Source organism: Hetaerina americana, unplaced genomic scaffold, assembly GCF_022747635.1.
Source record: "Hetaerina americana unplaced genomic scaffold, ioHetAmer1.1.p SCAF_119, whole genome shotgun sequence".
Classification (NCBI taxonomy): domain Eukaryota; kingdom Metazoa; phylum Arthropoda; class Insecta; order Odonata; family Calopterygidae; genus Hetaerina; species Hetaerina americana.
Window position 1 is genome coordinate 404376 of NW_027286281.1, and position 72089 is coordinate 476464.

Sequence of the window (72089 nt, forward strand, 5' to 3'; positions counted from 1 at the left end):
CTGAAATATGGCAATCTTTCAAGTGTCAATTTTTGATGAAACACGTCAGATGCTTGTGTTCATTATACCATAGTAAACTTACTTGACTAAATTCAATAAATTATTTCATAAATTCTGTAGAAACTTTCTAGTGTTAATACAGCAGCTGATAAAGCAAAAAAATATTATTTAAGTTACCTAAAATAATAATTAAATATGAAATGGATAACACAAGTGGAAAGTATGTAATCTGTAAAAAATATCATGAATTCATTTAAAATATACCACTCAATTTTCTCAGAAATGAAACTTTCTCTTCCATTATTTGTTTAGAACACATACATTTATGTTGGGGAGTGAATAATTAATTAATGGTAAGTAACTCTTATGCGGATGGTGGCCAACTGGCGAGGAGAAATTATGATTAAATACAAGTCATCTAATGTTAATTAATTAAAGTATCCTTTTCTGTTGAAGATGATATGCATAGATTGCAGGGAGATGGGAGTTTTGATGTATCTCCACCTTCACATTTCTTCAGAAAAAATGAGAAGAATTGGCTCAACTGAGCTGAAGAGCAATGCAAAAAAGAACAACCCACCTTATGAGTGTTGACCTGCAGTTGGGGATTGTAGGAGGTATTGAGTGGTCACCAACTTGGAGTTGTGTTTCAGAAGCACTCTTCTATACCAGCCAATACAAACCCAACCCTTCTTTTAATAAATAGATTGGCACAGCCCTGTATGCCAAAACTTCCCTAGTGTAAGGCAAGGGGGTTTTGCTCACATAAAAATACTATTTTAACATTTGATTAAGATAAATATTTAACACCTGAAACACTGGGGCCATGATTTAGACTTTGAAATTAAAGTCATCTCTGCTCTCGCACTAACTGGTAGAAATATTTAATTTTTCATGAATTTAATGGAATAGATTAATTTTTAAGGAACATTTTACATTTTGAGAGGTTTGGTATTCTATTCCTTGCTCATTTTCCCCCAAAGTTGAGAGAAGGTAACCGAGGGGAGTGAAATAAATGCAGCTGTGTTGACTAGGTGCTGGAGAAGGTGAGGTGAAACAAACCACGGTGTCCATCAGCCATTGAAATGGGGTTGATCCTGTGGAACTCCGAAAGAAATGTGTGTTTTTAACTTGGTGGTGATATCCATATTCAATCATTTTCCTTTACATTCCTTTTTTATAGTTTTTATTGGCTTTGCAGATTTAATGGAGATGACTCATTCGATGCTTAATATTTTAACATAAATTTTTCAATTTCATTTCACATTAATGTGATATGCAATGTCCTGGCACTACATGATGGTTTCTCATATGCTCTCCAGGGATCTCTTTTTCACATGGGCTTTATGAAATAGGGGAAAGTGTGCTGTTGTGACAAGCTCTTGAGGCCTTACATTCACAAAATACAAATCTACAATGGTTGAATTTGTTTAGTTGGTTATTTGTTTATCATAAATTAGTGAAAGGAAAATTTTTACCCCAAAAGTATCATCAGTTCGTCATGATAGCATTCATTGAAAGCGCAATTTTCACAATCTTATATAATTAATTTTCTTTATCGGCCAGTAGCTAGAAAATATTGTAGCATCTCCGGAAGATTTTTGTGTTAACTGTCAAGAAAATAGCAATTATTTCGTAAAATAAATTGTTTAAATATGCATTGAAATAAATGTAATGTTTAGAAATCATCCATTTTGTGTTTTTTAAACGTCATCCAAGCAAATGTGGAAGACCAGGGCTTTGTTTTTCTCAAAAAATAACGGGGTAACAAAATAAGGATATTGTGTAGACAACGGTATTCAAATCACGCTCCTAAAATGTGATGCCATTGCCATCTATCATCTAAGGCAGTATCTACATCGTAGTTTCATTGAAAACAACGTCATCTGCGAGCGGGTTTCCCAAAGAAAACAAGTCTCTTAACACGGGTGTGAATGTTCCATGTTATCCAATTGATAAATTAAAACCACTTTGTCATGACGTATCATTGGACCGCCCCTGTGTTAATCAATTTTATCAATTCAGTCATCAATGTTGAAGTGGCTTAAACTCTATCCACAGTGCATTCATTTTGTTTGCTATTGATCGACTGAGCTGCCAGTATATACCAAACGATTAAAATCAGAATGGGGTTGATGCGGCATGTCGTTGCTACACGCTCGTTTTTATTCCGCCAGGTATTTATCGGAGTTATCCCCATCGCACTGGGATTTATTTCGAAATTCATAATATTATTACTTTTATCTGTCTAAATAATTTTCAATAGGCTGAGATGTCACGTCCACTTAGCTTGGGAATCAGAAACATGTCACTTATACGCAATAAAGCATTTATAAATGGTGCTTGGAAGAGTGCCGCTAGCGGTGAAGAATTTGCGGTTATTAATCCTGCTGATGGCAATGTCATTGGAAATGTACCCAATATGAACGAAGCCGATACTCATGAAGCCATTGTAGCGGCTAGCAATTCATTTCAGCAATGGCAAGATACCACAGCCAAGGTAATTTGGTTTAAAAAATTGTAACAATGGAAACATGGTTATGCCTTCAGGTGTTGCCGTTAGGAATAAGAGATTAAATACGTAACCACCAGACTAGACAGCAAATCTTATTTAATGCCTTGAAAGGCAATGTTCCAACACTATTTGACGACAATTATCTTCATTTACTGGAGTAATACCTTATTGAAGAAAAGACACCATTTTCTATAAATGAATTGTTAATCGAAACCCCTATGACTGCCTAAAATAAATGCAGTGCGGTCATGAAATCAAATGATTGTTGATCAAGTTTGAAAACACTCATTATATTCTTCATTCATCATGGTATGGTGTCAGCCGTGGCCTATGTTGTCGGTGCCGAATTTGAATCCTGTCGATAATGCAAATATATGATGGATACAAAAGAAAGGAAAAGTACGGATTTAAAGATCAGCCAAGAGTGGGCTGCAATGCTCTAGAGAACTAGCCACCGTTTTATGAATTAAAAGAATATTATATGTTGAAAGAAAAGCAAATCTAATACCCTCTGTGAGATGGGGGTGGAAAAATGCATTAACCCACTCCATGTCATTTTTGCTCGTTTAAAAAGTTTTTATTGCCAATTTCTTTAGCTATATAAATGCTTTGACAGAAAAATAATAGACTGTGTTTTGTGCCATTTGTATTAATGCATTTGAAAAATATTGATATTAGGGCCAAATTAAGACATTTTGAAGAAAAGATATTATCAACATAAAGTTTATAAATATGTTCTATGGCTTCAGGCTTCACTCCATGGAAGTATTTGATATTCATGTTAAAATATTTTGTCCTTTTCCACAGATATTATTTGAAGATAAATGCATTTCACCGAATTGCATTGCTATCAGGTAATTAATTATGGCTGGCACCTGATGATGCCGCAAGGCAGTGAAGCACGTTGCATCTTGAATTAAAAGTTGGTGGGGAAGCACAAAATCTTTTAACGTGGATATAAAGTTCATTGTCTTCACATTCAAAAAACTAATTATATCAGCCATATTAATACTCGCAAAAAAATAACAACGTAATATTCAAACCAAATTTTTTTTGTTTTAAAGTTTGATTATTTTGCATTTGTAAAAGTTTGCAACAAGAAACTGATATTTTTATGAATGTCCCTCAAATAATATCATTTGATAATGTGAAAATTTTTATGACTTTCAAGTAGAATATACCATAAAAATGTTAAGTTTGCTTTAGTGTGGAGCTTAAAAATTCAAAAGGCCACGCTCATGATGAGAATCACGATTGAATTAGTAGTATTGAACTGTGAATTGAACCTCCTTTCCTTTGGCATATCTTATCACTTACGCACCTTACAGGGTTCAAGTATTATCTCTTGAAAGTGATAGGTTTACGATGAACTGGGGCTCCCACCTCTAGGTGAGACTTCTGGAGAGAGGCATTTTGTAATCATTCTTTCTGCAACTGAAATTTATATCGTAATGGTGTTTTTTTCCTGCCTGTGTTCATGGACAGTACTTATGAATTCCATGATCCTCTGGGAGTTTGAATAAAAATCTTCCTCCTCTGTTGTTTTCCAAGCTTCCTTGGAATAGGGTATTGTGACATATGCTGATCCACTTTGTCCAAACCACCCATTGTGCTGTCGTAACCAATTACTGTTGGTGATTTCTTTGTCATATTTTTCTTTTGTCAATATGCACCATGATGGCTTTGTGGATGGCAGGCAACATCTCGTCTCTCCAGTGCATAACAGCTCTCTATGCCCTCTGATATGCCTTTTTTTCTCCTCTTTTTATTTTTCCACTGTTCATTGGGTGGCATCACTTTTCTTGTAATGTTCACAGTCCCTTGCATATCCATTGATATCAAAAGGATCATATTGGCCAACTGTTGTGATATATAATAATATCCATTGTATGACAATAGCCTTTGTCTAGTAATAATTGAATAGAGATCAGACAAATTGGGATGGCATTGGTAGTACTGTGAATACTCCGTCAAGAACATTCTTATACCAGTGCATATTATTTATGACCTTATATAGGCAAACTATGACTCATATAGAAGGAATGTTTTCATTCTAAATCTCACCTCTTTAAGTAGAATATTGTATTGCAATTTTCATCAGCTAAATCCCCCTTAGTAAAGTATTAGACTTTCATTGATAATAACATTGTTTTAGGTGTGTGTACTGATATGTTATATTCAAATACTTAAAAACTAACCAAATTTTCTAAAGTTTTGGCTGTGGATCTGTGAGTGATTTTTCAGGTACCAGGTTGCCCCCCCCCCTACCCTGATGTGTAAATTTCACATGCCGTCGGGTTAATTACTAGGTAAACTCTTACATCACCTACCAAACCAACCTTCGGGTTGATTACTGTGTTTATGATTATGGTTTTAATGGTAAAAGGTACCTCTTTATTGTAATAAAACTATGATAAGACAATCTTTGATTAAAATGGGAGTTTCTAAACAGTCTTTTGGCCCAAACTAGATTCTGTTGTGGTTTGCAGGCGACAATTTGTGAAATTACAATGGATATTTTCCTCTTCTGCTGTGGGGTAATACATAGTGCTTCACTCTTTGTGCCTCCTTCAAGATTAGACCCTGATCTGGATATTGATTTGTCTCTTATGCTAAAATTTTAACTAAAAGTTCATTCAAATTAAGTATAGAAATACTGTGAAAATGCCACCATCTCCCATCTATGTCTAAGCTAACATTTGTTGAAGGCACAATGAATGGAAACCTTGTAAGGCCTGGAGAAATTTCTCCAGGTGCCCATAAATTGCACCAGGTGCATGATTCTTAATGCAAATCCCTTTTCTGCATTCTTTGTTCTACCATCTGCTGAATTCATAGTTTCGCTCACAGCTGTGCTTTCTTACAACTCCAAATCACTTTCATACTCTGCAGAAATACCTGTAATAGCTGTATAATAAATAATTTAAAAAGAGTAAAATATGCAGGAGAAAATTAATTTACCAAAAATAGTAACTATTGGTGTGAAATAAAGTTAGTCAGAAACAAAATGTGAGAAAAATTCAATAATTGAATGCTCTTGTAAAAAAAAAAGATATCAGTAATATAAATGGCAAAAGCCTACGCTGTGTACCTGATATAGGTATGTGAAAACAGCAGCCGGCTACACTCGACCCTGTGTTCTACCCCCATGTACGTGGGTGATCTGAAAACTTTCCAACCTCAACACTCTTCAACAAAAGTCGTGGAATGTGTTTGCGCATGCATTGAGAGGTAATCAACAAAGTTCCAGCCATTTGGGACTCTTGGTTGTTGCTTGACAATCGTTTGAGTGAGTTATGGTGAGGATATTTGTGAAAATGGAAAAAATTGAGTCTCGAGCTGACATTTAGTATTGGTTTTTGAAAGGCAATATACCTAAGCAAATCAAAGACAAATTGGATTCTGTGTATGGGAACTTTGCGTCATCATTTATTACTGTGAAATTTTGGGCAGGTGAATTCGAACTTGTTCATACCAACTTGGCTGATGATTGTTGTTCTGGACAGCCAAATCTGCGACAACCACCATCAATATTGAAAAAGTCACCAAATAGTACCGGACGACCATTGAATCAAGGTTGGAGAGAGAGCAGAGGCTATGGGCATATCGAAAGAATGCATTTTTCGTATATTGATTTAAGAATTGGACATGCATGTGCGATCCTCACATTGGGTGACGTATTTGCTCTCTTTGGATAAAAAATGCCTTCAAATGAATATTTCCAAGGCCATTTTGGAGCGGTTCAAGTGAAGCAAGTCAGATTTTTGCAGTGATGCATTACTGTAGATGAAACTTGGGTGCACCATTACACTCCTGAGATAAAAGAACAGTCAAAAAAGTGGGTTGCAAAGGATGAACCTTCTCCAAAAAAGGTGAAGACAGTTCCATCAGCTGGGAAGGTGATGGACTGTTTTTTGGGATAATCACAGGATAGTGTTCATCGATTATCTTCAAGAAAGGTATAACAATAACAGGAGAGTATTACACATTATTACTTAGCAAGCTGAAGGCAGAAGTTGCAAAGAAACGACTGCATTTGAAGAAGAAGAAAATGCTTAGCATCAGGACAACCTGCTCACTCTTTGGTGGTTGCCATGTCTAAAATTACAAAATGTTCTTTTATTGGCTGACCACACACACCATATTCACCAGATCTGGCCCTCAGCCTTTTTCCTGTCTTCTTATGTTCAAGTTTCGCCTGGAGGACAAATTTACATCGGACGATGTGGTTATCACCTTTGTAAATTACTATTTTGCCGAGAAATACGTCAACCAATATTTGGAAGGGTTAAAAATGTTTAGAGTATCACTGGAAAAAGTACATTGACTTTAAAGGAGACTATTTTGCTAAATAAATATGAAGAAAAATGTATTGTTTATTTTTTAGGTGGGAAAATTCTCAGATAATCCATGTAGAGTCTAAATTCTTTCATATTTTACATTTAGAAGATGGTTTCAAATGTAAAGAGGGGACACTATCACTTTCAAAAGAAGGCTTGGAGCTCAGGTCATTTCTCTTACGAGAGTGAACATAAATATTGCAGGTGCCATTGTGAGAGAAGATCATGGAAGAATATTAGAGTATTGAAAATTACGAGGGTCATCCGGAAAGTAGTACCCGTTCGTGCCGCATGAAGTGCTGACGACGCGAGTAGCCGCTGGACGAGGTCAGATAGCTTCAGTGGCTTGTCTGCCTTCTCTGAGCCAAGTTGCGTGACGCTAGCATTGCCTGTGTTGTTTCTGTGATTGTTTACAATGTTTAAAAAAATTGAGAACGCCGCCAGTTGTGAAGTGAGGGCAGTGATTAAATTCCTCAATGCAAGAAACGTTCGCCCATGTGATATTCATCGCCAATTAAAGGAGGTGTATGGAGACAATGTAATGGACGAGTCGTCTGTTCGGCGGTGGTGTCGCAACTTCAACATGGGGAGGGGGAACACACACGACGATGAGCGTTCGGGGAGACCGTCTGTCATTACAGACCAACTGGTGAGCTCAGTTGACGAATTCGTGAGGAACGATCGGCGCGTCACAATTGATGACATCTGTGAGCATTTTCCCAATGTTTCTCGAACAATTGTTCATGAAATTGTTAAACACCATCTGCATTATGCAAAAATTTGTGCAAGATGGGTCCCTCGCGTATCTCAATGAGCTGGCGGCGAAGGACTATGCAGCAGGAATACAGAAACTTGTCACACGTTATGACAAATGCCTTAATTTGCTTGGAGATTATGTTGAGAAGTAGTTTAAAGTATCCTCTTTCAAATAAAATTTTTTATGTTTGTTAATATTTACTTTTGTGTCTTTATTTCACGAACGGGTACTACTTTCCGGATGACCCTCGTAAATGGGTGCCGCTCACATTGATAAAAGAAAAATTGTACATGTGACGTTTGTGTGTAGGCAGTTCTGTTGACCCCATGGTGAAATCATGATTTCCTTACCAAATTCAAGGTGAAGTGTGTTCCTCTGCCTTGTTATAGTGAAGGCCAATCCACATCTAGCTTTTCCCTGACCTCCAAACTGAAGAAAAACCTTTTGCAAAGTATTTCTCATCTTGAGAAGTGGTCATAGGCCAACTGAACATGTTTCAACTTACAACAAATGCTGGTGGCAAAACACTGGCAAATCAATGAAACTTGTTCCACTCATGAATTGCACTTGTAGCTATCAACATACATGAAATTAAATATTTGTATAATAAATTAAGTGAAAAAAAAATTTTGATCACTCTTTATTGAACAACCCCTACCGCGTATGGGCGTAATATTAATTTTCACCCTCAGAAAACCAAGTATGTGGTAATATCCTGTGAATCATAGAATTGATTCTGTGCATTTGGCAGCAGCTACCTGGTATAGAGAAATTTAAATGAACACGTTCAGATTAATTAAAAATCTGAGAAGAGTGACCTTATGTCTGCCCTGAATTTTTCTCCAGAAAAATCTAGTGTATAGGATTGGTGTGAGTACTGTGCCTTTTACTTCCATTCCCTCCCTTACTTGGTAGGTAGGGATGGAATAGTCCCATTGCTTGGCTGATTAGCATCGATGTACCAGGCAATCAAATGCCAGAATTTAGGGTTTTGAACCAGCTACATTTATTTGGTATCAGAAACTGCAACTGAGTTAAGAAATTAGTATATCTTCACTACTTCCTACAATCCTCACTATTTTTAAGCATTCATAATCAGGAAAGGAACACAATTGATGGCTTTCTAATTATTGTACCAAAAGAGGGACAGTATTTCAATATCGTTTAAATGCCCACTTTCCAAACAAAATGCAAACGATAATAAATATCTTAAGCCTTTAAAATCGTGATAAAATCAAATGACTTTATGAAAAAATGATTTAGCGGCATTTAATGGTAGGCATGACAATGCGAAAAAAAACAGGATCACCAAACAATTAACTCAAATTGAGCGTATTTTTGGCAATAAAGCATGAATTTCATGTGGGTCCTAAATCAAATATGTAATTAGGGGTACATCCATCACATCTGGAATTCTTTACTAGGGTCCTCTGAAGGGGATAAAATATTGTTTAAGGGTGCTTGTTTCATGATAAGGTTGGATTTATTTTTGCGTGTAGCTTCAAAAACATTTCACAATTTAAAGGAGAAATATCCTATGTAGGGAAACTATTTTGGTGGACTCGCCCCTTGCCATGAGGAAATCAATTCACCACTAAAGGGAATTCAAGGCAACAATGGAGAAAGGAAAACTTTTTCTCTTTCCTGACATGAGAGCATTTTATGGCATAAACTTCATGAAGAATGCAACAGAGTAAATTTGGATTAACCGAGCATAAATCCTACAAAATTTTGAAAGAAAATCATACATGCTTGGCATGGCAAACAAAAGACACTGAACTTCTACCATCATACTCATATTTCTTCAAATTGATCATTATAGCCAACTTCAAATGCAAATAGGGCCCACTGAATTTCATTGGTTCAGTAGCATATATTTAAAAATAAAATAATGTTCTTAATGTGGTGTCAGCCTTAACTCGGGTTAAACTTTTAGTCACTCCAGATTAATTTAGTATTTGTACCATTATTTTTTTGACCATTTATACTTTTTTAAAGCAATCGATCTAAATGATTCTGAGTGTGTCCTAGAAAACTGTGGCCATCGCAATGTCAGTCAATTCCACCGTTTCCACCTTCTTCAGAGCCAGGTCACCTTTAGAAACCCATTGTTTCGACTGGTCCTTCGTTTCTGGAATTAGTAGTGTATCCATGTTTCATCCATAGTTACAAATAGTCACAAAAACTTGTCAGAATCACAATAGAAAAGCACCCAACCAGCCTCAGAATGACCACACTATTGCATTTATCCTCCACTGAAAGCAAACGCTGTACCCATCCTACCGAGAATTCATTCACACCCAATTTATTGTGAAAAATTGAAACCTCTGTACCTTATGATATGCATGTGGCCTCAACTATTTCATGAACTTAGATCCATCAACCACTCAAATCCATCGTATGATATCAATTATTCAAGAGGAAGTCACTTCTACTGGACTTCCTAAACAACTTGTTGTTCGTCCTTCGTCCGTTCGTTGCTGACATCCGAAATAACATCATTTGTAGATTCACAGCCACGTTCAAACTCATTTGCCCAAATGTAAGCAGTCTGAAACACTGGAGCAGATGTGCCGTGAACTTCATCCATTTTGGCTTTGTTCTCTTTCGGTGGAAAACATTTTAAATGGAAGTGTTTAATCACTGCATAAAATATTTCTTTCCATTTTTCTAAACAAACAAAAGCTTGTTGCTTCAATGGACTATGAAAATGAATTCACGTGATGAATATAGCTGAAACTTTGCAGCAGTCTAGTGAAAATGAGACTTTCTAAAAGCAAACCCTTTCCTCTGTGATTTTCTTGGGCATTATTGACCAAAAAAAGTAGCATTTTGCGAGCACAATTTTGCAGGAACTTTGTCGAATAAAACATATTGTCCCTGAATGAGAAATAAATAAGTAGTCGTACTAAGGTATTCACTTATATCTGTGTTGATAAGGACGCCCAATGCTTTGAGTAAGTCCAGTAAGTCTGCAAGGTTCAGAATGAGCAAGCTATCAAGTATTAATGTTTCAGCTTTGCAATGCAAGCCACTATGTAACACATGCGACAAAGTTGGGAAACTATTTTTGATTTACATGCAGACTATCAAATTATGGAGACTAACAGTACAAAAAATATCAAATAGAGTTATAAGAATAAAGTATTTTGTTCACCTTTTGGGCAAAAGTTGAAATATTTGAACTCCTATGAAAATTTATGATTGTGAGATGAAAATAAATGGAAAAAATGGTTCAAGCGTATAGTGGGCACCTCTTACTGCAAGCAAAATGTGTTCTGGGATCTTTCTGTTAAAATGAAACATTCGTTTGGTGAAACAATTTTTCCCATGTAAATTAGTGTAAAATATGATAGGGCGTTCCATGTTGAAAAAATATGTTATGTGTAGGGTTTATTCAAAATGTACATGCATTATTATTCAAAGTCCATTTATTATACTTAGGAATGTGAATCATCTTGATCTTTTCTTCTCTCATGGGATGAAACAACCTGGAATTCGAACTCAATTTTTGAAAACAAAAAATAATCGGAATTATAAGTTCATTATTTATGATACATTCATTATCATTTTGTACTAGAAAGTTGACGAATAACTTTTTTTTGCACATCCTTCAAAATTTTGTGAAAATATAACTTGGCATTATTATGAAGTAAATTTTCCAATGCACATAGCCACTTTATTATTAGGGAGAGTCTTCGAATGCATGGTACGATGCTAGTTTCCCATGAACTCCACATCACATTAAGCCTGCTGTTTGGGAGTACATTCTTGGAACCTCATGGAATTTCTGAATGGTAAACAAGTGGAGGATTAATTTTTAAAATTACTGCTTGTATTGGCACAGAGTAGCAGTGTGAGATGACCTTCATTGGCATTTGGCTGGGCAGTACATTCTCTTGGGTTTTAACGTGCACATAATAGGTTCGCTTCGGCATCTTCTTCCAGAAGAGACCTGGTTCTCACAATTAAAAACCTGTTGTGGCAGGTTACCGTAGGAATCTATGAGCTTCTTGAAGTCTCCGATGAGGTTCTCTTCTGCCTTTTAGAGTCGGAGCTTCACCTTGACTCTTCTGCTTCACAATGCCGTGGATGCTGCTTCTTCTCTTAAACTTTTCGAACCACACATGGCTTTTCTGAAATACTTCTTCAGCTGTAGGTGATCCTGGCATCTTCTTAACAAGGTTTAACAGTTGAGTTTATCTGCCAGGAGAAATACTATGCATGTGTGTATAATCAGAGAGGCAAAATCCCCATTAGCTAATACAAATAAGTTTCACAGCAGCAACACATGCGAGATACAACTAAACGCACTATGCATTTTCAATTTATTTGAGAATATTTTTTAGGAAGTACTTTCAATGAATATTGAAGTGGCTGTTAACTATTGACTCAACTTAGTGATATTATGGAAATTGTATTAAAAGCGACCATTTTCTATGCCTGATGTAGGAAAAATATCAAAAACTATTTTTGTGAGAAGTAAGCATATGCTGATAGGTTGAAGTTACACCCATATAACTTTGGCTTTGCCAATTCCTCATGCATGTACATGAAGTAGCCCTATATGTTAGCTATTCTGAGTTTCTCACCTCATGCTTATCCCTAGGCATCATACCCAATGGTCTTTTAATCAAAATCCCAGTTGTGGTATCCCACTTAGCCTTCACCTGCTCTTACTCCAACGATCATGCAATCTCATGTCTGATGTCCTAACCCACTACCTCTTTCTCCTTAGTCAAAGTCGAATATGCCTGTTATCCCTAGTCAAAATTGTATCCAATTCAACCCCTCTTTCAATTCCATCACTTAACCAAAACTTGGGGATCAGGATGGTGCGGTGGCTAACGTACTGGCTTCCCACCCAGAGCCCGGGTTTGAATCCCAGAGGTGGCAGATTTTTTTCAGTGGTATCCCGATCCCTACTTGAGGTGCTTTGTGGAGAGCACTTTGAGTGAGTACGACATCCATCGAATGAGAGGTTGATCTGCAGACCCCTTAGCGCCTTGGTGCCTTTCGACAAGAGTAGGCCAATGCTGATGCTGGGTTTCTCCCCACCCTTCCTTTCCCATCCATCCGTTATTGCGCAAATGACCTTAGCTGTCGGTCGCCTCCCCTAAAATTACTACTGCTACCAAAAACTTTCCTTGACACTTAGAAACCCAATTCTAAGATGTGACGGCCTTCCGAAATACCCTCCACTCTTTCCCAGTCTTTCCTCTGAATGGGACTCTCCTGGCCTCCGAAACAACACCCACCCAAACCCTGACCCTTGTTTCGTTCAAAACCAGATATTGCTACCGTTTACAGCATACCCCATCCCTCCAAGGTGCAAAACGCCCATTTTCCCCAGAGGTTAACCTAAAGATGCAGTGACCCAACCCTCCCACACCCTAAGTTGAAAACAAAGTATTGAACATTTTGTTAATATCTGTGAGCTAGAGTGGGCTTTCACTACTCGGTAAAGGCCTCTCCTCCTCCCCCACCTCTTATAGGTGCAAACACGCACCATACACGCAGACCTTATGCGGAGAAACAGATGTAGAAATTTACAAGTGGTTCTGGCCTGTGATTTGATAAGTGGCTAGTTTCAGACCCTGGTTGTGTTACAGTCAATCCATGTAAATGTACTCATCCATCTTTTCACTTCATATTTTCACAACTCATGTATTTCTCTTTGTTTCACAGGAAAGATCACATTACCTGAAAAAGTGGTTTGATCTGCTGGAGAAAAACAAGGAAGAACTTTCTGAAATCATTACTGCAGAATCGGGGAAACCTCTAAAAGAGGCAGCTGGAGAAGTTGCGTATGGCAATTCATTCATTGAATGGTTTGCCGAAGAAGCCAGAAGGGTGCATGTAAGTTATGCATCAGTGTAATGAAGTATATCTATAGCCTTCTGATGATAGATGTAATGGTTGCAGCGGAGGTCATTGATATCCTCATATTTGACAGTAGGCATGCCCTCCTGATACATGTCACTTCCAATCAAAGCACAATTTCCTCATTGTAAATATTTCGAGCCTACACTTGGATACGTATTTCAGTTAATGGACACATGCAGGACACATTTTTAATTAAATGAAATTCTTTAGCAGGGATGATTAATATTTGGTTTTTTGTACAGCATTGATTGTAAAAATTTTGCTCTATTTTTATGTCAGTGTAATAATAATATGTAATATTGAAAGTGTATGTCAGTTTAATAATATATTATGATATTATTACATTTACAAATATTATCACAATATACAAATAATATTATGATATTATTTGTATATTGTGATAATATTGATGTACTGGCTGTGTGTTTATATTGTGTGTTGATTGGTGATGTTTCAATAGCTTACATGTCATCAGATAATGCTCAAATCAAATAAGATAACTACAGAATATGGGTTATTCCACATGAAAAAAAGGAAATATTTTATAAAATTTTAGATTTAACATTTTTTAATTTCCTGACGTTGGCATAGAAGTGGCAAAATATGCTAATATGTCAAAATTAATTTTTTCTAACCATCCTGAACTATGTAGAAGCCATTTTCAGCAATGAACATACACTGATTCAGATGTTTTGAGAGCTTCACAAAATTCATTCTAGTGTAAATTCCAACTGTAACTGCATAAAATCCTTTGTTCTAATTTAAGAGCATTATACATATGGTCTCCAAGTGTATATAAGGTATATTCTTCGTGACCGAAATTTCATAATGTTGGCCGTATAAAGTAAACAAATACCTCTTTTTATGAGCGCATTCTTTTGGATAAGGGATATCTCAACATTAAGTTACACTGTTTTTTGCAGCATTTTGATAAAACTGTGGTAATTTCCTTTTAAACATTTTTACCTTGGGATCATTATTTTTCTCGGTATCGGAAAAATTAGATTGAAACATTGCAAATGCAGAAATCATCTCAAGGTTTGCGGGGCAGCAATGTGAATAGATAGCTTTATATTTATCAGTAGCATTTTAGATCTAGATTATAACATAGACAGAGCATTTGTCATTTCCTGTTGAATTAGAAAGGTACCTGCACATAAAGATGTTTAAGATTCTTGTAGTAGGACTAAGTAGGCGGGTGGTGGTAAACTTAAAAAAATGAATTATGGCAATCTCATGTTGTTGGGACCGATAGCTTTATTTGAGGGTGAGGAGATCCCGTATTTTACCTGGGAAAGTTGAGTTGGCAGACAATTATAATGCCCTTTCAAGTGAATTGTCCCTCTAATATCACTTTCTTACCTAAAAATGTCTAAAATGGACTTAATATATATAAGGGTGGTCTGAAGGTTTTCAGTCTAGCCCATAGATGGCATCCCGTATAGCATGATTTTTTTTCTCTCATGTTGGCGCAACTGTGAGGAGATGCGGTGTGACATTTCAAGCCATTCCAGTTTGCTGTAGCCAGATATTTGAATCATGTGTTGTTGGAAAAAATCAAGTATCATGCAGTGATGAAACTGTTCATAAGAGAAGGCTTAATGCTGCAAAAAATTCATTTGAGGATTGTGAATTGTATGGGGATTCTTCTCCTTCAATATATACCGTGAAGAAATGGGCGGCCGAGTTTACATGTGGCCACGAAAGCCTCCATGATGATCCACGTGAAGGACATCCGAATAGTCCAACCACATCAAAAATCAAGGAATTAGTGCATGATATGGTATTGGAAGATCTGCATTCAAAAGTGCGTGAATTGCTAATACTGTAGGAATGCATTGGTTACATTTTGCAGGAGGAATTGCACATGGCAAAGCTTTGTGCAAGATAGGTGCTGCACATGCTCACTTTGGATCAAATACACATTTGGACAGCTTTTTCCAAACTGCTGGGTGAGCTTTACCAAAAGTAAAGAGTGATTTTCTGTAGCAATGTGTGACAGTTGATGAAACATGAATTCCTCATTGCACATCAGAATTGAAGCAATCCATGCGGTGGATATGGGCCGGTTCTTCAGCTCCAAAGAAGGCGTCATTGGCAGGAAAGGCTCTGGCTGTGGGTTTTTGGGATGTGAAAGGAATTCCGTTCTTCAACTATCTGGAAAAAGAGGAAACAATAACTGTGGAGTATTAGTCTAACCTTCTAACAAAACTGGTTGTAAAAATTTGTAAAAGCAGATCCAGCTTGCAGAAGAGAGAACTGTTTTTCATCAGGACAATGCAAAAAAAAAAGAGCCTTGGTGATGGGAAAATTGATGGATTTGTGCAATGAAATGAGCCGGAATGTCCACCCCATTTCCCAGTTTTGGCTCCCTCAGACTTTCCTTCTCTTCCAACAGCTCGAAACTTTCCTCGCTGGTCAACGTTTTCCGTCCAATCAAGAAGTGATTGCGGCTGTAGATGGGCACTTTACGGCACTTGTAGAGGTGCTCCACGGAGATGAGATAAAGGCACTGGAACATTGCCAAATGAAATGTATAAATAGTGAAGGTTTATTTTGTTGAAAAATAAAACTTTTTTGAAGACATAAATCGTCATTTTCATTAACAGGTCGAGAACTTTTCAGATGACTCTCATAAATGGGTCAGAGCTTGAATAAAGGTAGTCCATGCAATGTATGTTCCTTGGTGAGTGAAGTGGCTAAGGCATCTGACCACAGTGTTGTTGCATCTTAAAGTGATGGTGTCATGTTAAAATCACTATTGTGAATGGCAATTATTTATTCCTCTAAATTATGATGAACACACATATGAGAATAGGACTGCACCTGTTGTACTTGGTAGCAGGGGTGGCAGGACCTCTGCTCATCAAATGAAATCCCTTCGTAGTTGAATCGACAGCAGCAGCAAACTAAGGAGAGGAAGTATTGATGTTTTATGGCTGTGCAAGGGAAAATAATAATAAGATTGACTTATCATGTTGACATTTAAATAAAGAATAGTATAATTCAAAAAATAAAATATGTAGATACGTATGCACATGAACAATTCATAAAACATACAATATTCACTGCAATGTCGTGTCTTTCAGATACTCCCTAACAAAATAGTACAATTTGCCATTAGAATTTATTCAAGCTGCATTTCAGGGATGTGATACTGATCTCATATTTTGCAGAATGAGGAAGTTCATTAAAATGTATCATATATCTTCGGTTCTTATGGCAGTCTTTTGCATATTGATTGGAAAGAAGTGGAAGTCATGTTTCTTTTTATAATAATAAATGATGATAATATGATGTAGGAAGTGAGCTCCAGTTTCCCCAGATTAGAAGGTTTGACAGAATCAGTCCATGATGAAGTAGATTTAATGATCTCACATAGTTTGTCCTTTATAAATGATATAGCTTCTGCCAATTTGGCAATTTGCTGGCCACTGTCTTTGTGACACGAAAAATCCTAACAAATCCTGGCAACTCACAGATGGTTTTAAACTTTTTTCAGTAACAGGCAAACCTTAAGAATTAAATATTTACATCGAAAAGCAGAGGAAATAAATGCCTCCTTTGTATGAGGGTAGTTTGAAAGGTTCATTGGAATCACCACCAGATGTCAGCACTGGTGCAACAACTTTCTGGTGTAGTAATAGGTAATCCTTTACAAGTAAAGGCATAATGCATCAATGCTCTGGGAAGAGATCTGTGGTGTGGAAGGCCATCTGATGTTGCTCCCATGTAGTGATTTGTGAAGATAGAAAATTGAGATTGAAGTGGGGAATTAATACTTCATAAAGAAAGGTATGAAAGTAAAGGAAATTCATGTTGAATTTCAGAACACTCTGGAGGACTCAGCTCCTTCATATTCAACTGTTGCCGAGTTGACAAATGAGTTTAAGTTTGGTCGGGACAGCTGGGATAATGATCGGTGTAGTGGGCGGCCAAAATGTGACAGTACCCCATAAAGTTTTGCAAAAGTGGTTAAAATGGTCATGGAGGACCTACGACTGAAAGTGCAAGAAATCGCTGAAGCTGTGGGGATGTCATGTGAATGGGCATATCACCTTTTAACTGGAATTGGATCTGAAACAATTATCTTCTAGATGTGTGCCACGATTCTTGATGCAGGATCACAAACGCATCAGAATTGAAATTTCGGAACAATGTTTGACCCATTTTAAGAGCAACCAAAAAGGTTTTCTGCTCCTGTTTGTAATCACAGATGAAACTTTGGGTCCACTACTCTACCCCAGAGACAAAACAGCAGTCAAAGCAGTGGAAACATGTTGATTCACCCCCAATAAAGAAAACAAAGGCAATGCATTTGCCTGGAAAGGTGATGGCTTAAGTTTTCTGGAATACGAAAGGAATTCTGCCGATAGATTATCTTCCCACTGGTCAAACAATTACTGGACAACATTACACTAACCTCTTGGACCAACTGCAGCAAATAATATATGAAAAAAGGCCAGGTTTGGCAAGGAAGATGGTCATTGTTCATCGAGACAATGCATCCCCACGCACAAGTGATGTTGCTATGGCAAAAATATGTGAACTAAGATATGAATTGTTGCCACACCCACCTTATTTGCCTGATTTCGCTCCATAAGATTTCCATCTTTCCCATAGCTCAAAATTTTCCTCGATGGACAGAGATTCTCTCCAAACAAAGAACTAACAGCCAAAGGTATTTTCCAGGCCTGAATGAATCTAATTTTTGGGATGGGATCAAGACATTGGAACTTTGATGGACCAAGTGCATTAGTGTACAGGGAGACTACATTGAAAAATAAAAAAGTTTCATGGAGATAAGTCGTTTATTTATATTCCATTACAAGAAATTTTTTAACTGCCCTCGGTTTATAACCCATTTTGCAAGACCTATTAGCCATCACATCAGTAATATCAACCATCTTACAAAAAAATCAGAGTGAGCTCTACCCTTGACTATTAACCAGCCTCTGGGTTGAGTATTTTGTTTGGTTTTATGGTTAAAAATACTTTGTTGAGGCTTTGTCATGAATTTCTTTGATTTTAAGCATTTGTTACCTCTGTGTTATTATTCGATGGTAATTTGCATTCTATTTATAAGTGCATTGAAAACATGTAATTTTTCAGGGTGAAGTAATTGCAAGTCCTGTGAAGAGCAAAGAAATGATTTTCATCAAAAGGCCTATTGGTGTGACAGCTTTAATAACGCCTGTGAGTATTCATTTAAATATTCTTTGCATTTAAATTTATCAAGCCATTAACTTGTGAGAGATTCGAGTCATGCCTCTACTAACCATTAAGAATCTGCATTCTTTCACAGAATGTTCAGGAAAAACGGTGAACTTGTTCACGAAAGAGGTTTCAATTGCAGACTTCTCAGATAGTAAAAGCTTGGGGAGATGTTTTTGAATTTAGTGGCCACAAACATGAAATGAGTGATCTGCACAGCAAATACATGAGTATGCCACTATTGTCCTTTTCCGATGACATCAAGAACATAATACGAACCCCAACGTATTACGGGCGGAGGGATCACGAATGTAAGATTAGAGAGATTGACTGCAGCACAGACAGATTTAAATGGTCATTTTTTCCGAGAGCAATAAGAGACCAGAATTCTTGTAATCGAAATCCCCCAGGAGCCGGCTCGACATAATAAGTATTAACCTACAAGGTAGCGACTGCGCAGGGTTATACGATTATATTTATATATATATTTTTTTTGCAGGTTCCCCTTACCTTTCCCCATCCATTTGAAAAACCCTAACCCCCTCATCCCTTACCCTTTCCTCCTGGTGCTGCACCCCCTACCACACACCTTTTTGGTGGCTTGCAGGGTATTGATGTAGATGTATTGTGGGAGACCAAAGCCTGCCTCATAAAAATGAAGCATTAATTCATGGATATTCTGTTTTGTAAAATATGAACTTGAGTAGTTTTTACTATTGATATAATTTTAAAGAAAGTGTGCGGTAGACAGTTGATTGTGAAATGCAAGGAAAATATTTCACCACTATTTCTACTGTAGTTGGATTGTAATATTGAGTACAAGATTTTGCAGAGTTGGTCATACCCTGTGCCTTGGTGAAGGGATATTTTTTATTTATTTTTGAATGGTACTTTCTCTCTTTTCTCTTATGGTTGTCATCATTATAAGTAATCAACCTATTAAGGTTTTGTTTTAAATGTAATAAGTACTAATATTAAATTTTGTGTCAGCTTTGTCCTGCTTACCCTACATGATATCCTTTGTCTGTTCTATTTAAATTCTTTCTGCCTTCATGCCCATCTGCCTTAATGTAAAAGCCGAACTCGCTTCCTTCTTCTACCCCAAAGTGAGGGTGGTTTACGAAGTCTGTGCATTTCATTGTTCATCTCATACCTTTTGCACTGTCTTAATTTACTCAATAATAAACGCAATCCCTAGGCTGTCTTACTCACTATTGCTTGATCATCTGCAAACCTATCTGAAGTAATCCCTTTGCCGTCTACTTTTATTCCTAGCTCAAGTCCTTTGTATGCCAAGCACAATGTGCTCAATGTGTTTGTCCTTCTGAAGAAATTCATGATGAATAACACCTTCGACATCAAAGAAAACCAGGAGCATTACTTCGATTGGCTCTTTCTCGATTTTTTGGTTTGATTTAATCCACTTGAAAATGGATGTTTTCTTGAGAGCATTATCACTGTAAACAGCTGTCAACATTTCAGTTATTTCTTGATAACTTTTGCCGCACTTAACCAAAAGCTTGATGTTGTTTCGTTGCTCTGTGATTTCGTCAATTTCTAATTTCGGCAAACAGTAAAAACAAGGACAACAGAAACTAACATAACTGGCACAATACGCACAGCTCGACGATCCGCCAAACACAGACGGCTCACTGGGTCTCAGGCGACAAACGCCACTAGTGGACGGGGTGTATAGTCTGCGTCATGACCACCAGATTACATCAATTTGCGTATTTATAGGATAGACCTCATATATATGCGTCTGTTTTTGAATAAATATATACTCATGCACCCACATTTGCACACATGTTACGTGCCCCTTTCAATGTCCACATAGAATTCAAGGTTCTCCATAGAGTTCCAGAATTGTTCAGAAGTAGACCTTTTAATGTTGCATGATTTCTAAATGGTAGTCTTTTTTTATGTTCCAGTGGAATTTTCCAATTGCAATGATTACGAGGAAAGCCGGAGCGGCGTTAGCTGCAGGATGCACGTGCGTGGTGAAGCCTGCAGAGGACACTCCTCTAACAGCTCTGGCCCTGGCTGCTCTCGCCCAAGACTCTGGCATTCCAGCCGGGGTCTTCAATGTGGTCACCTCCGCCAGGGAGAATGCCCCTCAGGTTGGGAAGAGCCTTTGTGAAAGCCCACTGGTTGCTGGGATCTCCTTCACTGGTAGGCCCTGTTGCCTCTACCGAAGTTCATGGCACATCTGCTCCTGTGATTTTGATTGTTTACAATTGGGTTAATGAGTTAATGTATATCCACAAAGGATGAACAACATTTGGCATATCCTGTGAAAGTGACCTCATGTGAAATGATTGAAAATATCCATGATATGGTTTTGAGTGATCATTGAAGAAGTAACCAATGTATTTTTCCACTGCTCTTTATTTTGGTACTACCGATTTCAATGCTTGGAGATCATCATTAGGTACAAATTAGTCAAGTTGCAGTCCATTTAAATACCGTTCTTGTGTGGGAAGGGGTGGGTGAGAGAGGGGGAAGGAGGAGAGGGATGTTGAGCATCAGGAAAGGCGATTAGTGGGGTTCACAGTGGGAGGGGGGGAGGGGTAGGGTAGGGTCTTTCCATGAAGAAAAAATACATTGTGTTCTTCATTTAATGAGCATTAACTTCCACAAAGTCAAGCCAGAAAACATTGAATTTTGAGTGATAGATGAATCAAAGCTTGTGAAATAGTTGAGGCCACCAGCATATCACAAGGTACAGAGGTTTCAATTTTACACGAAAAATTGGGTGTGAACAAATCTTAGCAAGGTGTGGCAGTTGCTCTTAGTGGAGAATAAATGTAATGGTGTGGTCAGTTCTGAGGATGGTTTGGTGCTTTTCTGTTGTAGTTCTTTTGAGTTTTTGCATTGACACATAACTGTGAACAAAATATGGATACATAACATGCTACACTCCAGAGACAAAGGAACAGTCAAAACGGTGGATTTCTAAAGGCGATCAGGTTCCGTAGAAGGTGAAGACTGTGATATGGGATGATGAGGTGATGGCCACAGTTTTTTGGGATGCACGTGGAATCATCAACATTTGCTAAAAGGGCAAATGATAAATGGAGGGTATAATGCATTCTTATTGCACTGGTTGAGCAAAGAAATCTAGAGAGAAAAACATCTCATTTGGCAAAAAAAATCTGCACCTGTGCAGTTTCAGGAGCAAAAATTTTGGAATTAAAGTGTGAAAATTACAACGTCCACTGCATTCAGCAGATGTAGCTCCCAGTGACTTACTTTTTTTTCTAAATTTGAAAAAATGGCTCGGTGGAAAATGAATCGTGTCAAACAAAGAGATCATTGCCTATATAAATGCAGTTTTGAGGACTTTCCCAAGTCCTACTTCTTGGATGGCTTAAAAAAAGTTGGAGAAATGCTGGGAAAAGTGTATCAAGCTATAGTAAGATTATGTTGGGAAAAAAAGATCCAAAATGGTTTGTTTTTCTATTTTTTCCTAAGGACTTATTGAACAATTGGTGTAGATGGCATGTTCTCTCTCTGCCATTTTGTAACATCTGAAGGACATACCTGATTATTTTGAATTATTCTGGCATTGATTATAAGGGCACCGGATAAAATTGACGTAAAAAGTATGGTACCAAAAGAAAACACAACTTAAAACATAGTATGAATGTAACTCAAAGAAAAAAATCAAAGACTTTGCGTTTCCTCAGAAAACTGTTTCCACTTGTTGGATATAAATAAGTCCATTCTAAGCTTCTTTGAATTAAAAAGAGAACATCTTATCTGTGATTTTTCTGGAAGGCCATAAAATAGATAAGGAAACAGTTGAGATGAGTGACAATACATTCTGGCCTCTTTGAAAAATGTAAGTTTTCTTCCGGAACAATAATTTAGAATAACATGTCGGTGACAATCTTGATGAAGACGAAAATAATGATGGAGCATTGTTCTCTCCTCATTATAACAAATTTTTCTCTATTCTCCATTTTGTGTCAAGTGCTTGTGAGACTATGAAATTATAATTGATATTTGTGGCATCTTATAGGGTCCACAGATGTGGGGAAACTTCTCTATAAGATGTGCTCCAAGGGCGTCAAGAGGTTGTCACTGGAGCTGGGGGGTAATGCTCCCTTTATTGTTTTCAAAAGTGCCGATGTGGGCAAAGCTGTCCAAGGAGCTATTGCATCCAAGTTCCGAAACTGTGGGCAGGTATGTTAATATTTAATGGGAAATGACTGTAGAAATAATGCATTATCAAAAAATGTTCATAACTATTTTCTATTTTGCAGACATGTGTGAGTGCTAATCGTTTCTTTGTGCAAGATGAGGTTTTTGATGAATTTGTTGCCAAGTTTAAGGAAGAAATGAAAAGTCAGCTGATTCTTGGAATGGGATCCGATGGCGTTTCAACTTTGGGACCTCTGATCAATGATGCACAAGTACACAAAGTAAGGAATTATGATTCATTCACACCAATAAAGCAACGTCATGCAGTTCTTCTCATTTGAACCAATAATTAATTTGAGAGTACACCTGTAAATTGTTGTCGTATCTTACAAAAATGTTGGTACTGATCCTTAGTTGTGGGCTAATGTGTAGAGCACTTCAAGTGGAGTGCCAGCCATCAAATGAGATGTAAAACTGTGGATCACTTGGTGCTTACTGTGAAGGTTACGCTAATTCGGGCCACAGGGTTTCTCTTTAATATTCTTTCCCCATTTCCCATAAAACCCTTCCTCTACTGAACCACCCGCCTAATTCTGTCATGGCGTAAATCACTTCAGCTATCAGTCGCTTCCCCCTAAGAGCTTTGGCTAGTAATACAATATGTAAATCGCAAAATGAGGAAAATTGTGTAATTGCTATCCCTTTTGATCTGAAATTTTGCAGTCGCAGTCCTCTCATTTCTTCTACATTACATGATTAATCGATTATCCCCCTCCTATTTCAACGCACGCATGGCTAAAACTAAAATTGTGTCGAATCTCTTGAACTGAAAAATATTAATAAGAATTCATGAGTAGACTGGGGGTTAGAGCTTTGGATTTTTTGCTTGGTGAGATTATATATGCTGCGATAATCATTACAAATCATAGTTGTTTGGAAATGTGCCTGGTAATGGCTTCATGTGCAGATGGCCACCATTTGCCTGTGTCCATGAATGGATGTCAAAGATAAGCCGTGTGTGGCAAATTAAATAGCTCCTCTTAATGGGAAGCTGGCATGGAATGGGTGAGTGGTGGGGGGTGCCGAGGGATGACCCACCCATACACCGTTGCTGCCAATGATCTGGATTGCTGGCGGTTGGTGGTGAGTGTGCACTCTCTGGCTGGGTTATATATTGTCTCGTTGAACTCCATCGTTTTTTAATGTGAACATTAGCTTTACTTGAAGATAAGTGACGAGTCTGATTGTATGAACAAATAAGATTGCTCATCGGTAAATGTGAACATTCTAACTATAGGAAGACCGTTTGTCAGTTATTGAGCTGTTTAACTTTTGGTTTTGAACTTAACTGGCGGCCATAAAACTGAGTTTTGGCCTTGAACAGAGGATAAAGTTAATCATCAGTTTAGCAAGAAACATTATAAAATCTAGTCTTTGTGATGTTGGTTATATCCTGAGTAGGGTTTATGGGCGGGAATTCCTTCCTGCCATTCTCGGAAATTTTTCTTGCTTTCCCATTCCCGAATCCTGAGAAAAGTTGGCCAGGAAATTGGGAGATTTGCAGCAAGAAATGGCAAGGAGTGAAAAGATGGAACTAGAAGTTATTTTGGACTGTAAAAAATGCTGGAGCACACTGGAGGGAATAATAGAGAGGTTTTTGAAGATCATAAATCCAGTTAATACGGGAGATGTTTTAAGAGAGGTGAAACTTGATCGCTTATGGAAAGGGATGAAATATTGAGAGTTATGTTGCATTGCTCACAACCTGAAGGATTAGCAGTTGAAGCCTTAAGTCTCATTGAATGGCAATGGTTACACAGAATGAACTCTTACAGGGATGCTCTTAACATACCTGGTGTGATTATACTTGCTGGACTCATAAAAGAAAGGATAATTTTAGTATCATAATAGGCAATAAGTTAATTTAACTAATATTCATTGATAAAATGAAACATTTTAAAACACTGTCTAAACTAAGCATGAAAATGAGTTTACTGTAGACATATAGGTTAATAGATAATGAAAAAAGTGGAAAAAATATGATTTTTTACAAGGATTATCTGTTAACATAATTGCAGTAAAACCTTGCATTCATGCATTTGAAGGGGCCAGTGAAAATTTTGTCAAATTGAGGCTTGTTGGAAAAATTATCCCTGGTGTCCTAGAGACCTTCCTACATAACGTTTGAATGTTTATGACCAGGCTTAGAAAAAATGGATGCATTTTTTGGGGACTATGTTGTTTATGTCCTAGTGCATATTTTTTATTTCCTGTAATATTTGTAACACATCTTCTTTGCCACATATTGCCACCCGATCAAATTGTCAATTAGTAACTGTTGTATTAATAATAATAATAATTATTATACTCAAACGGAATTTAATTGACCCCCTCCTGGTACTCCTATTTTAAATATTTATTTATTTTACCTTCATGTTTGTATTGTCTTTTCTCTGTGATGAGTTCCATTGTATCTTGACTAATTATTAACTAATCAATCATATTTATAATTATTGTTTATCCAATTCTCGTGCATATTTTACTCTTATTTTTCAATTTCCTCGTTATGTGTACTCCTCTCTGTGGCTCGTTCCTAGATTTAATGTTTTATTTTGAGAATATAAATTGATACTGTGCAATCAGTATTAAATATACGTCACAAGTTTCACTGAAAGCCACTTTTCAGAAAGCTGAATCTCACGACTAAACTCTTGTGTTTACATTTTCAATGTTGTTTTATTTGTTTACGGTAATATGTTGGTGTTCTAAAAATATAATACAATCCAGAAGCATAATACAAGGACCAGGGATGGTCTAAAAGTTAAATGTAATAGACTCAAAATGTGTCCAGTAAATTTTAAAGCTGTGTGCCTGTGACAATATAATGAACTTGCAAAACTGAGCATGGAAAATTAGATCTTTAACATATTTTAAGAGGGCTTTTTCTGGCTTCAGGGTACACAAGCGCTTTCATTCAATTACTGAGTTCATGCATTCCTGGTGACTTCTGTGCATATATATATTTCATGACCTATCTTGTGCCTTCAGTTTTATGCTAAGTCCATAGGAAAGAATAAGTATTAATTTTAATTAAATTCATCCTCCCCCTCTCCTCTCCATCTTCCTAACATTCCCTTCAACTCCTCCTCCCATGCTGCCATTAGCCTAAATGAAATCACACAATGTGGTAGTCACAATAGATTTTCAAATCAGTTTGATAATCTTGCATGCAATAGCTTCAAAGTAGATTGATGGGATGGGAAACACTCGGCATGTGTTTTCTGGGAATCATTTAATCCTGGCATTAAAAGAGCTCATCCAGCCAAATGCTTCTATTATATCCTTTCAGTGAAAATTTGATGAGTTGTATGACTGAAGCCATTTCTGTTATTTCCCTTCCAGTGTGCAAAATGCGAGGAAATATTTATGAGACAGTAGTTAGTTGCAGGATTTATTTAATATCTAAGAATAATTTATATGTGAGGGAAATTTTTGTTGAAAGTTGAGTCGGTTGAGCTTGGTTGAGACTTTGTTTATAAAAAGTATTCACTCTCCTCGTGTCTTCTCATTAGGTGGATAACATTGTTCAAGATGCGGTGAAGAAAGGTGCCCGGGTTCTTGTTGGAGGGAAAACGGCTTCCTCAATAGGGGATAGATTTTTTGAGCCAACCCTGATTGTTGACGTTGACCCTAGAATGCTGTGCTATAACGAAGAAATATTTGGACCAATTGCAGTTTTAATCAAGTGAGTAAATGTTTACTGAGGTTATGTAAAGCATTTAGTGGAGATATGTAAACTTGAATATATAAACTGGAAATGAGGAACCTGGTGTTGTTGATGTCACTGGACCGGAAAAAAATACTGAATTTCAATTTGTATTCGACTATAAATGTATGGTAAACTCTTGATTATCCATTGGTAATGATGAAACACAAATAAGTGCAAACTCTCCTTTTTCATTTGGTGCGAGTGACCATCCACATCAGTCCTCACAGCATTGAAACCCCAGTGTGCCCATAATGAGTGCACTGGTCACTGGAATTGATTATAAATGACATTGCATTTGGTGTACATGTTGGCAAAAAAAGTCACATCTAGTTTTTCTTTGGTAAACGAGACACTCAGTCCTGCTTTGGGTGCAAATCCTGTGTGGTTCCAAAAACAAATGGAAAATATATGAAGCAATGCCAAGTTTATTGTTGGACTTAAGATGAAATGTAACTGAAGAACATTTAGTATTCCACCACTGCATTTAAACATCCTATCAACATGTCAAACATTCTCCAAACAAGTAAGTCTCTCAATGCAACAATTTCAGAGCGTAAAAATCATTTGCCTTGACTAGGATTCGAACCCAGATCTCTCGAGTCAGGCAGAGTTTTTTTGCCAGCTAAGCTATCGAGGCGTCCTCTTACCCTCCAAAATATTTGGGGCTTTAGAGTAACAAGATGATGTGACGAAATACCACACGTACAATGTCGCAGGCATTGGTAGTCGTCTGCGACTACCAATGCCTGTGACGGTAGTGCCATTGTCCGTGAGGTTAAGGCAACTTTAAACACTGGGGTTGTTTAACCTTTCCACAACGATGACAAATTCCAAGAAACGGCAGGAGATGTCGCAACAGTAACTTTTTTAATTGAGTCATCCACTAATATACTGGTCAAGGCGAATGATTTTTACACTCTCTACTTGTTGCATTGAAATGCATATTAGCAGATGACTTGGTCAGATAAGTTACTGGTTCAGCATCTCCCACAGTTTCTTGGAATCGACCAAATCTCTCTTGGAACCCCTGCCATCCCAACACTTCCACACCAACTCTGAATTGTCAAGCCAGATATCATGGCATCAAAATGTTCATTAATATGCGTCAGTTGAAGATGTTGCATCAGCTGAAGAATTTGGAGAAAATTATAATGCTGCATAAAGAAAATTGTATTATGATACGAAGAAATTTCATGTGAAACATTTAAATCAATTTTCCTTGCTGGGTAAAGAATGTTTTCTCATGTTATCACCCATGTCCTATAAAAAAAACCATAAACACAGTAATGAACCCGGAGGTCGGTTTGGTAGGTGATGGTAGAGTTCACCCAGTACTAAGCCTGACGGCATGTGAAATTCACACATCAGGGTAGGGGGGCAGTTCCTTTCCCTGTGCCAGTTATGGTTTCCCAGGAAGATCTGGTTCCCGAAAAATCACATAGCTTGGGTGGAGCTGCAGGTGCCCAGAGTGCCTTGCCCGGGAATCGAACCCTGGCCCCTCCGGTCAGCAGTCCAATGCTCTACCCCCTGGACCACTGAGACCCACCCATGTCCTGTATTTGACATAATTAAATGTAGGGATAAATGTAGTCAGTTGATGAGTGAGGGACAAAATATGGAATTTCATCACTCAAGCAAATAATTATACTGCGATCAGAGTTGTTATCTTTGACATAAACAGTGTCGAAGAAAGGGCATTAGGTGTCAGATTCACATAACCTTAAATTCGTATGTAATATTTTTTATGCTGCCTTAATATAGCCTTTTTTATCATCCTTAAAGTGTGGAATACACTCGACTCTCTCTTGTATTAGATATTAAATAAAAGAAAGTAAATAGAAGATTATATGGGGCAATGATAGAGCTAATTTAGAGTATTGTATTCCTTCTCTTTTGGCACTTGTTGGAAAAGAGCGAAAGATTTCTTTTCAAACTCATAAATGCTTGAGATGGTGCATATGCACGTGGGTGTATGGGTGATGGATTATCCAGCTGTAAAACAACTTTTTGTTTTCTGTTCTAGGTTTAAGACTGAGGAAGAAGCCTTGCGCTTGGCTAACAATACAAAGAGAGGCTTAGCAGGCTATTTTTACAGCAATGACATAGCTCAGATTTGGAGAGTTGCGAAGAAGCTGGAAGTTGGGATGGCTGGCATCAATGAAGGGATCATATCCACTGCAGAGGCTGCCTTTGGAGGAATCAAGGAGTCTGGCCTGGGTCGTGAAGGCTCTCACTATGGCATGGAGGAATACACTTACATTAAGTATCTATGCTTTGGAAATTTATAGGAATGTATTGTGATGTTTCATTTTGTGCCATTACCGCTAAGTATTTCATTATGCTTTATATTAATGAAACAATTGAGCTGACCAAAGAAATATATATTTCACTTGTCAGAAACATTGATGTTGTGGACACATCAGAATTGAAGTATTGTTGCATAAGTGTCTAAAAAGAAATTTTACAAAACCATAGAAAACAGGAAATCAATAAAAGAAAAATGAAGTCTAATAATGCCATGGTGTAGTTTGTATATATTTATTCTCAAGTTCTTTCAAGACGTCGAGTTTCTCTAAAATGTATTAAGAATTGCATTAGCTCCATTTGGGTGTATTCGCACCGTTTGAAGACCATGACCAAAGAATGAGATGGTATGTTGTGCCTTGAACATCCTTGTGCTCAGTTTTCTTCTTTCTAAGTTGTTGAAGAAATGACTATCTTATTTTTGGCATAGTTATTTCATAGTATATCATTTGCAGTGCTAAACTCACTTAACACACTTTATATGAAGCACCAAGAGTTTTTGCTTTAAAGCAATGGACATATAATTATGATGTTGTATCAACAGTTTTGAAGTCAATATAATGTTTCTCCTTGGTTGAAATTTGACTGTTAAGGATTACTTATATCAAGAGAGGTATTTCATTCAGTATCCATGTTGACTATGGACATTGCTATATTATTGGATGTCATTGATTAATATATATCCCCAATTTGCCCCTATTATTTGTTAATACATTGACTGTTATGTACTGGGTCAGCATTTATATAATTAACCTTCAATATCCATTTCATTTAATATTTCCAAAAGAGGAATAACATCTTTGGAACACAAACGGCATGGTTCGGAGCTGTTTAGTTAATTTTTATTGTGTTATATCGCTTTTTTTTAGCTTTTTATCATAAGTTAGAAATATGCAGTGGATTATTTGATTGAAATATCAGGAAGTTATTTATGTTTAAAAGGCTAATTTAATGTTGCTCCATGGAGCAGTACGCCCAATTTCAGCTCATTAAGTAATCTTCTTAAGGCCAAGGTTATTTCATGGAGGAGGGAGAGGATGAGTCATGGCCCAGAGATGTTTCCAATGCGTGATATAATTGTCTTCCGATATGTCTTCCAATATGTCTTCCATGTCCATTGAGTAGCATTAAATAGAGTCAATGGAGTATCAGTTATGCTTTGACTGATATTGCACCTATAACTGGTGCATGTTCTGCGCAACCTCATGGCCTTCCCCCCCCCCCCCCCCAGATAGAATGGTGTTACTCGTGATAACTTTTGTTGAAACCATGTAGACCTTGTATTTATTGTCGTAATTTTTATGTATATTTGTAACAATATGTGCTATTTTTCTTTATATCCTACAATTATTAGTACTTCTCAGAAGTTGTGTGTTTGAATTTGTACTGTTCCAGTGAATTACTGCCAATGACATTGTCTGTTGAATAAAAATGTGACAATAAATTTTTGATTTTTAGTATATGCCCACAGTTATTAGCATTTATGGTGATTATTCAATAGATTGGTGGAAAAGGCAAAAAATTTGGAGTAATTTTATGAGGAAATTCTCCCATCATGATGAAAACATGAACTGAAACATAAATATTTTGTGGTAACCCCTGGCTAATAATTACATTGCCTAGTGTTAATGGCTGAATTACTTATTGTGAGACTTGGTTGTGTGGGTGCACAGTATTGAGCAAGGTAAGGAAATGTTTCTCTTGTAACCTCTTCGTCAAATCAGAGGAAATATGTGTTAATAGTTATTCATTTAGTTGACGTACACACACATGAAACTTACAGCTTCCTCAGCAATGACTGTGGAAGCTCTGAGGAGCATGGGTTTTGATAATTTCCACCAATTCTGAAAGAATACCTTCAGTCTTGAATCATTTTAGCCGTCTTTTTTCATTGTTGATGACGTGTGATCAACACGCATTAAAAGTGACTTTAAGTTCACTAATAAACCCATACTAATGACTGGAGTAAGACTGTTTTTTTCAATATTCAAATAATGAATTATATGCTGCTTATGGATTCATGAAGTCAGCGTGCAAGTACGTATTCTTTCTTCTGGAAATGTCGTATCATCTGTCATATGTATGTTTGTCCATCACTTCTAATTTCATTCATGTGAAAAAAACATGGGGAGACATTGAAAATCCATGATGGCATTTTCAGGAACGGTATTTTACATCTCATCTCAGTGAAGCAGTTGAACACTTTTTTGTAAAAATTAGAATGTTTCACAATTTGTGAATTAACATCAAAATTTGTTTGAATATAAATTAGTAATTAAGTATTCAAAGTTGACTTGACTACTGAGGTATGATCAATAATGAAAGAGTATTTGCTTTATAATAAACTCTTGATTATCCAGGCTAATGGATGCATGATGAAGCACAGATAATCGAAAAACATGGATAATTGTAATATGCAGAAAATATGATGGTGATATAAACGGACGTTTATGGAAACTCCGTTTTCATGCTGTGTTATTAATTCCTGTTGTTTAGCATTGGAAATCACATTTTTTCTGCTTTTCAGCCATTTTATCGAGGTGGAATAAAAATTTCACAAGAACACAGAACTATCGTAGAGTGAATACCAGAACAAATTTTCCTGGTGATAGGGATGGTGCCTTGGCTAATGTAATGACTTCCCACCCAGTGGTTGGTATTAATTGTTAGCATTAACATGCTAACTGAAAATATCTGGTATAATATGAATTTTCTACGCCTGGAGGTGGGAGATCCTTTTCAGTGGTATCCCGATCTCCACTTAAGATACTTTGTCGAGAGCGCTTTAAGTGAGTACACCGTGCCTTGAATGGGACATTAAAAATGCAGACTCCTTGGTGCCTTTTTGAAGATTAGGCTAATGCTGGTTTCTCTGCACCCTTCCTCCTTTCCCATCCATCCCTAATGGTGAAAATGACCTCTGCTGGTGGCTGCCTCTCCTAAAACTAGTACTAACACATTTTCCTTGGGAAGCTAAATGAATCATGCAGCCAGGAAAAACAAACTGACTGCAAAAGGACGAATTTGGAAAAAGATCGCTAATGCAGATTCCTATTTTTCATATGATACCCATAAAAATAATGCAGTTAACTGGTTAATGATTTATTTGTTGCATAGTAAAACTATTATTTCCTCATTTTTAAGGAGAATGTGGAATTCTCAGCGCTAATGAATGAACGGGAAATGATAATGGGAAAGTACAGATAGAACCAAGATGTTAAAATTAAACCATTAAATTCTATTTACAACTTCTGATTTTGTGAAATTGAAAACTTGTAAGAAAGCCCAGGTATTTCAATTTTGTATTTTTCTCAATGTATAGCAAAGTAAAAAGTATTTAATGATCTCTATGCTTGTAATTGTATTAAAATTTTGAGATGTTTCTAAGAGAATTGCATGGATAAACTGCTTAGTACTGTACTTCAATTAAGTCAATACAGGTATGAAGTATGTCAAGATGAAAATAGATGCACAGTCAGCGCACACACACACACATGGTATAGCGAAGAAAATAATTTCACACATGAACTTTGGAGAAAGAACATGTAAGCCTCTCTCATCACCTTCTGGGAGAATCCAGGAAGAGGTGATTGGACCCAGGCACATATATCTGGGAGTTGGTGATGACTTTCACACCATATGTGGTGAGTCTACATTATTTGCATGCAGAGTGAACATACTAATAAATTAGTGCATCTGTACTAGATTTAATTCAAAGTCTTCTACCAGAGCTCATCTGCTACTGCGCCCCATGGTAATTTCACATTCATCATGGGGGAGGGGGAGCAGTTCCTCAGTCCTTGTGGCACATCTGGTTTCCCAGGAAGTTCTGGTACCCAGAAGGGTTGTCCAAAGATGTCAACTGGATTTGAACATGGGCCCTAGTCAACTGACATTATCCAGTGTTCCAAAATGTTCTATCAATCTCCTTTCTTATCTTGGGAACCAAAGGATGCCCAAAGTTGCCGCATTGGGGCTGTAGGGTGGCTGGTCAGCATTGCCACCTTGTGCTAGGCCAGTCATGACTAGGTCATGACGAAGGCAGTGTGGGACAGCACATAGTCATCATGCAGCCTCCAGTTGGCAAAGACCTCCTCCCTGACACATTGCACTCTTCTAGAGTCTTTCCAGATCTTCCACAAAAACATGCTGTTCACTGTCTTTCCTCGAGGCACAATCTCTTCGTGGGTAATGCCTTATGAGTTGACAAACACCATGTATGAATATCTCAAGTTAGATGGACAGTGAAATTTTTTCAACAATCGTACATATTTATGCTCTATGTTGTACCATCGTACATTCCTTTGTTTTGAATAAAAATACTAAACTAGGAATAAATTTCTTATTTCCGGAGGGGGTGGGTTTTTTTCATAAAATAAATACACATTTGATTATAATTTCTTCAAGCAATACACTGTCTGCAGCAGAAAGAGTTTTACGTGACACCAAGGGGAGAGCAGAAGGTATTCAATCATCTCTGTGAGATTGAATACTGCCACAAGTATAAAAAATATATGCCTTGCTAAAAAAGCGTTTTCGTGCAATGTAATGACATTTGTTTGTCTTTCTTACCATCCTTATCAGAAGGGGGAATACTGCAAGACTGTTTTCATACAGATTGATGATGCAATCGCTCACATTTCCAAATGACAAATTTATTCTTCCTTAGGGAAGATTCTAGTTGGCATCTGTGCACAATTCTTAAAAATGTTCCAACTAAAATTCAAGATGTCGTCTGTTCAAAATTATGAAACTGTTCTAGCTCAGATTCAAGATGGCATCTGTATGGTTCAAGAGGGCACTGCTGTCTCCACAACATTTAATAAATTGTCACATCATTAACTTTCCAAATGAATTTGATTACCCTTTGGAGGTTACCTTCGGAAGCAGGGATGCTAGAATTTTTGTATGATGATTGTCAGTGATCTGGGGAAGTCACTGGTTCGTACATATGTACTCGGGGAAAATAGTGGTCCATCCACACAGTCACGTTTGATATGATATCAACGACTAGTTCACATATCTCAGCCCAGATAATTAGTAACGACTCATCAGATTTATGGTGTTTATCAGGATCTTCGATATCCATTTTCCATCAAAGTCCAATGTTGAATTAGTCTACACTCCCACCAACTCTCTCTAACCTGAAAATGTCACCCTTTCTCCCGCAACTTTAAATTTCCAATCCCCACATTTAAATCCACACAGCATTGAAATTCTAAAAATTTTAGGTCTAATGAATAATCATTTTGCGAAGTGCTCAGAAAATGCAACAATTTCAGAGTGTAAACAACATTCCCCTTGACGGCAAATGATTTTTACACTCTGAAATTGTTTCATTGAAATGCACATTAGCAGATGACTCTGTTAAAAGTTACTGTTGCGGCATCTCCCGCAGTTTCTTTGGAATTTGCTTGGAAAATGTTTAGCTTAAAAATTTTGAATGTATTTCCTGCACTCCTTACGTGTAATGTCTCATCCTCCAACTCCATCATAGGAAATGTGTCACTCCTGCAGTCATTGTGCGAGCCATTTCAAGCAGTTCTCTGCAATTGATTGAAGACTTTTGGTGAAGGGTTTTTATAGCTGTGGAGTGGTGTAATAGTGAAGGTTACAGATTAGTTGAGTTGAAGGGGTTTTTCAATTTTTAATTCGAACATTGATACTAAAATGTCAACCCTCATGGGCTATTTCTTATATCTACAGTAATATCCACAAATGACCTCAACTGTCGGTCGCCTCCCCTAAATACTACTGCTGCTACAGTAGTAGTATTGTAAAGATCGTTCATGTAAAGATCATTCATACATCTTTTATAATAATGCCAATATTATTTTGGCAAATATATTTTTTGGCAGTTTTGTGATATTATACAATACCACATGACTATGAGTTAGTCTACTGGTAAGTATAATGTCTTTATATTTAACTGTATAACCATAAACACAGTAATCAACCCGAAGGTCGATTTGGTAGGTGATGCTAGAGTTCACCCAGTACTACGCCCAATGGCATGTGAAATTCACACATCAGGCCAGGAGGGCTATTTCCTTTCCCTGTGCTGGTTATGGTTTCCCCTAAAGATTTGGCATCCGAAAAAATCACACAGCTTGGGTGAAGCTGAGGGTGCCAAAAGAGACTTGCCCAGGAATCAAACCTGGGCCCTCCGGTCAGTAGTCCAATTCTCTACCCCTGGACTACCGCGACCCCTATTTACCTGTATATGAAGAAGAAAAGCGTCAGAATGACAAGGGATTCTTCTTTAAATTATTTTCATAGATCCATTTGAAATGCTTTCTTAAAACAGGCTGGGTATAAAAGGAATAATTCAAAAGGTTGAAAATGCAAACAATGTATGAGAGGTGCTTATACTACATAGAAAAATTAAAGAAAGTTACCTAACAAATATATTTTTTGTAAAGAAATGGTGAAATAAGAAATGGGTGAGAACTGACTGAAATTCAATCCAGTCCGAAATTACCTGAAAATGTTGGATGAGTGGAAATAAAGTCCACAGAGACTTAATATCATTTTTAGATATTATAAAGGGTACAGTAGTGACAAAAGTGAAAGGCAATACTACCTTAAGTATAATCCAGATAATATAAATGGGAGGGGGGCAGTTAAGAAGGCAAATATAAACCTTAAATGATAATATTTGATGTATATTAGAAATAGAAATCATGTACCATGAACACAGTAATCAACCCGAAGGTCAGTTTGGTAGGTTATGGTAGAGTTCACCCAGTACTTAAGCCTGATGGCATGTGAAATTCACACATCAGGGTAGGGGGGCCAGTTCCTTTCCCTGTGCCAGTTATGGCGTCCCAGGAAGATCTGGTACCCAAAAAATCACATGGCTTGGGTGGAGCTGCAGGTGCCCAGAGAGGCTTGCCCGGGATATAGAAAATGTAGACGAAATTAAAAAATGGCATAATTACACGTAAATACGGGCCGGATACACATTTAGAAAACGTGAAGAAAAGCTAAGAACTTTTTCATGTTCTAGTGGCAGAAAAATGTGATGAAATTTTGGGGGAAACTCGACACACCCATTTTAAAAAGGTATTTATAAAAGCATTACAGATGAATTATTACAGTATTTGTCCAAGGTCTGCAGTCTATAATCATCGAAATTAAAAACTTAAATTTTTAGCTGTTTCTGACAAAAAAATGAACGTTCTAAATTATTGCTGCTTGTAATTGTTTTTCGGTGTCACAATCCAGTAGAATCTTAAATATACCTGCTAGCGAGTCATGCAGATATTTCTTTCGTCAATTAAAACTATTACCTCTGCCAAAAATATTTGTATTAGAGGTAATAAATTTTGCCAAGAAAAACATTTCAAGTTTAACTTTGAATTTCAATATACATGGGCATGATACAAGACTAAAACAATTATATCCATGCTCATTCTTGACAATATGAACAAAAAAATCAAAGGTGCTGTCAATCTATATAATGCAATAAAAATTGTAGATTCTTTTAAGGTATTTAAACAAAACCTGCAGCTTTTCTTGTGGGAAATACCATTGCATTCTGTTGATGAATTTTTTTAACATTGCAGGATCAAGTCATGATGAAATTATGGTGTATTTCCATACTTGCATTCTGATGAGTTTTATTTCACAAGTTAATTTTACCTAACAGATCAATAAACACATATTATTATGGTATTGGGTTTTCTAGAACCCAATGGCGGGAGAGCTGGAGATATTACAAGTAGTATAGAAATAAACTAAGGAATTTATCCCAAACCAGCCACATAAACTTATTGGTCAGGAATATTAACAATAATTTAATTTTGATTAAGAATAAAATCATAAATGATAGACATCAAGATCAATTCACAACTTTCATGCTTTTATTTAGGGATTGATATATTATCAATAAGCTTCCTCAAAATTTCTTGAGTGGGCTAGAAATGTTTTCTATGGGGAAGGAAAGCAGTTTTTGTACAAGATTGTTCTGATTCAGATTATGACTATTAATTTTAGATTTAATAAATTGTCTTCTTATTACTGAAAACATGTTCGACCAAGCATTTTATTAAGTTCATTAACTTTATATGAGTGTCATTCATCATTGGTAACTTTTTCTTGCCTCAGATCATTTGATAACTAAAAAGTAAGAGTTGATGCCTACTTTTGCTTTAGTTGACCAGTAAATACTTCCTGGTTTTAATTGATCAATATTGACGTGCTTGGATTTTCAAAGTCCATGGTTTGTGTGTTTGTTTCATGAATTATTACTACTTAAATAAACCACATTACATCAGGAGTCCATTCTCCTTGTAAGGTGCTCACAGTATTAAAATCACTTCTTCCCCATCCTTCGGTTGCATGGCATCGGGGTGTTTCGTTTAATCTTCCATTCATCAGAAGTAGTAAATAATGGCATATAATCGACCATTCCTCATTAAACATTTCACATGTGCCACCAACAATGTCAATTATTTGAGATACCCATAACTACTTAGAGCCTGCTGAGTTTCTGAAACTACTGAGATTTGATGGCCATTTAATTTTATTTCCTTTTAGGGAGTAACATGGGGTTAATGCATCAACTTACATACACCAAGATTACTATAAAAACTTCCTCTTTTATTTCCAAGAACATACATGAGAATAGCACACAAATATAAATCATACAAACAGACATGGGGCACATAGTCCATAACTGCCACGCTCCCATCTTTTCATGGGCTATTCAACTAAATGCCACTCAACTGCCACCAAAAGGAATGTCCTGAACCAAGAGACCTTTCATTGGCAGAGAGACCTCACTAGACATAGCCTGTCTCCCTAACACTCACTTGTCAAAAATTGGAAACAGGTAAAAACAGGGAAATTGGTAAAAACTCCAAATAACCTGGCTTCATAAGGAATGCTTTTGCACTAAATTAAGGCTATAACCAATGACTGTCGCGGATGTCATCATCTCATTTACTACTCTATACAACGCAGCAATACCCAAACAAAGCTTAATGTTAACTGAGATAAATAAAATGAATACTGTTCATCAGTGAACTATTTTCAAAAGAAGCTTACGCTTTGAATCATTTTACTTCTTTGAATAAAGCCTTGCAATTAATAACAGCCACTTGAATTTAATTTAGTGGTTTTCATTCATCAAGCATATTGGATTTTCAGTTCACCTCATTCCAGCTGGTCAGCAGTTGCCCACCCCTCATGTCAAGAGATTTGTGGAAAATATTTCAACAAGAGCCCTGGCCGCAATCAGTTCATGCATGAATGAATTATCAATAATTCTTAAATTAAAAACATAATGAAATGGAAATTGAGACACTTTTTTTTAATATTCTGCATTAGCTGCATTTTATAGTATTATATTGTGCATGTACGGCGTAGAATCATGCACTGACATTGAATTTCAAAATCTCTTGTGTGCACACTATATGCATCATAAAGTCATGTTTCATAAAGAGATAAAAATATATGAATTCGACATTCATGCTGAGACAGCTAGAAACAATGTATCAAAACTTAACTGTGGACCCCAAAATTAACAAGAGTAATTCTAACAGTTTCTCTTAGTGTGGGATATTCTTCTTTGTAGCTCGTCTTCGTATGTTCTCCATAGTCCTAAGGATTACCCAAATGGCAAGGCGAGGAGATATACTCTGGATCAGGTGCACAGTATCAACCTGCAATTACAATTTAACAATATTTTTACTTTTTTGGTCACATGCAACAAGATAAACACTAGGCTCAACCACTTCTTCAGAGGTTTTCCTTTCCACAGAAACCCAATCATACCTACTAATACCATTATCTTACGCCAGAATCACAGTCAGCACAAGGAGAGCACTCCTTTGCAAGCCTAGGCAAGTTGGGCCATGTGTGGTGAGAGTGGTGGGCTTGGCAGTGGGAGGGGCAAGGGCAGCTCAAGTCTTCACTACAACAAATTGTTGCAAATTGGAAATGACGGTAGAAGTGGAGAAGTTGGATAAAAAAAAACCCAGTTAGAATAGGGACTTGGAATGTTGCATGACTTGGAGGCATGGGAAATGAGAAAATATTATGCAGGCGATGAAGAGAGGAAATATAGATATTACATGGGTGTATGAGGTGAGATGGAAGGATAGTGAGGATTACTGCAAGTTCTAGAGTAATACACAGTGGGAGGGAAAGGACCCAGCAAGGGGCGGCAAGATTATTGTGCAAAAAGGTAGAAATTATGGTTGTAAACACAGTGCAGGTGAATAATGGAATATTATAAGTACACGTAAAAGTTGGGACAACAAACTAGGTCAGTCATTTAGCAAGCATACAGGCCAACAAAATTATAAGAAGAACGAAATAGGTTATACGATCAATGAAAGGAAATAACGAGGGTGTCCCTGGAAGGACAGTAATATGGATTTGAAACGCTGCAGTGGGTGGAGGGAGAAATGGAAGTGAGGTAGGGGACTACGGTCAAGCAAGGGGAAAGTAAGATAGTTTTGTTCAGGAGGCAGGGCTTAACCCTAAAACGATAACGGGGGTGAAAAAAACACCCCACAGCAGTTGAAATCTCGTGCTAAACAAAAACATTTTTCTCTCATCCGATAAACTTTGAAAAAAAAAATCTTTGCGTCACAAGATTGTACATTTAAAAACGAGAAAAATGAGCCCCCCATAGGACTCTCATAGTCATAGTGGGTGTGAGATGCGAATTTTTGAAAATTGTTACCAGAATAGGGTGAAAAAAATAGCGTTACCATTCTAGGGTTAATCATAATGAATGCTTGGTTTAAACACCACAACAGACATATAGGTAGAACATTTTTGGGGATTCACCCAGCTATTGGGTAAACTATTATGGATGGACACTGAATTGGAAGTGTGATTAATACACACACTTCCAAGTATAAAAAATTGGATTCAGATCATAATTTACTGAACTAATGAAGTGTAAAGCCTGATTCAGACGGGTAAAATATGGAAGACATATGGACAGACAGGAAACGGAATATAGAAGCATTAACCAGGATGGAAGTAAAGGACTACTGTAAGGTGCCACTGCCTAGACAGCCACCTGTAAGTGAAGGCTATAGAATAATAAGGTTGCTTTTGTACACAGCTAAGATGGTAACAATACAACAATTTCAAAACCCTAAAAATTCTGCCCTCTCCATCCTTATTAATAACCGCTGTTACTCCACAAAATTTTCAAACTTCACTGATCACCTGAATCAGCAAGCCGTCTCGAGGTGAGAACCTGGGAATTTGAAAATGCAGCCTTAATGACCATGTTGTAGAAAAAGAACACAGTTACCATCAGCTTATGTGGGAAGTAGCCAGTAGTCCTGTCCTCTATTCCAATGCTGAGAAGAGCCCTGCTTACGTATTTCGGAGCTGATGGCGCCATCCACGTGGATCGACGGATTTTACTCATTTTAGTTGCAACATATCCAGGCAATATGGACTGGATGACAATCCCCTTCTTTGAGTACTCAATTGACAAGTCAGTGGAGAACTTATCGACAAAAGCCTGAAAAATTATTACAAAAATAAGCAATACATCTTATGCTCCAAAATACTCCATCCTTTTAATGCTTAGACTTACCTTAGTGGCTCCATAGACAGTGAGGAGGGGGCTGGGCAAGAGTGCCGATGATGAAGACACATTAACTATGACACCTTTCCCCCTCTCAACCATTTGTGGCAAGACAATCTGGCACATGTTGGTCACTGAGAATATATTGCACTGGATGATGTCCTGATAGACAGTCTGCTTGTTTGGCATGTCAATGAAGTACTCTGGATATGGGTAACTCATTCCTACATTGTTTATGAGTACTCCTATCTCCACCCCAAAAAGATCCTTTTCAATTTTTTGATAGACCGCTGAACCTCCAGTGAAATCTGCTACAATCAGCTTTGTCCTCACTTTATATTTTTCCTCTGAGGAGAAAGACAGTCCAGAACATGAGCCTAATCTCTGTTTGGATGTGACCAAGTTTTAGAATCAAAATAATAGAGAAATTATGGCACTTACCAATGGCAAGACCCACATTTTCCAATTTCTCTATTGAGCGACTTATCAACACTATATTCATACCCTTGGCTGCCAACTGTAACAAAAAACAAAAAACGTACTCAAATTATAACATAACATGCAGACTCCAATAAGCATTCAATCTCCCATTACTTACTGCTTCGGCATATGCTTTCCCTAATCCATCTGTTGATCCAGTTACAACTGATAGAAGAGAAAAAAAAAGAAAATTGAATTCTCCTCTTTGAGACTGTAACCTGTCTAATGCTAGACGTCTAAATTAGAGATTTAGAAGTTACATATCATTTACAAATAAATTTTTAAAACAGGCAAAAGCCAAAAGGCATTCCTCACTTTGTAGAATATAGAAATCTACATATGACATTACAGTCAAACGGAAGATGACAGGACTATGAACTTTAAAAGTGCCACAGTGTTAATTTCTGTCCCAGAGCAAAGTATTACACAAATTCTGAATCCTTCATGAATACTCTAAATTCTTGGAAAAAATCAATTGATATCAACTTGACAACAATGGCTTCTGAAAAGAGAAAACTGAGCAAAGGTGCTAAAAAACCATGCCAAAATGCATGCTAAGTCTACTTGTATCGACTGTGCAGAGCAAAAACAAAGCTGTGCACGAGCTCTAGAAAATTTGACCATCAAGAAAGGTAGCTATAACACTAAAGTCAGCGCATAATTTTTTAACTTAGGTTTTTGATGGCCAATGAATGACCACTGAAAACTAACGACCATTTAATTATTCACCTATCACATGAGACAAATGTGTTACTTTGGGAAATGAAATGCACGTCCCATATGCCCTAAATTGTATTAATTTATACTGTACGCCCGCGACCTTTCCTTTCAGTAAGTATATTACAAAAATGGGCTAAGTTATTGCCATGCATAATTATTTCCAACTTTCCATTATCATTCGCCCGACTGACTGCTCAGCATGAGGGAAATAAATACATTTGACATAGGAAATGAAGTTTAGAGAATAAGGGCCAAAATGAATGGCAAAACGGCCATCATCTGAAGCTGTGTGCATTTCTCTCTTCTATTTTCCGAAACAAAACTTCCAATGAATTTTTACGGTTCACTACTAATAAAATAGGATAGTTTCATAAATCAAAGAATATTGAATATAATCAACAGGATCAGTGGCACAACAAAAATACATACATTTAATACAAATTATCAATAAAGAGATATCTTCCATCATAATAAAATTGAGGTTTAACTTCATAGTTAATTTAAAACGGCCAATTTCCTCATAGGCATCTTGGGGTCACTTTAAGCATCAAGGACGGATTTTCTATTGCTACGAATTGAATGTCCATTTGTTCACTGTTTAACATAGTATTCAAGGGAAAACAACTTACACTTCTTTCCATTCTGAATTGGCTAGAGGAACCTTGACGGTTGACGTCACCATACTGATGGAGTTCATTTAAAGAAGTGTCTTATGAAATTTTCACAATCATCCTCAATTTAAAATGAATATTACATGGATACAAATGCTTACACATTCATTGTGCCATATGCATACAAACAATAGCTCTTATGTTAATAACTCTATTCCATCTCCCCTCATGAAACATGCAAATGTATTTTAATGATATTCTGATGCTGACATGGTCTTCACCATAGCGGAAACTAGTATGTAAGTTGACTAGCTTTTAAGGCCTTACACTACAATTTTCTTCATTTTTCACTCACTGATGGCGTTAGATGCTTTCATGAGGTTAACTGATGGTTTATAATTACATGGCAACATAAATTAGCACTTATAAGCAGTGCTCCTCTCCTTCATCACAGAATAAGCCATTTGCACTTGAACCATTATGAGGTCGAGAGCCAGCCGCGGATGGAGGCAAAGAAGGGGCATTAGGAAAACTGACCAGAAGCTAAGGATTGGGATTACTATTGTTTATTCTTGGCAGCCATATTCCCAAGTTATGCGATTTTTCAGGTACCAGATCTTCCTGGGAAACAATAAGCGGGACAGAAAAAGGCACTGGCCCCCCTACCCTGATTTGTGAATCCCCTCCTGAGGAGATCAGGCGGAAACCACCCGATATCTCCTGAAGAGGAGATGTTCCATGGCCCCCTCACTCCCCAGATTTGAGCCCAGGTGATTTTTTTCTTTGGGGATATCTCAAAGCTGAGGTTTACAAAGTTCGACCAAGGACTTTGGAAGCTCTTACGGAGGCAATTACAATTGCCATCGCTGGAATAATGCAAGATATGCTGAGAAGAATGAGTTTTCGAAAACTTTTTTGAATGACTCAACATGTGCATCGCTCAGAGAGGTCGTCACTTGGATGAAATAATTTTTTTAATTATCTTGATTGGTTTTTGTACACTTCAGGGAGTACATTCTGCCCCACCCTGTGTATATATATATATATATATATATATATATATATATATATATATATATATATATATATATATATATATATATATATACATATACATGTGTGAGTGTATGTATACACTTATGTATATACATATGTACATGAGACTACAATCATCCAACAACAGCCATCCAATCTAACCTCCTTGTCCCTTCACCCTTCGTCCGTTGCCTCTCCCCCCGCCCCCCACACTCCCCTCCCCTTCATCTACTCTCCGCGCTTCTGCCGAGAAGAGCATTCTGAAGATGACGATCTGCACGTCGAAACTAACATTCGTGAGTGTCCTTTGTTTGTGTTTCTTTGTTTATTGAAGTTTTGAACTAGAGTTCACACGCACGCAAGTGCGAGTATGCATTCACGCCAATACGTACACATTTCATCCCCTCCTGGTCGTCGACCCTTCCCGAGGGAGAATTAACATGGATTAGTTGCGTCTCTCGGACCGCGAGAAACGGCCTTAAATGCCGGATTCACTTAAGATTCAAAATAAACGAAAACAAAAATTAGGGAAGCAGTACTGCCCGAAATCTAAATCTTTAAGTTTTCCACTTATCGAGATTTTAAAACGCTTAATTCGATCTAATAATAATATTGCAATAAAACCACATGCGTAAATTTGTATTTTTTTCGCCAATGTTTCGTAAAAACATGAAGGTGCAACTGAACTATTTTCAATGCAAAGTTTACTATGCCAAATCCCATTTCTCTTTATTTGCTTCCAGATGATGACATTTCTATCGTATATTTTCCCGTTTACTTCGTGATTGCATCGTAACCATCTATCATAGACATACACGGAGTGTAACATAGTTTTCATTTCTGGTGAAATGCATCTTGACCAAAAAAAATTGTTGACATATCATCGTTATACGGAAGTTTTCACTGACAAAATTTATAATAAAAAAACGTAAAAACTAAAAGTACGAATTTGCTCATGGCGCATGTCCTGTGCATCCTAGGTACACGCTCTCGAAGACTTTTTAAGACCCGTCTACACATCATCCACAAATTGGATCAATACAACGGTTTTACCAGCATATGCAGGGTTTCTTTGCGCGGGCTCATTTTTTCTTAAACGTGACGGCGCAATTTTTTCTTCAATGTTTTTTATCAATGCTCAGCCTCTTGATGCGAAAATGTTGATTACTCGTACATTGGCTAAGAAAGTCGGACGGTTTTATCTCTCGACTTTTAAAAGGCATTAGAATTATATATTAAATATGACAGATGTGAAAAAATATGTTTAAGCCTTGTAGTTGTTTGTTCCACCACGGCTGTGCACCAGGGATCAGATCGCAGCTGCAAAATGGTGTGGGTGGGTAATGCAGCCGTCATTTGGGTAAACGATTCCTTTTATAACGCCATTGAAGTGGATGATTGACTCATGCTTGCGTATTTCGACGCCTTTTCCAGAGATAGAGACCTCCGCTTGCCAACACGTGATTGACCGCGGCTCCTAACGGCGAGCGGAGCGGGTCACGTCCCGGCGCGTACTCGCCTCCCCGCCCCCCATCGTGACCCCACCCCTCCCACCCGGACTCGAGTACACAACCATGCCATGTGACACGTTCAGCGCGAACATGGGCAAGCAATGCTTTATTGTGTGGTTTCATCTCTATATTAAATTATTACTCTCAGCAAACGATTCTACTTCGATTATTATGGGCACGGCTACGCTAGAGTGGGGCTATGCTAGGTTTTCCCGCCGCTAATAATCCTCCGTCTGTGCTGACATGGAGACAGTTTCCATCAATCAGTGATTTCGCGTCGGTAGGCAGTCAGTCAGTGTCCCAGTCTGTCGAAGTTTAGAAAATCATGCATCAATCCCATACCCATGGAAGCCCACAAGTTTTCAAATTTACCAACAATCTTTTTGAGGATTAAAAAGGATGACGGCGATTCTGACAAGGGAGCTGTCAAGAAACGGACTGAAGAAGATGGCTCAAGCTCATCGACTGCAAGAAAATCGTACGACTAAAACAGTGAAAGGGTTTTACCAGAAGTGAAAAAATATTTAGAGCAAGGAGAATGACCGTCCCACGGTGACTACCTACGCGCTTCCCAAAAGAAACTTGGATGTGAAAATAATTTAGACAAGGGCAGAATGGGCCCACTTTGTTGTATTTCGCTATGACTTCCGATTGGAGTCACGGGAAGCCCAAAAGCGAGCTCAGGGAGACGGCATAGCGAGGAGGACACTTCACTTCTGGCACTTCGTTGATGCTGCTGCCAATCTCCCTCTTCCGGAAGAGGTCGACAAACACAAACAAAGCCATGCAGCATTGAAAAACCTCCCGAGGGAGTTTATTGATAAGTATGCTACTTCATATCCACCAATAAAGAACAAAGCGTGATGGAAAACAATTTGACCCAAGCGTCATACAGAAATCGAGGCTTAAAAACATGCCCGTCACTTTAAGTGGAGTCTATCATAATTCTATCATTCTCGTACATTATATTTCATCTGATTACAAGGGAGATAATACTGGAATTATCACACTTACGAGCAATTAAAATGCTCCAAGTCCATTATTTTAGTATTTCGGACAGTAATCGTCTGGTCCTACTTATGCGATCAAAATGTATTCACTTTCATTTCATCAAAATCTATTTTATTTTTATGAAAATAGATCACATTTTTTTGATTCTACAGCAACATAATGACTTACATCACTTATCAAAGGGGTTACTTCCCTGTCTACGATTGTTTTGCACGCACGATGTGATATCCTTACAGCTTTCCTTGCAATGCGCGCACTAACTGGGTGCGACTCGGCTCTCTATGCTTCACATTGGAAAAAGTGAAATCTTTAACGAGGCTCAGAGCACGTAAGAAGACGGCTTTTACACATTACAGTCCCCTGGATCAAGCCTCAGACATGGGAGATTTAATGTTCGCTGCCACCAAATTTATTTCGACCCTTAGTCATGCAAATGAAAATTTCAAATCCAATCGTCATGCCATCAGCACGCATTCGCTTTTTCCGCCCACTATTCGCGAGAACAATTCAAGGGGGAAATACTTAAGACGGGAATGGGCAGAGACAGACGAAAATAGTTGGAAACATACAAGTTGCCTTCCTCCTCAACTCACTTCATGGCTGGCGTCCTAACGCCCTTGAGCCGGGTGGTGGGTGCCGCGTAAATAAAATAGTAGACCTGATTCATTTGTGAATTGTTCGTCCAGCATGAGTGGACTGCCACCTGGTAATTGGTGACTGCTACGCATGTGAGCCCGCCCTTTGTAATGTGCGGTCTCAAGGATGTTTCCTTATTTGTATTCTAAAATGGAGCCAGGAGTAGTAACTAACAGTGCACAATTCGCATTCCGTAAAACGGACGTTGCATGAATGGTGCTCCCCCTTCCACGAACCCTTCTGGTGGACCGCGGGGTGCCATGCACATATACGTGGAAATAGTGGAGTAGAGGTAGAATGGATGGTGACCTAACACTACCTGCCACACTCCCTCCCTGCAGGGTGGTGTGTTGATTTAGAGACGTAATTTATGGACGTTCCCCAAAATTATCGGGTAATTCTGAAAGAGAGCATCTCGGTAACACGCACTTCGACTAAAAGTCATTTCGCGACTTCGTCCCAAAGTCTTCTCAACTATTTGGAATACAGAGCCCTAAATCCGCTTCGTCTCGTTTACTCCGTGCCAGCACGTGGTCACGGTGCTACAAATTTTCCGTTTATTGACGAGGCAATTGTAATTTTTGAGCAGTGGTTACTTCAAATGTTTTGATCGCTTGGTGTAACTACGCTTTTTCTCACCGATCAAGGAAAATTATTAAGTTTGCCATATGTATTCCCTCTTTGTAAATAAGAAGGGATTTAATATTATGCTCTCCGCTAAATGCCGAACTTTTCTAAACTTCCCCATTCCGTATTTTCAATCCAACTAAGGTTCTACCGCATTGTTAGCATAACATCCACAACCGATGCCATGCCAACTAGACTCGGCTGACAAGTTACACGGCGGAAAAAATGAACTCATTAAATATCTAGAGGAACTGTTTTATTTGATTAGAGATAGATAACGAAAGTATTATTCCCAAAATTTCTGGAAACTGAAATCCTTAGTTCTACAAATACGTCGTTATATTAATCGCGTAACGTGTTCACGGGAACATTCCATTTCCAGACAGAAAACTGCCACGGGGTTAGAGCGTGATGTTAAATAACTATGCTATCGTAAACTTCCGACTGCCAGGGTACTCTTAGTAATCTACTAGTTTGATTACAAAGTAACGTGTATTTACATGTGATTTTAGCGATAAATTAATATTCTAATGCACGATTCGGCGGTTATTGAGTCGTCTCAACTTCGAAAAGGAAGTGCGAGCCCTTCAAGAGGAAGTGTCGCTGAACGAAATAAGAGAAGGCGGAATAAAATCCCGCGAGGAATGTTTATGGGCTCAGTCACGCGAGATTGCTTTCCGGAGATGAATGAAAACCAACCCTCAAATGAGTGCATTGCGTACTGCGCCACTAATACCCCGTTTAGTGGTAAGCTTGCCTCAAGGGGTCAGTGATTATTCCAAATAATGCTGGGAATTAGTTAGCGAGCACGGATCTACTTCGGAAGAATCTGAGGATTGGTTTTAAATTACTAAACACAAAAATGAAACGCATCTTTGACACTAAACGCCAATTTATATTTAATTTTGCTTTAGTTCGTAGTTATTGGAACTTCCGAAGGCGGAATACTTATTCACTCTTTCATTGCATTTAGCGTGCTGATTCCTTACTTCCCTTATAATATTCTTTTATTTGAATTAAAACAGTTGCATCATGTGAAACGCTAAGCATTCTGGTTATTTTTTCCATTTGAAGCCTCGAAGACTTTTGCTGAACGTCTCGACCTGAGGCACTACAGGCTTTAATTCAAATGGTGCATTTACAAAATTTAAAAAAAATAACAGACTTATTTCAATGTTATTGGGGCAGATCGTTCGAGTTTTTCGGTAAATATATCGCATATTTTATTTTTTATGGTATTTATTTCCCTTGACACCTTTCAATTTTTTGCTTTCCGATGAAATGATGTACAATCAAACTTAACCTGCCGAAATTCCTATTAGATGACATCTTTGTTTATAGTAAGTGAAACAAAAAATTGACTTTTGACTGTGTTTTGAGGATTCAGATCACTGCGTGCCGCCAACGGATGTGGCGACCACGTTCAACACTCGAGAATATTTTTCTTGGGTGACTTAGCACAAAACGTAAATAGATTAATGCTCTTTAAATGTGAGACTCGAGAAAGTGCTTGGCGACGTTATCACGGCATGCACGCCTCCGCATCGGGTGGCATCGGGGGGGGGGGCGCACGGCGAAGGGCGGGAAGGTAGGCGCGAGCGGGCGCTAGATGCGCTGCGCCAACGGGGACTCGGGCCATCGCTCCACCCCCATCATCCTCCAACCCTCCCGGGTACCACCCGTTGTCCCCTCGGCCTGCGTCACGGCGTCGCGCCAAACCACGGCATCTAATTTTGCCTTCCCGAGTGTGGGGAACGCGCGCACGCACGCACTGCTCCCTGAACAGTGACGCGATCCCACACCACGGCGGATATAGTTCGAGACGCGGTCGTTTCCGGAAGTATTCGAATTACAAACAAACACGTGACAACGAAAATATTCTCAATTGACTAGAGTTCTTCAGCATGCTCCCAATTTGGTTTCGGATTGTCCAAACCCGCGCTCAGTCACCACTTCGCCTTACTTGCGGCCACAATACCACCAAATTCCCCCGACCCCTGGGAAGTTTTCTTTCCATTTTACGAGTACATTCGCCCACCTGGGGATCCACAGGATGATGAAATAGCACTAAACACAGACAAATCCAAATAAGCAATCTTAATGCACAAGTTTTACCGTTTATTCTTGCATAGACTTCGCAGGGGGAGATCAGAAAGGCGGCGGGAGTAATGGGTACATTTGAGTACAATTGACGAAAGTAGCCGTTCGCCATAACTACACACACACACACAGATATATATATATATATATATATATATATATATATATATATATATATATATATATATATATATATATATATATATATATATATATATATATAACGATTGTACGGAAAAACTCAAACTCACACGAGCGGCACAATAATGGGCTGACACAATATAATACAAATAGAATAGAATAGCAACATTTAAAAGGACACTCACACGGTAAATTGTTCGAGCTATATGAGAGTACATGAGGAACTGGTGATAAATTCAGTTGCCATGGCGAAGTTCATCAACCAGTCAAAGGGTTGCAAGCATTAATGATCGCATCAAGAGAACCAGCAGGATGGATATAGCAATGGAACGAGTCATAGTCAAACTAAATTTGTGAAACTTCAAAGTACTATCAAGGCTAAATCAAATATCAAAGTAGGAGTGCTCAACTATGAGCACGAAGCACGATTCCGAGGAGATGAAAGATATTGAGGACGAAAATGGACACCACAGTACGGACATTAGAGAAACAAATAGGCAAAAAAAAGATTTAACCAATTTAAAAATGAACCTCAGCTCTGAATTCTTCCGAAACTTGCACGTTGACGCAAGAGGATAAGCGTAAATTCAGGCTCGAGAGATACGGGTGTGGAGAAGGATGGAAATCTGACAAAGGAAGGCGAAGGAAGGGTGTGGTAGGGGGGAGAGGAAGCAAAGGGAGAAATCCAGAGGAGCCCAGAAGGGTTGACGTGGGGCATATTGGGGGGCGATGAAGTGTTGAGGACTGTTTTAAGTCCCACGGCGCTGTGCAAGATTTTTCCAGATTTAACTAAAGCCTACAGTCGACTAGCAAGCAGACCACTACTAATCAATAAAACCAGATTTCATTCCATGAGGTGCAGGATGGGAAACAACTTCTACTTTTGTTCCGTAACACACCAGCCTCAAACTATTAAAATACCTGTTCTCAAAGGTACATTCTTCGAGGAACCTCGGACGCTCATCGCGCAATATCGACGATAAAGGCCTACATCAATAATTCATGACGGAAAATATATTGCTCCCTTGCCTCGACAATATTTTCTCCGTAAGTACATTTAATTGGCCTTATCTATTAATTCCCGGAAGCACTCATGAAACAAGTTTATTCTACACGTAAGAATAATAAACAATGACTGCATGAGTGGTTTTCCTATGAGGATGAGGGGAGAATCGAGCGGTGACCTCGGGCGGCCGCGACCGTACGCCGCGCCACCGATTACTGGAATGTCGATCGTTCCAGTCTCCGGGATTTTCCAGGGTGGCGCAGCCGGGGGCGGATGGCGCGCAATCAACGTCATCGATGACCTCCAGGCTCAGAGCGAGCATTCCATGTATGACGATTGCCGGGGGGAATGTCGGGCACGGCCCCGCGGCGGCGGCACCAGATTCCAGCGCCAAATGCACCGGCCACCCGTGCACCCTTTCCAGGCGAAGCCGGTTCGATTTGCAAGAGAATTCCCATCTACGACTACGAGTCGACAAACTAAATACGCGTTAAACGAACTTTCCGATGAATTACCGCGTGAATTGAATTTTAGGCGATGTAGCAGTCCAGTGGGTAGAAGGTTCGGCTACTGACCGAGCCCGGATTCGATTCCGCGTCAAGCATCCTGTGGGGACCCCTGGAAGCTTCACCCGAGCTGCGCGACATATTTGGGGCCTCATATACTGCTGGCGAACCACAGGCGGAACACAAGGAACTGCTCCCCCTCTAACCCTGAATACTTACTTGATACGCTTGATAATATGCAGCGCATACGGAAACCTGGATCCTCTCGGATCGTTGACACACACCGAGAGGTCATTCCCACCACGGCGGGGGGTCCGCAAAGCAGAGCTATCATCAGGCATGGAGCCCCTCGCGGGACCACACTGCCGAAGGAAGCGGAAGGCTCATTGCCGTTTGCACAATGACCGATTTTGCGATGAACATTAACTGATGGACTTTGCGATTAAATTTTACAGACATCCAACTTAGACCACTCGAATCCTTGTTAACATACTGCGACACCGAGTAGAAGGTCCCCTCATGTGCCCGGCACCGAAAGGAAAAATATTAATTTTAAGAAATAGGTGGTTGCGAGGAGGTGACGCACTTCATAACAACGACCTCGATCATATTGAAATGTAATGAAATAATTGACTTTGTAATTCCACACACTTTTGTGTGGAATTCCAAAAAGTGTGTGGAATTACAAAGTCAATTATTTCATTACATTTCAATATGTTATGCAAATTCCACAAAGTTACGCCTGAGACAACAAAGACCTCGATCATGTTAATTGCTTTAATGATCGCGCTGGTGACGCGCAACGTTTCTTCCGACACGTTGGTTTTCCCACGACCACCAGATTCAAATGAAGTACCTTCTTCGCCCCTCCCATTGCGGCACCTTCACTTCTCAATATCAATGTCCCTCCGCGGACAATCATGCGAACACCATTTGCTACTTGATTTTACTTAAAACAGGCATGAATCAAGGTCGAGGCCCAAGGTGATAAGCTGAAGTAAAGATTGATTCATTCCCAAGAAGAGTTTGGGTCTGACACGGAGGAAGGTATGAAAATACCTGCAATGAATGAAGACGATCCATTAGAAGAACCTGGCTCCTCCCGTCTTCAACGTTTGCTTCCATTCACAGGGCTTTCTATGTTTACCAGTAGTATCCTTACACTGAGTTCGAAATTATGACGAAGAAGTTCATCATCACCAAAAAGCACTCCGGGCGACTAAAAACGGGTGGTAATGAATGTTAAATGGACGACTGTGAACAATGGAAAGTTGACTCTTTTACGAGTCTCAGCCATTGCGCGAGATTTGCTGGGCGTCTTCGGACTCGACAGAGGGTCATCAATACGCAAGTTACGTGAATCACACAAAGCCCTCACCACTAATAATGGGAGCCTTTCTGACGGAGTAACTTGCATTTACTTTTCATGGAATACTTGCGATACCTTGGCATCAAACAGTAAATTTTACATATTTTTCTATTTTATCAGCTTGCACTGAATTTCTATAAGTGAAAAACGGAACGCCACACAAAGATAATGAAAATATAGTGAAACCAGAATCTTCACCGCCAATCGGCCAATAAAAAACTGGCTTCCGATAACAATGAAATACTTTTTTCCTTTTGAAATGGCAAAAGACAACCTCAAATATTCTACAATGAACTTCGCATTATTATACAGAATACAAAATAATGAGCGAAATCATGCGACGCCTAACTTGAAAAATTTACAACCCGAGCCTTAAAATGTTCAAACAATTATTTCAAAACTTACAGGAATCATCATTATAATTGGGGTTACATTTAAGTGAAAAAGCCGTCAACCATCTGTTTTCTCCGATTCCAGCATCAGATATGTGATACTAAGTATGTCTGCATTGAAAAAAATGATTCTGAAAAAAATCAAAAACTTCGTCTTTTGTGTACAGAAAAATAGCCCTCCAAAAATTTCACTTTTTGCACTAAACATGAAAAGGTATAATATCCACAAATAAGAGCTAATTCACCGTAAAGGGACTGTAAAAGTTTAATCATTCAAAATCTAACAAATGTTTATAAAAATAATTTGTTTAAAACGATAATACGTGACATCATAATCTTAGCTAAAAGTCAATTTATACGGAAACGTTTCGCGAAAGTTCTTCTGCTTACATTTGAACAAAAAAATAACAGCATTTTTTTTCTATTCATGGTATAAATCCAATGCATACCTCTCTTAGTCGAAGCAATCACAAATATGGCGTACTCGGAAAATGCCGTCTAGCGACCGCGTTCGAGATAACGGTCGGTGTGCATGCGCGCTGAAAAGCTAATCAGCTGTGCCGGTTTCGTCAAGAATTCACAATGGAACTTAGGGAATTCACTATTTCCCTAAATTACAGAACTTCACGGAATATTTGCAGCCACGTGCGCACTCCGCCTATGTGATATTTTATTCATCATTCATGAAATTTCTCGAGAAAAAAAGCGTGGGAAACCCGATTTACCCAAAAGCTGACGTCATTTGAAAAAAACTACTCTTTCCGCAATGAGCTCTCCTTATCCCTGACACTAAACCTTGACCCCCACCCGAACCTACACCCATCGCCTGAGCCATCAATCCGGACCTAACCAACACCTACAAGCTCCCCTCTCCCGCACCAGCGACATCCCGCTTTTTCCCTTGCGCTTATACCAGGCACCCACTCCCGGAACTGGCCACGATGCAGTAATCATTTCCCATGTCCCTCAAGACGAGAACAAAATCGCAGTTTTCAACGGAGGAGTGTCCACTACTATTATAACAAAAGTATACTAGGTGAAATCTGCGGTCATACAAGAATAAAAAGATAATTTTTCTGAGGCTTTGTCCCAAATACACGTCCCTCCTAATACTCGTATACTCTCCTCTCGCATTATCCCAATGCACAATTTCAAAAACAAACTGTTGCAATATGGACCCAGTAGAGGGTAATCGCCATCCCCTCCCCCGAAAACCCTACGACCCGCCGCTTCTGCAAGTCCCCAGAAACACACGTACAACAGCCCAGCAATGTCGGGTGTCCTATTTTTTCTAGTATCAACTCACCTACCGAACGCATCTCCGTACTGACCGACCACTACGCACGACCCTTTTCCACATTCTTCCCTTCCTTCGTCAAAGATTCCACCGCTTCCTCAGCCTCCTGTTTTCCGTTTCAATTCCTAAAAACACAAACTTGCTCATGGCCACCATCGGCGGCACTTACCTCTAAAATACATGCCTACAATACTCTTTGCTTAAATAAACTAACATACATACGCACATTAATAAGCACTTCGCACCTGAGGCCATGTAAATTGGCTCATTTAAAGAGACACTGTATGAATCAGAAAAAGATTGCAGCTCATAGGAGCTCAAGGACGGTGGAGGTTAAGTGGCCATGAGGCAGCGCTTCTGTCGGCAGAGCCCGAACCCTTCCGCTGACGAAGAGGCCGTCGTCGCCTGGCCCAAAAACATTCACCGTTCGGGTGTTTCACGACTAGCTACTTCCAATTCTTGCAGCGTCTATGCTTAAATTACTAGTGTCAACGGTGGTAATGAAATGACGGTGAGTCAGGAATATAAGGGGACATTGTCTAAAACGGTCTGCGTTTAATTTCCACCTCTTTGTATTTCATTCTACTAATTCGATACATTATGCATGCCGGCTAATGCGATATACCTGTACGCAATATCCTGCTTGGTGCGGCACACTGCGGGGAGTCTACCTATCGCATATCACGTGCGCATCACCACTTTGTGTAGACCATTTTTCTTTCCGGACAACTATTATCAACCACTACCACTTGTCATGCTTTCCGATAAACATCTCAACTGTGAGTTTCCCACACCAATTTCATTTAGGCGAAACTGCGGGAGGGGTAGCGCCTTTGCCAGGGCGACGCTGCGAGGAAAAATCTCCAATACAGCCCGACAACGGCCTTCACCCGAGAACGAAATCCTTGGACTAAAACTGTCGTGCCTGAAATCGAATCGCCGTGCTCGGCTCAACTCCGACAAGTACACGGTATAAAGTTGCCAACGAGAAGCGAGGTGGGATGGAGGACCCCGCTCCCAACGCCCACCCTCCGCGGAGGCCGTGCGATTCCCAACACACGAGCCCTCCCATCCACACGCCCCCACATCTACATGCTGATACATATATTATGATAATGGCATCAATGTTTTTTTCAAGTCGGAAGACTAGCATGCCTCGATGCCAGCCAGCTTCGAGTGCGATAGAGTGAAATGTGGACGAAACAACAAAACAAAGTTAACAATTCACTAAGGTGTCCGATTAATTGGCGTCCAACATGCCCTTCGCATCCTCGTGGGACTTGAGATAGCTCGACTCCCGAGCACTAATCTCCCCGGAGAAAACGTAAGGCTAGAGAACCGCACATGGAATTGCTCCCGCGCCGCGCCCTCCCCCTGGCCGCACATTCCCTGCCGAGGGCGGGGGGCACCCTCCAAGTCCTCCCCCCCCCCCCGGCGTCGCTTCCGGGACGAGTGACTCCGCCCTTCCCGAGCGAGGGCTTACGGGACGCAAGCGAGCTCGCCGTAGCCACGGCGTGTCCACCACGGCTGCGTGCCACGTGAACGGGGGGGGGGGAGTGTATTCGCCCACCGAGACGGTCTTCCGGCGACACATGATAGGCAAGTCCAACTGGGTTGCTGATTCCCGAGATCTCATCAAGGAAGAGAGCGGTGCGCGAAGAGGTCTCCGGTTCAATCCGAAAGAAAAGCAATCGACACGTTTCCGGGGCAAGATAAAATCACTCTCCCATAGATTCGGGCGAGTAGAAATTAGATGCGCGGGGACAGAGTAAAATGATATTGCCGCGACTAACATGGGGAAACACGTAAGGAATATCTGCGAAAGAGCATCAAAGGAATTTGGGGACGTATTCTCATGAAAATATTCAGGCAGTATATCAACAGGTTGCACCATTTTGAAATTTCGCTTTGGTATCTACTTTCAATTTATTATTGATACCAATTTCAATTTATTGCTGGTATCCTCACTCTTATTTACACCAAAAAGCAAAATTTTCCTGGCCTATTTAGAAAAATGTGAACTTCTTAAGTCAAACTATTTATTGAAGTATTTTGGGAAAACGGTAAGCGTGGCGTAGAAACGTAAATCAACATCATCTAGCGGTTACCTCGAGCCTTTGCGCCACGGAATCCATGGCTACTCCCAAGGAGTGTTTTTGTACATTCATCCGCGCGGCAGTGTGAGGATGATAGAATTTACAAACGGTGAAAGGATACAGTTTCTACGTATTTAACGTAACATCGGGTTTAAAAAAGCCAAAAAAAATATTGCCATCCAGACAAAAACCGCATTAAGATTGAGTTGAAATGGTTCGTTTCCCAAAGAACAACTGCAAGGGAACTCACCTCACGTTTATTCACCACCAGTAACGGGCAGGGCTCCTGGCTTCATTTATTTACGCCGACCATCACGTTATGTATGCAGAGAGTAGCGAGAATATCGGTTTTCTAGAAACTGAAGTTTGCTCCGCTTATGTACATGACGTAAAGAGATAGATGTTTCACGTGATTAATTTTTTTGCATTTACATAACTTCAGTCTCGCAGCACTCGACAATGTGGTCGCCATTGGAGGGTTCTAAATAAAATTTTAATGCAATCAAACAATCTATGCATTAAAAAATTTCAAACGATAATTGTGTGTCATCTTGAATTACATCAAAGGAATGAGAAATGCATAATTTTCAGCCGAAATTGACGGAGATTTATTCAATCAAGTCTAAGTTTTTCTATATTAGCTAACATGGTTTTATGACTCGAAGAAGGGGTTAGTAAGTTCGAAAATGCTAATGAACAAATGATAACACTTCTCCACTAGACATTGATTTATCACACGACCGGTTCCGATGAACCATATCATCTTCAGGCCTGGAAGATTATGCAGCACATCGAAACCGGTCGTGTGGTAAATCAATATCTAGCGAGAAAGTTTTATCGTTTGTTCGTTACTATTTTAGAATTTTATCATATCACGCCTGAAATGCCTTAGTTTAAAATACAAGCGAGGATTTCAACGGGTTGGCCCACGCATGACAGTTATATGCAACACAAGTACTGAATGCACGACAATGAAAGGTTCATTTCGAAGGGAATGGTACAGTGGACGTTTTGAATTGACCACGAATGGACACCAAACAAACTCCCGCAACTATGTTCACCCTCGCCGAAAGCGACGGCCTGATACCCCACACTGCAATAAGCCCATCCTCCGTTCCGAATACTTTCTTCCACAATTCATTCAGCCCAACATTCCTATCCTCTCTTCCTTCCCTTATTTCGCCAGCCTAACGTCCCACCCTCCATCGCAACATTCCACCTCCAATCAAAACACTGAGCGTTTAATTTTTCACGATTCCTTTGGATCCCCGAGGAAAAAACACCTGCCTCCTCCTCGCATGCACTTCATTACTTTTTGTTTTCCTCTCAGTCCTCATCTTTTCCATCCTTCTCCTCGCCCACATCTCAAAGCCTCCAAGCTCCTACACCCTCTTGCTTCAACCAAGCCAAGTTACCGCACCGTACGAAAGTGCGCTCCAAACACTCTCCCAACACTTGAGAAAAAGAATATCCATATTTTCCGAACAATCTTACTGAACATCCATCGTCCAACGTATCACCAACTCTCCTCTCCTCATGAAAAACTTTATTGACCCAATGCAATTCATCTGCTTACACTCCAACCACTTTGTGCATTTTGGTCCAAAACGCAGGACGGTTTCCACCTTCTCTAGTTTTCTTACTCCCATTTTGAGCCTTTCTATTAATCTAAAACATCCTAACCTTGACTGCGTTTGCATTGATTCTTTCCTTATGACTATGGAACGCATTTATTAAACAAAAAGGGCGGAAAAGCAATATAAGTTTTCCCCCAGTTTTAAAACTTTATGTACTCCAAACATTAGAGGGCAATTGAAATCTCCACATATTAATGCTCCTTTCATTGTCCAGGGATGGGAAACTTTTGCTTTGTTTGTCAAGGTCTAGCTTTGAATAAACCCTATCGTCTTATGGCCTGTAAAATGCGGTCTCGATTATTTTGGACTGAGGACACCAAACGCTATGCAAACCGTAATCCGGCGATTTCCTACTTATCAAGAATTTGATTAACATTTTTCCTTAAGCGAAGTTAATTTTCATCCGTTACACTGCATGGTTTCTGTTAAGTACTCAACAATAACTGCAATTATTTTACCGGCCATATCGCTTTGTCTCCCACTTTTACTCTCAGCCCAAGCCATGGTACCCTTCAGCATATGCTGGAAGGTATCAGCGATGAGCAGCAACCAATCTCACTTCCCTCCCATCACCGCCCATCCTGATTCCTCCATTTCACTTGGACAGCTCCACACGGTCGAACGCCTTCTCAAAATCCACAAAGCGCCCGAACACATCCGCTTATGCACGCGATGCTCCTTTCTGTGAATGTACTCGACCAATACACCACTGCCATGGCACTACGCCATCATTATTTTAAAAAATGCAATAAAGTATGGACCATACAATTTACAATGAGAAAATTACACACTTCAAACTGTATACCCAGTGGTTAAGGCGGTCGTGCCTCGTGTTCTGGGGAGGGCTAAGAAACATCCCACGCATGCTTATTTGACGAAACCAATGACGTTACATTTCAGGATACTTGAGAGACAAAACGATACTTCACAACTGCATATTTAAGTCTTATAAATGACACAGTTGCACCAATTTAAATTGTCTTTCCCTGACGAGTACTATCTTGCCACTTGGAAAGCTGTGGGACCTTTCTTGACATAATATGCCAAAAAATGAACTTTTAGTATCATACTTATCTAATTAGTGAGTTATTTCATACAATTTTCACGTTCCCTGGTGGTACGTGACGCTTTCCCTGAAACGCATTAACTCTCATAATTACTTCCCACTGTGCCCGTCCCAAGTACTTCTGCAAAGCGTTAGATCTCTTGTAACGAAGAAATTATCCCTGGAACAGCCAAGTCCACTAAATGCCACTGGAGTTACCGAGTACCGGAAATTCAAAGCCAGAAACGCATTGTGAGATTCCACTTCTCAGGAGGATACCAGCGACGTTCCACGATATAGCCTCGGATGTAAAACAGTAAATTTCTTCGCCTAGGATATTTAAATGAAGCTACGTATTCTAAACAACATTTATCATGAGGTCAACGTTCTTAGTGCTGGGAATTTGAATGATTTTATCGAAGCTCCATCACACGAGTATTCATTCGAGTGGGAATGACCAGAATGTGGCCGGCCGAGGCCGAAGACAATACCACCACACCGCCCGGCACTTCTACCGCAAACAGTTACTAAGGGTGTGAAATAAATAAATACAGCCACTCTACATATTTTAAAGAGGTGCCAACGAAAGACCTGAAGGAGTTCTTGAAGGGTGATCATAGTAAATTATTTTGGTGCAGGGGTATTTAACGTTTCACTTTGTTATTAACGCCGTGCGAGGGAAGAAACGGGCGTTCGACGTCGCCAGTAACGATGCCTTCCCTATCTCTCTCACCCTACCCTGGTGTTAAAACCTGACATGGTACGCTTGGGTGTTCTGCGCCTCATTAAGGGTCTTCCTTGCTTTATCCTGAGCAGTGAATCAAGGGTTCCCCAACCATATTCCTCCAACACACCCCCGCCACACACTCTTCTCGTATCGGCGTTAGCAAGGCCAGCGGATTTCCTCAGAAACTTCTCAAATTTCCTAATTAACTTTCTCTCTCATGGTTGCCCGATGCTTGCCGCGTATTCAGTATGTGGTCTAAATGAAATGAGTAACACCTATCTTTTAATTTTGCATTCTATTTTCCCGAAACCCGACGAATAAAACCTAGTGTCTTAGAAAGTAGCACGCATATTGTTCTAATTTAGGTATCTCGTGAAAGTTTAATTTCAGCGCAACAGCGAAGTATTTGATTAGTTCCGAGTTGCTTAAATCGATTCCATCTATTCAAATTCATGATCCTGTTTTCTTTCGAAATTTCCGAGTCCCCCGTCTCTTACGCTACTCGCTATAAATCGTTAGAGAGAAGCCCGCAACCAGCCGGTGCCCTCCGTTCTATGTAACTCGCTGTGTCGCTCGCAAATGATTTTAGGTGGCTGCTAACGTCGGAACTTGATCATTAATATACATGAATAAGAATAGGGGCGATATACTACTTCCCTGCAACCCTACCGAAGTTAAATCCGACCGTAGTCAACTCGTGACATTGTTGACCTCTTTTTATTTGCGGTGAGACAAGTCCCTATTCCAGTAGGTCACTTTCTCATAAGATTGATGTCACGTTCAATGTGAAGAGAGACGACATTCCACATCTTCGCCTAAGATAGATAGGGGGGGCAAAGGGGGCTTTCTTCTCAAAGGGACTGTGTCGTCCGTTGCCTTTGGGCTAGTACACATTCCCCTCATTTGTCAAAAGGGTGCGGCCACCCCCTCCCAAGTAAAGTGCTTCCGAGCAAAGGTGGACGTCGAGGGACAGATGCGGCGCCATCCTTCCGGCACAGAGCGTGGCCTCCACGTGGGGTTAGGGTGGGAGTGGGGCGCGGTGCGTGAAGACGGCTGGGAGTGTGGAGGAAGAAGAGGAAGGCCGAACCGAAGCCGGTTCTATTTCGCATCTCGGCCCCCAACCGATGAGCGGATGCCTGATCGAAGGCAAACGCCTTCACGCGAGGGAGGTCGCCTCACTAACGAATGGCTCACGCTACACTCTCCGCACATTAATCTTGAACAGCCCGAACAAGCCTGACACACGTTTTTCGATTACGTTACACCACGGGCCGAGCGCATGTGTTGCTACGTCGGACGTAAAGAGGAAATGAAATGTATCTCACTGTGTATAATTGATAAGTTCAATGACAACATTACCTCATGTTAACATATATTAAGTCCATGGCGGGTAAAGTTAAAAGTCTTCCCTTCTGAGGACGGTTGTGTTTTCCAGCTGAGATTAACTGCGGCTAACCCGTCCGCAGCTCGGCCCGAGAGGCTGTGGCGGCACTCGCGGGCCGAGGAGAGAGACGGACGCCGATCTCCGGCAGAGTGCGAAGGGAATCTGTGGTCGACCTTCAGTGACCAACACACCGAACCGGAAGGGGAGCTGTGACTAAATATGCTGGGGGAGCCTACAAACTCATTCAGGATACGGATTAATACTTGGATAATTATCATTATTCCTAATAAACTTGAATAATGATTGCAAATACCCTCACAAATGTTTAATTAATGCTCAGTTACAGTTGAAGGTACAGAAGACCGCTTTACTCATTTAGAATGGACCCTCGCGCCTGGGACAATGGCAATAAGGACTTTCATGAAGATCTTCCAAAAGTTTCTCTCAGAGAATTCGCATTTCCGCAGTCGGATTACCCAAAAAATAATGCGATAAACAATGAAAATGCTCTTAATTTCCACCAAAGACAATCAACAATTGATCGGAGATTTCGGATTTAGCGGATACTTTCTATGATTGAGTCGCCAACGAAAGTCAACATTGGAGGCGGATCAAATCATCGTTGATAGAGAGATACTCGAGGATCATATCAAGAATAAAGCAATATGGTGAGTCTATCATCATCGCCGTACTTCATTACTTTGACTTGATGGACCACAACATACAAGATGGAGTAGGTCTATTAATACAAACGACGAAAATGAGTTTTAAAAACGCAGTTAACTGTTGATTCCTTGGTGGAAAGAATTTAAAGCGAATTCCAACGATTGAATATTAAACCATAAACACAGTAATCAACCCGAAGGTCGGTTTAGTAGGTGATGGTAGAGATCACCCAGTACTAAGCCCTATACGGCGTGTGAAAATTCACACATCAGGGTAGGGGGGCCAGTTCCTTTCCCTGTGCCGGTTATGGCTTCCCAAGAAGACCTGGTACCCGAAAAATCACTTTAGTTTGGGTGGAGCTGCAGGTGCCCTGAGTGCCTTGCCCGGGAAGATTAAATATTACTACCATCAATTCCAATGTTGAACATACTTGCTCAAGCACGATGCATTTCAAATTATCCCGCATATGCAAGGGTCAAACGAACGAATCTCGCCATTTCAAGTTTTTTACCAACTCTGTTCACTCGTCAGCTGCAACGGAGATTATCGGATAAGATTACCAAAAACGAAGATAGGACAGATAATATCTTTACTATAAACAATGATACAATGATTTATCAATAATACGTAAGTATAACAAATGGAATATTTCAAATTAAAGACGCTAGGATGTATCCTCCCATCTTTTATGAGTGAAATACAGGAATGGTCCCTCTGAAATAATATTAAAGACTTCCTTTGCCTTCTTTATATTTTTTAATGTATACATGATTGCACTTTTTGAAAGACTAAATCACCTGTTATGTGAACCAGGAATGACAATATGGCATCAGTAATATCTAACACACACGCAAGATTTACAATCATAGACGTTGCATAACTTAAATGTGGAATTTTGAATGCAAAGGGCAATTCTTTACATCAGCTCAATCATTAACCGTCTCCTAAAGTGAGTAAATAAGGAATTTTAGCTCCAATTCAAACGATATAAAACATCTTCTTCATACGACGAAATAGCATTTCTTCAGAGCCTTAACATTAATTCCATTCCTTCTTGGACTGCACTGATGCGGAAAGCGAATGAATGCGCAATGTTAGGCTAGGGCGTGAGACAAGGCTATACAGGATATCCATTATCCCGTTCTTCACATACAAGCGGTAGAAATGAGGCGTGAGCAGTGCTGTAGAGCAAATTACATTTGTGTAGGATGAACCGTTAGTTATCCAGCTAGCCAAAGGACTACAATCCTTAGTAGGCTCTTGGCAGAAGCGGTGTGACAGGAAATTAATCATAGAAAAACAAAGCAATAAGATTTCCAGGAAATAGAATGGTTAAGATAGAACTCAACGTAGGCAAATATAAACTTGAATAAGCGGAAGGGTTCCGTAATTTAACGTGTTTTTAAAAAAATAATATGTTTCTAAGTTGTACGAAGTGACAAGGTCATCGAAGGATGATTTACATCTGGTAAGGAAGCTTTTACAAAGAGGCTGGATTTTATAACAGGAACCTTATCTACATCAACATAATCCCGCAAGCCGCCGCAAGGGCGTGTGGCGAGGGGTGTTAGGTCACCACCCGTAAAAGAGAATAAAACCACATGCAAACAACCTAATTAATGGGTGCTGCATATAACATCACTCTTGAGAAATGTTACTTCGTCCACAACTGACTTTAATTTACTAGAGAGAATTAAGGCCATTTTTAGTCAATTTATGAAATTGCTTAACCACACAAAATTTTATTGGTATTTGTACTAGTAGAGTACTACTTGAATGTGTCCGAAGCACTCGTACTGTGTAAATACTCAAAAACCCTGGATAATTCATCAAAAAACTTGCGCACATGGTTTCTGCTGATGGAGATAAATTGTGCATCGCCCGTATTATATCGAGTGCGAATGGGAAAATATATAGTATTGAAGATTGTTTTCAAGGAACTTGTTTTTTCACTAGTAACTTAGAGAAACGATTTTATTGGACCTAAAACGACACCAAAACAAGAAAAGAGCAGTTCTGGAATGAAAAAACCTCAATAAAAGAATCCCGAAGCCCTCGATAGACATCATGTGTAACGTGATATATCCAGTTAATTGGACATAATTGGTAAACAAGGCAACGTTTTGGAGTGCAACTGAAATCCCCGTAAGCAACAATCTTCACGGAAATATTTTTAAGAATTGTATCCTCTCAAACGAAGGACTAGGATCGATTGTTTTGTAAATTGAAAACTGCAATATTAAAAAAACATAATCATTTGTATAACTGATAATTTTCCGAAAGAAATTATTCAAACGTAAAATTCCAAGGTAAATCTCTCATACACTTAACATGTTACATTTAAATTTTTCCGACTGTTTTAAGTAAAATACAAACTAATCCGGTCGGTCTGTTAGGAAACATTAAAACAAAATAATTAAATGGAGAGGAAACTTTAATTCCTAAATATATTCAAAAAATAGAATTGGGATTACGGTCGATACATTCATAGTTAGGACTGGCATGCAACACTAGGGCTTAATATAACTTGGATAATCCCCGATGGAGGTTGGCAGGTATTTCCATGGGCAGGTGTCTCAAACACTACAATATTTTGTCAAATTCTGCCCGCAATGTCGACAATAGAATATTTAGAACAGGCTTGGAGATGTGGCCCGTCATCAAAACTTTAAATTTCCAAGGTAAAGTATTCTGACCTGGATTTATCTAGTATCAATCAAGTAATTTTCTTATTTGCGTACTATATACTTGTACTTTGCACCAACGACTACCACTATGCCATGGATTGATTAAACATATTAATATTATAAAGCTGTAAAACTAAATGCTTACTTTGATAACGTGTCGCTGAGGTAAAAACACACACTGAACGGAGGAATTATCGACAAATTATACACTTAACAATAGCATAGTCTAATTGTTTGATAGCACGAAACATGATAATAAAAAAGAATGTTCACTATAACAGCAAAACAATATACCGTGAAGGTACATGTTGTACACAAACGTATAAATTTGCTCAAATGAAAACGTCGACAGTGTGGGTCACAAGCTGCCGATTGTTACATTACCAAGATGAAACGACAAGAACATCGATAAATGTACTCACCAGCCCAACTCCCCGCTTTTGTAACATCAACATTCAAGTTCAGGGCAGGTCCCAGGATATTGTTGTATATAACTCTGAAAATAGACCTTAGAATCTGAAATCCTACAACGGAAAGGCAAATTATCCCAACTTTTTCTAATGGAGTAAACATTTTGGCTCTGAGTATCTATCACTATCCACGAAGCTATTCACAAACGGCAATATTCCACTTAAGAGGAACTACTTCACTACTGACTTTCACGACTCCCTCAACCACACGAAACTACTTTATGTCTAACATGCACTGCGGCTGATAAGATGAAAACGGTGAAGAATTCATTCACTGCGCATGCGCTTACCGGCGCGCCGATCGAGGACAACACGGGAGAAACCTTGACCATGAGTATCTCAAGCTGGTAACGGTTTTCGTGCTCCCATTCGCATGCATGCCCGCCGTAGACGATAGAATTCTCTCTGCTACATACACATTGATGACGCTTACTAGAATGGCTATTCCACTTTTTTTTTAAATCCAACTGTACGGACCTTCGGTATTTAATGATATCATCAAGTCGTGATAGTCCATGACGATCAGTTTACCGGCAGTTTTCACCCCTTTTCCTGAAATACATTCTGGCGTTACTTTTAATATAATGCATTTAAATAATTGAAAATTATTGTCAGAGCGGGCCTTAATAGACAAAATTCACTCACACTACAGAAATATTTTATAAACTTTATAGCTTAACGACGAAAACCAAAATAAGACCTTTCGGCAAAAAATCATTGGATTTCAAGCAAAAATAAAGATTACGAACAAAGCCATTCGTATCTTTAAAAGAAAAATGTTTATGAAGTCTGGCGTACCACTAAATATTATTAAAATGGAAATTCATTTTTACACCACTATTGTTGATCTAGGCCATCTGAAAGTAATTGCTTAGGAAATTGATCTTGTTTACGCTGCCTGCAACAATTTCGCCACTCTTTACCTTTTATAATATTCACGACACACTAGAAGAGCAAAAAACGACATATTGTTCATAGAATTAACAGAATTGGTGCTTTTTCAAACCTTTTAGTTAAATCAATACGATAATTTAAACCTTAATAAGACGAATTTTGCAGCATTCATAAGTAATCATCTCTTTCTTGTGCAGGAGAGGGAGGGGTCATTTGAGAGGTAGCCTGGGGGGAGGCAAAACTCATCAGTGAATTGGGCAAGTATTTAAGTATAAAGATTAAGCACCTGACTATGTCATTGTCTTTCCCGGTGGCGGCGGGGTAACGTCCTCGTCTGCCATTCCAAGGGTCGCGGGTTCGATTCCCGCCTGGGTGAGTTTCCCTCCATCTAGGGCTTGGGTGTTTGTTAATGTGACCATTGTTATCGTTGTTAACAGTTCGATGTAAAGGCCAAAATGCGCTGTTTTCGGACTAGTACTGAATAAATAAAATAAATTTTCTGATTTCTTTACTATTTTTCTGCCGAAAATTACAATACAGTAAAATCGTTCCAACGGATAGTCTATTTCTCAAAAAAACCTCCAGCGAGTTTGAAAAAACCAAAAACGTATAGCATATCATAATTCCTTTTATTATCAGATCAGTTATGCAACGTATGATTGAGAGGTAATTATTGTGTTTGTTCCCGAACGCGAAGGAAACAGCGAGATTTCTGGCGATTGAATGGTGCAGCTAGTATTTCAGCCTTTCCTCTCATTCCCTCTGCGTGGATTCTCACACTTAGTCATGAGGACAGAGCAGCGCTTCGCCTACCACCTTGCGTGTCCAGAATGGAAGTCAAATTCGTTTTACCTCGGCACTACGAGAATCGTGAGAAAGGGACTGAGATGACAGCATGACCAGCGTTGGTAAAGAGGAGAGTGCCTGAAACGTACCCAGGCTTTCCTGCCTTATCTTGGGCCGTAGGAAGTCGACGAGTGATTGACCCGTTGCCTTCCTAAAACCAGATATTTTTTTGCCTTCGTACGCAATAGACCAATATGAAACTGGGCGCTCGACGGAGGCAAACGAGAGGAAAGAATATATTCTATTGTTTCAGGCTTCACTTCGTGGAAGTATTTAATATCCATACTAAAAGGAGAGACTTGTACTTTTCCTCAGATTATATTATATGGTATAATAAAATCTGTGGAAAAGTACAAGTCTTTCCTTTTAGTATGGAGAGGAAAGAACTTTCTGAAGTGGGTGGAAAGTTCGTAGACTTCAAAATCCTCGTATTTATTTATTTCATTGAGCGCAAACAGGGCACGCGAAAAGATTTTCTTGGCACTTGTACTGCATTTAATTAAGCTTGAGCTAGTACTAGGAACTTCGTAAAAGGGAAAGGCATATGCTCGTTATTTTTCTATGCAATAATGTCCACTATTTCTTTTATTTTTAAATAAAGTTTAATGCAGTTGAAAACGATTGTGGAAATTTACGAGATGAACTGCCAATTTATTACGAGAACGTTACCGGTGGTCGCGGGTTCGATTCCCGCGTATGTTATTTTTCCTCCACCTAATCGTCAAAGTGTTATATCATTGTTTTAAGTCCGATGCAAAGGTCGAAATGCTGTTTTCGGACTAATGCTAAATAAATCGATCTTTTGTTATAGTTTTCCTCACAATTGGCAGATTTGGCCAGGCCCTCGATATGATTCTTTTGGTGATTACTTGGGTCGTAAACGCTTCCTCACTTCCATTATCTTCCTCCTTATTATCCACTCTTTACTGGCGATTGGTCTAACTGCCTGCCGATAAGTCCACTTTCAATGAGTTTACAGGAGCACATGTCCATTTGCCACTTGAGTCCCCAGAGTTATATCACGAACGAGTTTGTTTCCAGAAGAGATACGTTGAGATTACCCGAGCCTTGGCGTGCACTTGCGCCAGGTGTCCGAGATGAGCGTGAGGAAATCATGCTCGTATACGTTTCGTCCGTATGTGTATTTCAACAAGGGTTTGAGATACATTACAATTAATACAGTTGAGGGGATTCCTGCTTTCACTTTATTCCCATATTTGTAACATTTTGATGTCGTACATCTTATTTCAACTCTTACAAATACATTACAATGCTTGCATACATCCCTAATTGACGACACACGTCATTCTTAAGGCAGAATTGTAAACTTTCACTCATTGATATTTTGTCCGTTTTACCTACAGCATTTTTCTGTGCGCCACGTTTTTGTGTAAGCAAATAACCTCAATTTCTAATAATTGAAAATCGCACAACTCGGGTCGATTTCTTAGTTGACATATTCTCGATTCCTGTGTTAGTTAGTTATCAGTTGTTAAGCACTTATGTTATTTTTCGTGATTCCTGAACGAGGCCATTTGAAATCATCGTTCAATAGAACGCCCACGATGTAATTGTTCCAATAATCCCTTCCAGAGGGAATTTTTCAATGTCGTGAGGGGTGGCGTTGGCTGGCGCTGAACCAAGCGGCAGGAGGAAGCGTGGTACTCGTAGAGAAGGTGTGTGGTAGAGATAACCAGAAGTAAAAGCTAAACCAAAGAACTTGGTCATTATTCAGGGCTGCAAAAAATCAAAGGGAAGAAGATCTAATAGCCGGAGTTATGTGTGAGAACTGGCCGAGAGTTCAGGTAGATGTCAATTACACTATATTATGGTTAAGTACAGATTTAGGAACAGCGTAATCAATTCGCGATTTCCCGCGAGCGATTACGAATCATGATTTAGAGCAAAATAAGTGTGATGCGAGATTCAAGTGGGCAAAACGAGGAAGAGAATAGATGAAGTGTCATATAGAATTGTTAACCGGGACAGTAAGAAAGGAGTAAGAGGAAGAAGCAGAGAAATTTGTATGCGTTGACAGAGAGACGGGTGCAATAGAAGATACATAGGAACTTCTCAAAAAAGGGATAACGACAGCCGTAAAAGCAATAATAATAACAGAAAAAAGAAAAGAATAAGGAAACCATATGCGTTGTTGTTTCCAGGGTTATTTTGTGGAAGTAATCTATGACTCCATGAATACTACGTAAACATTTATATGGAAATACAAATTGTATTCTCATTGCTAAGAAATGAGACTATGGATTAGAGGAAGAAATGGTGGGAGAGTATGAACCCAGAATTAAGCGAAGAAAGTACAAAACGTTAAATAATAAACATAGACGAGAGGAGGGCGATGGAGGCATATTAGATGGAGGATACAGTGTGAGAAGGAATTTTGAAGGAAGTCTTCGTTGGTTCAGCATTAATTCTCAATGCAAAAAAGAAAACGGCAATCGTATGTGAACCTTAAGAAGAAATAGCACTTGAGATGATCGTAGAAGAATAAGGAGTAAGGCAAATTAGAACTCGGGGAATGACCATAGTGGTTTCAGAAAGGGAAGAAGCACGCGTGCTGCGGAAGCAGCAATGTGGTCACCGTTAGATAGAAATATATATTTCAATTTCAATCAGAATGTACTTGCTTGGTTCGCGAATGTCGAGACGGTTTCCGATGGGGTAAATTTGTTAGAAAATATTTATCTATTACAGAAGATAGGAGAAGAACGATTTCCGTTTCGGAAGACATCCTTCGGGGACCTATCCGCAATCTGTACAAGTCTCAGGACCCCTAAGGTGCGCGGGGTGGGTGGATATTCGGAACGGGCAGTGCTGGAAAGATGAATAGGACAGGAGTGCCCATAATTGCCCATGCTGGTCGACATTTGCGCGGAGGAAATGGCTATGGAAGAGCTAGACAGAGAAATGGAATTCGGTGTGGTATTCATGAAATCATTTGGATTTACGAGTGACAAAGATTCAGTTAATTATTCAGCTAAGGTTTTCAATTAATGCTGAGCGCATTAGAAAATAAATACAATAGTCATGGATTAGATTAAATGCAAACGCAGTTAAGGTTAGGATGTTTTAGATTAATAGAAAGGCTCAAAATGGGAGCAAGAAAACTAGAGAAGGTGGAAACCGTCCTGCGTTTTGGACCAAAATGCACAAAGTGGTTGGAGTATAAGAAGATGAATTGCATTGGGTCAATAAAGTTTTTCATGAGGAGAGGAGAGTGGGTGATACGTTGGACGATGGATGTTCAGTAAGATTGTTCGGAAAATATGGATATTCTTTTTCTCAAGTGTTGGGAGAGTGTTTGGAGCGTACTTTCGTACGGTGCGGTAACTTGGCTTGGTTGAAGCAAGAGGGTGTAGGAGCTTGGAGGCTTTTGAGATGTGGGCGAGGAGAAGGATGGAAAAGATGAAAAGGACAGAGAGGAAAACAAAAAGTAATGAAGTGAAATGAATGACGCGTGAAGTATGAAGTGAAATGCAGTGTAAAGAACATTATATTAACGTTTGAAAAGTGAAGAGTCAGGCGTGATGTTGTGGAATCGAGACATAATAAAAACTTCGTTGCAATTTTCCACAGTCAAAACTTTATTTCCGACCATGGTTTCGATACACTGTATCGCCCTTTATGATGACACCTTTCCCCCCCCCTCCTCCCCGCGAAGAGTGAGCTGCCCTCACTTCGGGGGTTCCATTGGTTTTTCCTGCCTTTCTCTTCATGACAAACCCCCCTTCCCTCGCTCTTTCCTCCCCTGCCACCCCTTCTTGTAGCTTGGTAGATATATCCCTTCTCCTTGCACTTTTATATAAATAATAATAATAAAAATTATTATATTAACGTTTGTTGAACCCGAGAAAATTATTATTCATTGAATTTATAACTTCGATGTTCTAACCTGGGCTTTGTTTTAAAATTGGACTTCGATGACAGTGGTATAACTTCCACTGGGTCTTCTGCCACGATGCAGGCCCGTGTCAGTGACTGCGCGACTCAAAGTGCACGTATCTCTACGTTGAAGGGTATCGCGCCAGAGCTTCGATCAAAGGTTAAAGGGAAGGTTACTCTTTTAGAGAAGAACATGTGCCTTTGGGTGGAATTGCGAAAACTCTCCGTGCCAATGGGACGGCACAGATTCGACCGAATGCAACGAGCGGCAGAGTGACCGAAGGGTCGGTGTTTCGATGAAGGAGAGGCGACACTCCGTAAACCGACAGATTGGAAGGTTATCTTGCGTAGTAACGGTGGGGAGTAAACACACAGACGTGGGACGAGATATGCGTGGAAAAACCTCACCCGTCAGATACCAGGCGCTAGCACGCCCTGTGGTACCTACATACCCTACGTCCCCTCCTGTAAGAGCGCTATCGAGGGGGAACCATCGGAGTGGGAAGGGGGGATTCTAGTGATAGGCAGCGGTAACGTCAGGCGCGTGTGGACTCAGTGAGGCGAAGGGCGGACCATGAAGGTTTGAGCCAACGACTGACGGCCACGTGAAATCCGAGTGACGATGTTTCCCAGGTAACGAAAGCGGTTGGAGATGCTGCAGCGCACGAAGTGGTCCAGGCTGCGTGTCCGCCGGCGTCACCGATGCCGTGGACTGAGGATCGGAGGAGATTCTGCATTCCTTCTGGGAATTGCACTCTGAAGTGAAGCGGGTGGGTGGTTTCAGTGTAACATCCACCCCATCGATGCGATTGATGTGACCCTGAAGATCTGTAGCCTTGTCCCAAGGATTGATCCGGGACCTCAGGTTTGCAGCCGAGAGGATGGCATACGTATATCAGAGGCGTTATTTCTTCAGGGATCACCTCCTTCGTCGACCTGCAGCCGGCAATCTATTCGAGTAGGAACTCCCTGAAACGTTCTGGTGTTCACCACACGTCTGAAGCCGCTAAGTGTGTAGCGTGGGAGGCATTCGTGCATTGTAGGGCTTTTTTGAATCAAAGTCTGGGACAGCGTGTAGGTCAAATGGTGAGTCTCTAAAGCCCTCTTATCCAAAAAGGTTTTGGATTTAAATGAAGTGAGGGTGAGTGCAAGAGATGCATGCATACAAAATGTCACGTAAATCGGACAGCATCACTCGAAAGATTTTATAAGGGATTCGATGATAATTAGAAAAAGAGATCCGTTTAATGTTCAAGAAACCATTAGGTCAAGAAAAAAGTATTTATATTAGTATTTAATCGCCGAAGGTTAAAAAATAAAGTTGGTGAATATCGCCACCATATTCAAAGGACAGTCGCAGATATAATTATTGTGACTGAAACATAGTTTTCCACTGATATCCTCAACAGCAAAATCCTTTTCCGTTTACAGAAACGGCTTAGTGAATAGAATCAGAGGCGGTGTTTTCACTAAAAGAAAAACTCTTGTGTTGGCGGGGCTTAATTACAGATGTCGGTTTGGAAAGTGCTTGGTTTTCAATTGCAAGTCCTGAATACAAAAGAATCTATGCATGCGATTTTTATAGGCCGTCAGACGACAGAGATAATAAATAATAGAACTATATCAACAAACCAAACAGTTCTCATCTAAAGCCAACAATCATGACATAATAATCCGTAGAGTTTTCAATGACCCATCTATTGATTGGAGAAGATAAGGTTTTCAAACAAGGGGATTGGGATATCTGCAAGTCGCTATTACATTCCTTTACGTTGAACTGCATATTATTCTTCATATGTTAGCA

General features: G+C 39.3%; 2 protein-coding genes across 2 annotated transcripts; one reads left to right on the forward strand and one right to left on the reverse strand.

Moving 5' to 3' along the window:
• The first annotated feature begins 1924 nt into the window (after positions 1 to 1924).
• Positions 1925 to 30391, forward strand: Ssadh (succinic semialdehyde dehydrogenase). Its single transcript, XM_071582552.1, has 9 exons — positions 1925 to 2177; positions 2267 to 2500; positions 13301 to 13471; positions 18611 to 18694; positions 20644 to 20884; positions 22737 to 22900; positions 22981 to 23139; positions 26431 to 26603; positions 28651 to 30391. The coding sequence occupies exons 1-9, from the start codon at positions 2127 to 2129 to the stop codon at positions 28913 to 28915; spliced, it is 1542 nt and encodes a 513-aa protein (XP_071438653.1). The 5' UTR covers positions 1925 to 2126; the 3' UTR covers positions 28916 to 30391.
• Positions 30392 to 37514: 7123 nt separating this feature from the next.
• Positions 37515 to 64891, reverse strand: spidey (hydroxysteroid 17-beta dehydrogenase 12 spidey). Its single transcript, XM_071582553.1, has 6 exons — positions 64601 to 64891; positions 41093 to 41139; positions 40936 to 41011; positions 40504 to 40841; positions 40213 to 40428; positions 37515 to 38599 (listed from the first exon to the last, which is right to left on the reverse strand). Exons 1-6 carry the CDS (start codon positions 64749 to 64751, stop codon positions 38486 to 38488), a joined length of 942 nt encoding a protein of 313 aa, XP_071438654.1. The 5' UTR covers positions 64752 to 64891; the 3' UTR covers positions 37515 to 38485.
• Between the last annotated feature and the right edge of the window lie 7198 nt (positions 64892 to 72089).

What these genes read in the sequence shown, in the direction of transcription:
- spidey (XM_071582553.1), bottom strand. Translation starts at nt 64,751, where the DNA reads ATGTTTACTCCATTAGAAAAAGTTGGGATAATTTGCCTTTCCGTTGTA. An exon ending in AAAAGCGGGGAGTTGGGCTG is followed by an intron (nt 41,140 to 64,600) that starts GTGAGTACATTT and finishes CTCTTCTATCAG; the next exon opens with TTGTAACTGGATCAACAGAT. An exon ending in ACTTCCCACATAAGCTGATG is followed by an intron (nt 38,600 to 40,212) that starts GTAACTGTGTTC and finishes TTGTAATTGCAG; the next exon opens with GTTGATACTGTGCACCTGAT.
- Ssadh (XM_071582552.1), top strand. Translation starts at nt 2,127, where the DNA reads ATGGGGTTGATGCGGCATGTCGTTGCTACACGCTCGTTTTTATTCCGC. An exon ending in GCTCGTTTTTATTCCGCCAG is followed by an intron (nt 2,178 to 2,266) that starts GTATTTATCGGA and finishes AATTTTCAATAG; the next exon opens with GCTGAGATGTCACGTCCACT. An exon ending in AGTTCCGAAACTGTGGGCAG is followed by an intron (nt 22,901 to 22,980) that starts GTATGTTAATAT and finishes TCTATTTTGCAG; the next exon opens with ACATGTGTGAGTGCTAATCG.